Source organism: Pleurodeles waltl, chromosome 5, assembly GCF_031143425.1.
Source record: "Pleurodeles waltl isolate 20211129_DDA chromosome 5, aPleWal1.hap1.20221129, whole genome shotgun sequence".
Lineage (NCBI taxonomy): Eukaryota > Metazoa > Chordata > Amphibia > Caudata > Salamandridae > Pleurodeles > Pleurodeles waltl.
The window spans coordinates 812,114,865-812,186,953 of NC_090444.1; the positions used below are offsets into that span (position 1 = coordinate 812,114,865).

At 44.3% G+C, this 72,089-nt stretch overlaps 1 pseudogene; it reads left to right on the forward strand.

Moving 5' to 3' along the window:
- The first annotated feature begins 6,043 nt into the window (after nucleotides 1-6,043).
- On the forward strand, nucleotides 6,044-45,067 carry LOC138297060 (vesicular inhibitory amino acid transporter-like; annotated as a pseudogene).
- Nucleotides 45,068-72,089: the final 27,022 nt, after the last annotated feature.

A 72,089-nucleotide genomic window follows, 5' to 3' on the forward strand; every position in this document is an offset into this window, starting at 1 on the left:
TCGTAAATCGACCCACAGTCATTTCCGCTGCGTTAACGTCGTTTTGCTTTACGACTTGACGCTGTGGTGTGTGTCAAAAATAATGACTTCCACCTGTGGTTTGCGCCGACGTACGTCAAAGTATAAATATGACGCCCGCACGGCGCACCAAAATGGCGTTAGCCAGCGGTAAAAAAAATTACGCAAAACTGCGCCGGCGCATTTTTGCGTCAAATAGTATAAATATGGGCGAAATGGGCTAGTCCATTCGATGTTATAAGTTCACACAATATGTGTGAAGGTAAAGAATGTGGAAGAGATTTTTTTCTTGGAGGTCCTCCCTAGGTAGGTCTTAACATAACAGACATGGCTTACACAGACAGGTGGGTGGATCCATGGTCATCCACAGATGTTGGTGGTGGCCTACATTAGGTTAGCACAGACCTTTGAATGTGCAATATTATCCAGGGCCATTAACATAATACCATCCACATAGTATGCACTCACACATACCAACTGAGTGACATGTTGTCACAAGTGCCATTGCCAGATCCATGACTGCATGTCACAGTGAGGGAACATTGTGTACATGTGTGACAGCATTGTACCCAATATGGGCACACAACACATCGATCCAGAAGATTAGGAATTGCTCCTCTGCAGTCTAGCTACACAACTTCCTGCACTGAACGTTTCTGGGAATGGAAATTAATACAAAATATTTGGGGCATTCTGCAATTTAAAGTTCCTTCCAAATAGACTTGCACACAAGTTGCCTGGCAGGGACACATTGACACTTGCATCAGGGGCTGTAGGGGTTCTTCATTGCATGCAACATTGTTTTTGTGTGTGTGGGGGCGTTTTCAAGCTAAGACTGCTGCCTCAGAGACGTGGTGAGTGATGAATGTGTGTCACGTAATAAAGCACACATAGGATGTGGGAGTAATTTTGTTGATTACTATTCATTTGGACAGTTACACATCACCAGTCCATGAACTGTGGTTTGTCACCTTGCACGTAGTTCGTCGTGTGGGACACATGATACGCCTGATGGACCATGGGAGTCGCATGGGGATACCCCGGTAATGAACTTGGAACACCTCCTTTGCACACAGTGATGGAAGCCATGATTCCTGCCTGCCATTTACTGCTCTGTGCCTTTACACCATGCAACATCTGCAAAACTGGTGTTAGATGTATTCACATGTATGGCTGGGGGATTTGCATTGCATATGTAACATGATGCATGGTGCATGTATGTTGAACAGCCCTCATACTGAAGTCCCTATCTGTGTTGGCAGACACTGAGATGTGTAATGTGCCACCCATTTCTAGTTGATAGTGGGTCCATTAGGTACTTGAGTTTTGCTTACCTGCAAGTAGGCCATTTTCATTTTGTCCATTCTGGAATCATTCATTTGTGATTGAGTGCTGGAATATGCATGCATCATACACACTGTTGGAATATTTTGCCTGTACATTTGTGAATAACCCACAATGGTCTACAATGGCCTGGATATTGATGGAGCTGGTGTGTTCCCTGTTGTGGTAGAGATGGGCAGTTGCAGCAGGAGAAGTTACACATGCTTGTAGTCTGTGGCACCCAGCACATGTAAGAACTCAGCAATTGCATAAAATCCTTGTTTGATCTACTGCTGCAGTTGCTGAGTGTTGGGAAAGAGGCTGTAGTGGGTTGTTAGATGCATGATGGCATCCAGGATGGAGGGTAGGAATGAGCAGAATGAAGGCTTGGCGATTCTGACCGTTAAGCTGCTGTTATCTGAAAGAACCCTGTCCACTGTTTCCTGAAGTCTTGATGCAATCAGGTGTAGCAGCTGTACAATGGAATCCCCCCTCAGATGGTAATGGATAATTACCTCTTCCTCCTTGAGTCCAATTAGCAACGTACGCTGTTGATATATGCTCTCCCTCCTCCTGCACTGCCTCTGTGGTGTGGGTGGTGGTGATGGTGGAGGTGGTGGTCATGGTGGTGTTGGTGGTCGTCTTGAGGCTCTAAGCTGCAGTAGACATTGGTCCATTGTGTCCTAGAGCTTGCCAGAATGATTTGGGTATGTTCTCCTTATGTAACAGTGCCAATGTGTAATTTATGCGCCTGGTCTAAGGAAGCGTTAATGTTTGATGCATTTGAGACTCTGGGGGACATCTTGAACATGGCGGTAAAAACTGTTCCCTGCCGTGGTGACGCTGAACAGTAATCTGCCATTGGCGGTGAACAGAAACCTGCCACATAAAGATGCATAAATCAGAATCCGACAAAAAATTCCATGCCACCAGTCACCACCAGGACCTTGTCGGCAAAAATTCCTGACATTCCACCCCGCCACCGCCGAGCACACAAACTCCCTGCCCTCCAAATAATGATGCACAAATCACTGCGGCAGTCAGTGGAAGTCGAACGACCATTGGTGGTACAGACCGCTACGGCCAGCAATGGGACCCAACAGTAAGAATTGCACACATTGGCAAGTTTGAAACCCACACACCTGACACACATCCACAACACTATAAAACACTCACAGACACACCCCACAATCCTATGCACCACCAATAGAACAACTGAGATTGAGAACTCCACAAGCAGACACTGAACGCCACAACACACAAATCACACACCCAACCACACAACAGCACCTTCACCTAGATCCACACAACACACCACTCACAACACACACCATGGAACCCCCCCCAAGCACCCACGCTTCACAGAAAGGGAGCTAAGGACCCTGGTGGACGAGTTACTGAAGGTCGAGCCACAATTATTCGGGCACAGGTCCAGCACACACCCATCGCCAGGAAGATGGAGTTATGGCGGACCATTGTCAACAAGGTCAATGCAGTGGGACACCATCCACCCACGAGGGATGACATACGCAAGAAATGCAACAACCTGAGCAGGAAGGTGAGGTCCATGGCATCCCGGCACAACATTGCTATCCAGAAGACTGGGGGAGGACCTCCACCAACACCACTGACTACACTGACTGGGAGGAAAAGGTACTGGCCATTCTGCACTCTGAGGGCCTCACTGGACTCACTGGAGGAATGGACTCGGGTAATTCGTCTACAATTACCCCATATCCATCACACCTGTAATGCATGCACCACCCCACCCCTCTAAGAGCCAACAGGACCACTACCCCACCCAAGCCACAATCACTACCTCCAGTCACCCTGCATACCCGCAATTCCACCAACAGGCCCACATACCTCTCACTGTGCACAGCCACCTACCCCTGCAAGTAATCACAAAGGCACTACACCACCCACAATACACCTCCACATCCTAAGCAAAATGCAATGGCAACCTCACAAAGGTACCCTGAATGGCCCAAAAGTGGAAAACCTGCACATAACAGCCCAGCCCTGTGCACCCCATCCGATAATGCAATTTTAACAGACATGTCCATTCCCCCCAACAGGCACCACCACCCATGCCACCCTGACGGACAGGACAAGGAGTGGCAGTGCCCCACATGGAGACAGAGGCACCACCCAGGACACTGGAGAGGGAACCCTAGACAGTGAGGAATACCCTGGCCCCTCACACAGCCCTGGACTGTCACCATCCAGCAGCCCCACCCAGGACACCACCGACAACCCTACCACCCACCCATCAACATCACTGGGGGCTAGGCCCAGTTGGAGGGCATCAGTTGCTGCACCTTGCCCCAACCCAGCCGGAGACCCCCACAAACCATGAAGCCCCTACTACAGGCCAAGATACAGAGCAGCCAACAACAGCAGCAGCAGCAATTGCACTTGTGCCACCATCTGAGGACACTCAGGAGACCAACACCTCAACCCGTACAAGCCAGCACCAGGCATCCAAACGGTCACTCAGGCCCAGATATTGCACTGGAACACCTGTCAAGACCAGGGCCCCCTCTAAGAAGTGACTCTGACAAGAACTGTCCCCCAAGTGTGCCACTGAACCACCATCCACACCGTGCAATAACAACCCCAAAACTTGTAAATAACAGATGGACATATTGCCACTGCCAACAATCGCTGAGACCATGTAGCCAATATGGACATCCACCAGTAGCTCACTCCCATCACTGTAAAGAGCTCCATGGCATCCCTGACACCAAATAAAACACCTTTTCACCAATGTAAAGGTCCCCTGTCATTATGTTGACTCAAATCAAAGAGTGCATGCAATTGTCATTGAAATGATTTATCCATATCTGTATTGCAGGAATGGCACCCCACACATAACATGGGGTGGTGCCAACAGAAATGCCTAACAAGTTATCCATAATGTCACATGTCCCATGCAATCCTGGTCACAGAGACAATGTCTATAGACCCCAAACCCCCACAGAGGATAAGGCATAACAACTGTATGCAGCACAGACAACCACAGAATCAAATAGTACCAGTTAGTTACTGGAATTACAGTAGTATCAGTTGGTTCCTGGAGTGTACATCTTCTCCCACCCCATCATCACCATCTCTCTCATCCCCTCTGTGAGGAAGTTGGTCTGGATATACAGCCCCCTCCTCCTCAAAGAGGGGAATAGATTTCATCACAGCCACGTTGTGCAGCATGCAGCAGGCCACCACTATTCTACACACCTTCTGAGGCTCATAGGCCAGGGATCCCCCAGAGATATCGAGGCAACGGAACCTAACCTTCAGGAGACCTATTGTGCACTCTATCACCTTCCTAGTACGTCCATGGGCCTCATTGTAATTCCTCTGCATCTGTCCTAGGATTCCTCACTGGTGTCAGGAGCCAACGCCTGTTGGGGTAGCCAGAATCACCTGCAAAAGGGGGCAAAACAGGACTGTCACTGACAACCCTCAGTTGCAGACAGCCTGGCTGTCTGCTATGTGCCAAAAAGTGTCAGACACACTTACCTATGATCCATCCTCTGTCCCCTTGTAGTTGTTCCATCATGTGTGGCACACTGCTGTTCCTCGGCACAAAGGAATGATGGACTGATCCAGGGAACATAGCATTCACATGTGAGATGCACTGGTCTGTAGTAGAACCAATTGAATGTTCATGGAGTGAAAGTTCTTCCTGTTTCTGAACACCCGTTCCCTTACTCCTGGGGGAATGAGAGCTATGTGGGTTCTATCGATGGCACCTATCACCTGGGGAATGTTGGCAAAGGCATAGAAGTCTGACTTGATGGCAGGAAGGTCAGCACTTTGGGGAAACCTCACATAGGACTGTAGGTGCGGTACAAATGCATTCAGGATTCTGGACAGTATAATGCTAATCATTGGCTGTGAAAAATCTGCACCCATGCCCACAATCACCTCAAATGAGCCCGCAGCCAGGAAATGTAGTGCAGAGAGCACTTGCACTTCAGTAGGGATGGCATGCTGATTCTGATTAGCCGATCTCAGTGCTGGATCCAGTAATGCACAAAGTTCATGAATAGTAGCACGGTTCACTCTGTAATTGATTATGATGTGATGCTCCACCATAGTCTCCAAATCAACATGTGGTCTGTACACTGATGGGGCCCTCCCTCGCCACATGGGTCTGTACCTAGGAGGAGTTGAGAACACATGTGAGGAACACACACACATCTGCCCAACATGTTAAATATTCAGCACAGCTGGCATACAAGTCACTGACACATATGCATAGTAGGATGTTACACTGAAGTGACATGTCCTCAATGATACATCAGGACTATTGTGGTGAGTAAATGTATATTTGTTCATGCCTATGGGGGTTGGGGACAATAGGGCCTGCATGGGCCAAATGAGAAGTTAATAACTGCGTAGTAATGGCCAAAATGTCTGCCGCTTGTAATCTAGAAATGTTGTAGTGGAAGTGACCCCATACCGCTAGAGGTTGTCGTAATAGCATAAGGCGGTGTTCACTGCTGTGTGACCATTCTTTGGTTAACATGGTTGTCAATGGGGAATAAGAGCATATCATGATCGCCGCCACCGCTGACGGTGCACACCACCGTGGAGCGTATGCCATTTCGTCACCCCTACTTCACTTGACTCCCGGATTACATGCATGCAGGTACTCCACTGAGTGTGCTGCTGTGTCCTGACTCTGGCCCTGGAAATGCCACGAGCTGAAGGGGAAAGTGCCCTGGCCATCACCACCGAGAAACTGGACAAGCTGGTGGACGGGGTCCTACCCCTGTACGCTAAGCTGTACGGTCGACCAGAGGTACAGGTGAGTAGGTGGATTGGGGGGCATGGATGTGTGTAATGGTGGTAGATGGCAGTAAAGATGTGTGCACGTTTGACACTGTACAGTTGTGGGATTCATGACATGCTGCGTGTGTGAGGTCCTGTTATGCTGTTGTGAGTGTCAGTCCCATAGGGGACGTATAGACAGCTGTATCTAATAGGCATTGTCTGACCTCTGTGTTACTTTTTCTGTGTGTCCCATGTAGGTCAGCGCCCATCAGAAGAGGGGACTCTGGCATGCCATCGCCAGGGAGGTGCGGAACCTGGGAGTCTACAACCGGCGGAGCACCCACTGCAGGAAGTGGTGGGAGGACCTGCGGCGCTGGGCGAGGAAGACCTGCGAGGCCCAGTTGCGGAAGTCCTCCCAGCGAGGAAGGGGTGCGCGTCAGGCACCGCATTCTTGGCGGTGGTGTATCCGGACCTGGATGGGCACTTGAAGGCTGCATAGGAGACACAAGGGGGTGAGTACAGAAACAATCGTATGCCTCCTTGATGGATGTGTGCGTGTGCTTTAGTATGTATGCTGTCTATTGGCAGGGACTCTGACTGATGTAATTTTACATAATGGCCTCAATGGTAAGTTAGGTTGTAAGGGACAGGTCTTCAGTATTTCAGGTCCTTCTGTGATGTAGGAAATGGCTGTAGAGCAGGGTTGTGGCCACTAGTCAGGGGCATAGCGGTAGGTGCTGCATGATGGAATATTTGCAGGGAGGGAGTATGTATGTACCAGTTATGTACCTCCATTCAGCTATTTACAAGTGTCTCTCCTGTTTTGTCTCCCCATCCCTGTTCTCTTGTGTTGTCTGTTTACATCAGCATCATCTGGTGAGGGAGCTGTGGCACCGGCGAGTGGGGATGCAGTGGCCCACTGTTCCACAGAGGCAGAGTCGAGCGACGCCAAGGGGACCAGTGGGTTTGGAGAGCGAGTGGAGTACCACAGGGGACACAATTACCACTGGAGGTATTGAATCTGATACCTCCTCCGATAGGAGCTCCATGGTGGTGGCGGACTCTAGTGGGCCCACCCATTCTGCGTCATCTTCTGCCACCCCTCATACCATCACCGCCCTCCCATATGCTCCCCACTGAGTTGCCCGTGCCCGCTCACCCAGAAGGGTGGGCGTCTCCTTCGCCCCAGGCACCTACTCCCGTGCCCCAGTCAGCCCTGCTGCCCTCACAGAGGAGGCTATTGACCTCCTGAGGACCATTGCTGTAGGGCAGACAACCATCGTCAATGCCATCCAGGGGCTAGCATCAGAGGTGCAGCAGACCAATTCCTACCTGGATGGCATTCACAGTGCCGTGTCTGGCCTACAAAGATTGTTTCAGACTCTGGCCTCCGCTTTGACAGCAGCCAGTGTCCCTCCCTGGTCATTCTGTCCCCCCTCCAACCACCTCTACCTCTTCCAGCACCCCACTCCCTTCACCGGTCCCAAGCACACATTCTGACAGCCATGCACACACCTCAACACACAAAAAGCACAATGAGAAATACACGCACCACACTTCCCACCACAGGCATACACACAACCAACGTACAAAGTCACAGACACCAAAACCCACTTCCTACAGTGTGTCCTCCTCTTCCGCCTCCCTGTCTGTCACCTCTACATGCACACTCACAGGTACTGCATCCTCATTCACTGTTGGTGACCCCATTCTGGCAGTCCCCTCAAAATCAGACATCCATTCATGCACCCCAGACACCACACCTGCACTCACCACAATGACTTTGGTTGACATATGCAGCACACTCACCAAACTTGCAGACACACAGTCAACATACCTTTACACTAGCAGCCGGTCTTGTCCTACTGTGTCCACCCCACCTCCTCCCAAGACACTCAAACATTCCAAGACACCCAGCCAACACACATCCATCATAACCTCAGCATACTTTTTAGTCACCTGCACCCACGTCACGCACACCTACACCTGTCACGACCACTCCCTCTATCTCCACTCCCACATCTTTCTCCAGTTCCACCCCGATTGCCCCTAAAAAAACTTTTCCTATCCCGTGTTGACCTATTTGAACCCACTGGCCCACCCCATCTGGTCCCTAAACATGCCAACCTCCTTGCCCTGTCCACTCTTCCCACGTCACAGCCCTCCCCTGTCCGCCCTTCCCATTCCCATGTTACCTCCCCTGTGAGCAAGAGACCCCATGCTAGCCCAGGTACATCTGCAGCACCCCAGTCCAAGGCTGCTCCACCAGCTTCAAAGGCCAGACCCAAGCCCCCTCCACCGCCCAAACGTAAAGCAAAGACCCCTCTCCCAGTTGTAAGTCACCACCCCCAAAACCCCCCTGCTCCTGTTCCCTGAGGTGCCTGAATGCCCCATTGTTGCTCCTTTAAGGTGGAGTACCATTTACACTTGTGAGAGTCAAGTTGGGGCCATTTGGGCCCATCGGACTTTGAAATATGGACTGCCATTGGCCTTCTGTTGGACTTCTGTTGCTCCTGGAGCTTAATGAAAAGTTTGTGTGGCCAGCGTTGGTTTTGGCACACTCTGGATCTGTGGTTCATCGTTTCTTTGTGAGGGGGTGTTCTGCACATGTATGTTCTTTGGGAAGGTTGTCTTGGTCTTGTGTCAGGTAAGTACCTCTTACTCTGGGGTGTACGGCTTGAGCTGTTGTGAGGGGTTGTGGGTGCGTTGCAGGTTGGGTGGAGTGGATGGATATGTAACTGTGCCCTTTCTTCCCTTTTTTTAGTAGGTTGCGGTACTCACCGTCGCTGTCCTCGCCGGCGGTCTGGGTCGTGGAGGTATATGACAAGGAGCAGGACTGGCATGATTTGCAACTCTCTCTCCATGTCTGCTTCGGCATGTTGTGTGAGCCTCCAGTGAGTGTTTCCTTATATTTGGTTTGTTTCTGGCTGGCTTTGCGTGGCGGTGGTTCCTGCCCCAGAACTGACGGCGGTCTAGTGCTTCATTATTTGATGGGCGGGTTGGGCCTTTCAGTCGGCCTGTGGGCGGCCTCCGCTGTCGTTGTCAGCACTCCTCTGCTGGCGGTGAGTGGATTTCAGGCTGCCTGTTTTTCAGGTGGTTCATAATTTGGCGGCCCAGACCGCTTGACTGTTGGCGGTAGTTACCGCCACCACAGGCGGAGCAATGTTTACCGCCATGTTCATAATGAGGGCCTCTGTGTGTCCGTTGCCAAAGAAGCTTCATTGTTTGATTTCCTTGGAAATAAGGCTGCAATAGTTCTGCATGTTTTTTTAAGAGGGTACACCAACCTTGCATATCATTGTTTTTGCCTGACGCAGCCGGATTGGATGAAAAGAAAAATTGGGAAAAGTGATGCTAGATGTCTCTCGTGTCAGTTTGCAAATAAGGAGCAGTAAAAACGTCACTCCTGCATCAAATAAAATGATGCAGCAGCGGCGCAAGCTCCTTGTAAATGAGGTCCTTATTCTGGAGCAAGTGTTGATAGCTGCAGAAGATGAGGAACATGCTGAGAGACAGGCTGCTGACATAGTGGCTGGAGATATCCAGAGCGAGTCAGCTTTGAGTGTTAAAAGTAATTTGAAATAAAAGGCTGAAAGACACAAAGTGATGTCTACATGCAAAAAGAAGTTTTGCTTCAGGTATGGATTTGCATTTCCACATGAAGGAAAGTGTACTGCTATTGGTCACATATGTAAACGCTGTAGTAAAGAGAACCATTTTGTGACAATATGCATAGCGAAGGAAAAAATAAGACAAAATGGCCACTGGAACCTTCCAAAAACAACGTTCAACCCACAACCACAAGGCCAAGAGCCGACATCAGTTGAAGCAAATAGATACTAAACTAAGTTGATTGTCATCTAAATTATCAAACAGTTTGTGAGCCTCAATAATAAGTGATAGCAAAGAAAGTGAGTGTGCCATGTCAATGCTTACCTCAGAAAAATATGCACATATTGGACAAGTGGCCTGTGAGGAGAAAGGTCAGCCAAAGAAAAGTCAAAGTGAAAGTAACAAAATCATACAAACACTGTCCAAAGATTACAATATCTTTCACTATCGATAGTGGTGATTCAATAAATATAATTCCTGAGGAAAAATATAATGCAATGTTTCTAATACTGTTCCTTATGCCATCAAATACCAAAGTGTACATCTGGGCTGCATTGACACCCATGAAAAATAAAGGTTCATATATAGCTACGATGAAATATAAAAAAACAAATGTACAAGTACCTATCCATCTGATTCCGGGGTCAGCGGCAAATGTCTGCTTCCTCAGTTTCATCACAGCTGCTGACATGGGACTCATTTCAGGGAATTACAACAAGAATGCTTATCACAAAATAGTAAGGCAATGCCCTCATTGCTTTATGTTTTAGGAAAGTTAAAGACTATGAAAATAAAACTGCACATTATTGAGGATGTACGTCCTGTCGCTCAGAGACATAGACAAGTTGTTTTTTGTTTACAAGCAGCTATTGAAAAATAACTTGAATCACTGCTTAATAATGGCATTATTGAATGTACCACTTGTCCAACACCATTCGTTTCTCCCATAGTAGTAGTGCCTAAAAAGGACCATGAAGGAGCTGTGCGCATATGCATTCACATGCCCTAGGTGACTAAAGTGATTGAATGAAAGCGACATCCAGAGCAGCACATTGCTGACATAATCACAAGAAATCATACAATGCATCAAACAACCTGTTGTGAATGTATTTAACAATAGCTATAACATACTAGTTTTTGGAGCTACACAGAAAGAGCATGATAGAGCCATCACACAAGTATGTCAATAACTCTATGGTTCAGGTTTGACTTTAAATGAAGACAAGTGTGAGTTCAATAAAACACAATTGAAAATCTTTAGCCATATCTTTTCTGATGGGGCATCACACCTGATCATGCACAAGTACAAACTTTGACAAATGCTGACCCCCCCTCGACAAGATGTTTCAATGGTACATTCTTTTCTAGGAATGGCCAATGACTGTTCACAATACATAAAGGACTTTGCCGTTGTTAGCTCTCCTTTATGAGAGTTAAAAAAGAAAAATGTTTCTTTTACATGGTCATGAGAATGTGAAAAGAGCTTCAAGAGAATCAAACATGCCCCAGAAATGGTGTTGTTCAGGGCAAAGGCCCAAGCCGAGATTGTGGTTGACACTAGCACCATGGGGTTAGATGCTATACTTGCACAGTATGATGGACGCCGAAATGCAAGATGACATATTGTGACCTTTTGAAGTAGAAGCTTATCTCAAACAGAACATGCTTACTAACAGTCGGAAAAGGAAAGTTTGGCTGTAGCATGGGTTTGTGAACATTTCCATGTGTTCCGGTATGGAAAGCCTTTCATGCTGGTGACTGATCATCAAGCCTTGCTGACCATCATCGGCAATTCAAAAGCCAAGATGCCTCCTTGAACAATGGGGGCTTTGATTGCAAGAGTACAACTATATAATTGTGAAACGGATCAATATCCTGCTGACTACATTTCAAGAGTGCCCATTCAAGGTTAGAGAGCTCCTTCTAAAGAGGCTGAGGCCTAAATCAATTTCATTGTCAAGTCAAGTACACCAGTTGCTGTATCATGAGCCCAGATTGTAACTGCTGCAAGTCATGATAGTGACCTGCCCAAGTTAAAAGACATAATTACACATCAGTCACGAAACAAACACATTTGACCTCTCAATAATGAAGGTGAATATCAAAAGTACAAGAATGTCAAATAGGAATTGTCCATAACTCAGGAAGGAGTTATTCTGAAAGGATTGAGGATCCTGATTCCGGAGAGTCTACGAGAAAGGTGATAGAAGTGGCTTGCAAAGGACATTGTGGTATTGTTGCTACAAAAAGAGCTCTCTGAGATCGATTTTGGTTTCCATACTTAGATGAAAGAGTTGAAAAGGAACTGGAAAGTCTATCACATAAGTTAACTGCCTGTCAATCAAAGTCACTTAGCATATGCTAAACATGTCAGAACTTCCTAAACATTCCTGGGAGAGGATAGCCATTGATTTCTTTGGTCCACTTGACAACAGACTTCATTTAATAGTGATATTAGATGAATATTCATGTTTTCCTTTGGTCGAAGAGCTCTCATCCATGACACAAGTGAGTCATTGAAAACCTGATGGCATCTCTGTAACATGGGGTTTGGCTGCCATCGTATAGTCTGACAGTGGTCCACCCTTCAACATAAACAAATTTAAAGAATTTTTAGAGCATGCAAACATAAAGCATCAGAGGATCAGAGGATCACACTCTTGTGGCCATAGGCCAATGGACTGCTTGAGCGTTTCAGGAGTACACTAAAGAAAGCAGTATACCATGCAATTCTTTAGAAGCCCAGTCTAAAAACTGTACTGCACTTCACTTTACGAGTTTATGGTTCAACACCCCAATCGACCACAGGTGAAAGTCCTGTGACTTTGATGTTTGGCAGAGCAATGGCAACTAAGATACCCCAATGGACCACAGAAAGAGATATCAATGAAAACCTGAATCGTAGAAGGGACTTGTGGCCACATGTACAAATGTCAGGTTTTGTGACTCGCAAATTGCAAAACTTAGCTGCTTGAAATTTACGAGTCGCAAAACCTGATGTACAACAGTGTCTCAGACACTGTGAGAAATTCTCAAACAAGTTGCAAGGGATCTGCCTCTTTAATATTCATGAGGCATGTCGCAATTTGCGACCCGTTTGGGAATGGCTGCAGTCACAGGGATGGTAGCCTGCTGGGGTCAGCAAACTACCATGTCTGTGACTGCTTTGTAAATAAAGCATTTTTTTTTTAATGCAGCCCATTTTCCTTAAAGAAAAAGGGATGTATTTCAAAAATAGAAATGAAAGGTTTCAGTTTCAATTTATTTTTTTCAAAATAGACAATGGTCCATGGGACTACTGCCTGCTCTGAAAAAATGTTTGTGGCCCCATTCACAAAGAGGAAGGGGTCCCTTGGGGATCTCTTCCCATTTGCAAATGGGTTAACACCAATAAGAAATTGGTTTTAACTGCAACTGTTTTGTGACCGCATTAATAGTCACAAAACAATCAAACATCCCCCTGTGAGTCACAATTAGGAAGGGTCGTCCTCTGGATGCCCCTTCCTAACTGCAAGTTGCAAAATCTGTCTTGCGAGTCATTAAGTGCATACTGACTCGCAAAATAGGGATTTGTATAAAGGGAAACACTTTTTTTGGTCACAAGTGGATTGATTCTGCAAATCTGCCCCTTTGCAACCAACAAAAAGCTACATGTGGCCTATAGTTCAAACACAGAAAATGAAAGTGTATGCAAACAAGAGCTGACATGCAAAATACCTCTTATCCAGAAAAGGAGATTTGGTGATCACTCAACAGTTACTGAACCTTTTAACGTAGGCCTCTGTTTCTTTGGTCTTTAGCTCAAGATGATGAAAGAAAGACTGATTTTGAAATCTCAATGACATTTGCTGATTCTTTACCATCATTGGCAATTCCCAACTTTGAAGATGACCACTTCCAGCTTCCAGCAACTAGATCGGGTTGACAGATCAGAGCATCAAGAAGATTAATTGAAGAAATATAGTTGTACATGTTTCTATACATGTAGATATATTTGTGTCTGTTTCATGATTTTCTAAAAAAACAAATTTTCATTTAACATAGGGGGAGATGTAGGCGGTCATTCCGACCCTGGCGGTCATTGACCGCCAGGGCCGGGGACCGCGGGAGCACCGCAAACAGGCTGGCGGTGCTCCCAAGGGCATTCTGACCGCCGCGGTCAGAAACGGAAAACCGGCGGTCTCCCGCCGGTTTTCCGCTGCCCTGAGGAATCTTCCATGGCGGCGCAGCTTGCTGCGCCGCCATGGGGATTCCGACCCCCTCACCGCCATCCTGTCCCTGGCGGTCGTGACCGCCAGGAACAGGATGGCGGTGAGGGGTCCCCTGGGGGCCCCTGCAGTGCCCATGCCAATGGCATGGGTATTGCAGGGGCCCCCGTAAGAGGGCCCCTAAAAGATTTTCAGTGTCTGCATTGCAGACACTGAAAATCGCGACGAGTGCTACTGCACCCGTCGCACCCTTCCCACTCCGCCGGCTCCATTCGGAGCCGGCTTCCTCGTGGGAAGGGGTTTCCCACTGGGCTGGCGGGCAGCCTTCTGGCGGTCGCCCGCCAGCCCAGCGGGAAACACAGAATAACCGCGGCGGTCTTCTGACCGCGTAGCGGTATTCTGTTGGGGGAACTTTGGCGGGCGGCATCCGCCGCCCGCCAAGGTTAGAATCACCCCCGTAGTGTCTTACATCATTTAGAATGGAACCTTTCTGGCTCACCAAGGACTCTGTATCCATAAGAGGTAATCACTAGAATAGAATGTAATGAATGATTGCTTTAGAATGTGAGAGTTCACAGGTAGGCACAGAGGAATAAAGGTGTGTTATTTACAGCTCAGTGTGTGGCCTAGTTAATTAGCGGGTACGAGGCTGGGGAAGACGTTACATAAATTATGTATTGTAGTCTTAAACCTGTATTACAACTTCAGATACAGCCTTGATTTGAGTGGAAACGAAATTAAGAGTTGTTCGTAAAAAATTGTCTTTCCTATTTTTTCCCAGAATACATTTTTCCATTGAAAATAATACAAAATGAGGTCACAACCAATACAATTGGTGTGCAAACACTAATTTCTGCAGTTCTTCCCTATTGCATCATTGCAAGCTCATAACCAGTGCCAGACTGGTCGTAATAGGCACTGGGCATTTCCCCAGGAGGCTGAAAGGGTGGGGCAGGTTTTGTTAATGAGGGCTGGTTTTGCAATGGTTCTGCAATACTGGCCCTCTGTAACAAAAGCAACAACCCAGCATAATCCACTCACTGTTGCTTCCAGCCTCGGTGCAGGGGATGATCTTAAAAACCTGATAGGACTGCTTTAAGCTCCCAGTCCGGCCCTGCTCATAACACTGTTGGAAATGGGGTTTTTGATTGGCACCAGTGGATGGGGCGTGGGGTATATTTGGGATTTGTGGGAGGATGGTGTCTACAGGGTTCGGGTGGTGGGAGGGGGGCAATGGCTATTCCAGGGGATGGGAGAGTCACATACTGGTGACAGGAATGTTTATTCCTGTCGCCAGTATCCTTTCTGCTGTGGACTTCTTGGAGGAGTTGCCGCCAGGCTATCTCTGGTGGAAAGGAGACTCTCAATACCATTGTCAGTATAAGGTGGACCGCCGGGCCGAAAGTGGTACACCTTCGGCCCACTGGTCCCACCGCCCTGGTGGTACAGGCGGTGAACTGCCTGCTTTGCAGCCCATTCACTGCTGTGGCCATAATTTGGCGGTCCTGCTCCGCCACACTGTCAGCAGTGTTACCCCCACCACCGGTGTGGCGAAGCAGGACTGCCAAACTCATAATGACCACATTAATCCTTAGAAAACAGTGAGAATGCTGTTCTTTCACAAACGTGCCTGGGTAGTGTAAAAATAAACCCACACGGGTGAGTGTACGTTGACAAAGGCCAGCGATGCGTTGAATACCTGCAAGTGAGAATGTGCGTTGGTCCTTCTTTGGTACGGTCGGCGTGCGTTGTTTTTTCTCTCCTGCAAGAGACCGCTACGTCGATCCGGACAGGCATCTTGGTCCATGCAGGCTCTGCGTTGATTTTCTGCACCCAGTGGTGTTGCGTTGAAATCCAGTCGTACAGTGTGAAGCACCTGTGCTGCGTGGGGGCTTGTCACGATCTGCACGATGCTTCTCACCTTTGACTGAAGGATTTGAAAGAGCACCCGGTCTTCTGCTGGATCTGGATAGACCAAGATAAGGGCAACCCTTTCTAGTAGCCACGGTGCTGCTTGACAGGGAAATGCCTAAGCAGACCGTACCCTCCAGACCGTACGCTCCAGAAGGAGCCCCACAGGAAAAGACCCAAAAAATATGGGAAAAACCTCAAAACAGGAATTCCTAAAAAAGAGAAAAAAACAAGAGTGAAAAAAGGAACAAATTGGACAAAGTCTCAATCAGAGCAACAGGAACTGGAGAAAAACACGACGAACAGGAGCGAGGATCACCACCAAGAGGAAGTGTTTGCAAGGTAAAGCAGATCAGGACTGAGTGACTTATATACGGGAAGACAGGAAGTGACAACACAGGAAAGAGAAACAACACCATCTTGGATTGGGAAAGGCCCATAGAAAATAATAGGAAAACATTTGCAGTATTAAGAAAAAAAGGCATGCTGGGAAAAGGAACAGAAATAAGACAACATCGAGACCAGCAAGAAGGCAGCATGGAAACCAGAGAAAAGACGAAGTGCACATAAAACAGAGGAAAAAGAAAGAAAAAGAAAAGGAGAGCAGTCCACCATCGACAAGCAAAAAGAAAAGTCATGAAAATAGGTAAGTAAGACGTGACCGGGAGCACGAAATGTGCTTCCCGAAATGCGCCGTTAATGAGGTGCAAAAACGCAGAGGATGGAGCTCCGATAATCAGAGTCGCTCTCCGAACACGGTCGGAAAAAGAGATGCCATGTTAAGCGTGGCATCACAGGGCTTGCATCATTAACAGCAGTGGCTGCGGATGTTGGGAGTCGTTTCTCCAGTTGCATTAGATCGATCTTCCAGACATGATGCTGGTGGAGTGTTGATTTTAGCCACGAGGCCAGCGGTGCATCATTGGAGACTGCATTTGTGTGAGGGTAGGCACAGCCCTTTCCCAGAAGAACAGTCACCCAAGCCCTCGTAAGCAGCAAACTGGACTACGCAATGCCCTGTACGCAGGAGCCACGGGAAAACTCCAAAGAGGCCGCAAAGCATCCAGAACCCCTCTGCACGCCTTATCCTGGACATCCCCCACCACTGCCACATCACAGACCACCTGAAAGATCTGCACTGGCTCCCAGTCAACAGGAGAAACACCTTCAAACTCCTCACCCACGCTCACAAAGCACTGCACAACACTGGACCAGAATACCTCAACAAACGACTCTCCTGCTACACCCCGACCCAGCATCTCCGCTCCGCTGACCTCGTCCCATGCGTCTGCAGAACTACAACTGGCAGTAGATCATTTTCACACCTCGCCGCCAAAACGTGAAACACTCTTCCCACCTATCTGCGCCAGACCAAAGACATCCTTACTTTCAGGAAACTTCTCAAGACCTGGCTGTTGGAGCAGTAGCAGCACCCCCCCCCCTACTTCTCCCCCTCCCCTCCATAGCACCTTGAGACCCTCACGGGTCAGTAGTGCATTTTACAAATCCCCTGATTGATTGATTGATTTCAGGTTTAAGTGATCACTCCTCCACTCCCCTCAGCCCACATGGCCCATCAGGATATGCAGGCTACACCCCTAGAGGAGAGGTGCAAACAGCCCAACTGTCAAACTGACCCAGAGAGGTTACCCACAAACAAGCAGAGTCACAGAGTGGTTTAAGCAAAAAATGCCTACTTTCTAAAAGTGTCATTTTCAAACCCATATTCTAAAAACCAACTTCACCAAAAGATGTATTTTTAAATTGTGAGTTCAGAAACCCCAAACTCCACATGCCTATCTGCTCCCAAAGGGAATCTGTACTTTACTAATATTTAAAGGCAGTCCCCATGTTAACCTATAGGAGAGATAGGCCTTGCAACAGTGAAAAACAAATTTGGCAGTATTTCACCGTCAGGGCATGTAAAACACAGAAGTACATGTCCCACCTTTAACAAACACTGCACCCTGGCCTGGAGCTACCTAGGGCATAACTTAGGGGTGCCTTACATGTATAAAAAGGGAAGGTTTAAACCTTACAAGTGGGTACACTTGCCAAGTCGAATTGTCAGTTTAAAACTGCACACACAGACACTGCAGTGGCAGGTCTGAGCCATGTTCACAGGGCTACTAATGTGCGTGGCACAACCAGTGCTGCAGGCCCACTAGTAGCATTTGTTTTACAGGCCCTGGGCACCTCTAGTGCAATTTACTAGGGACTTACTAGTAAATCAAATATGGCAATCATGGATAAGCCAATCTACACATTAAGGCCCATATTTATACTTTTTAACTCAGGTTTGCGCCAAAAAGTATAGCGCCGGCTAGCGCTATTTCTAGATGTTGGCCGGGCGCCATATTTAAGGAATGGTGCTGGCCGGCGCTAAGGCCCTGTTAGCGTCCTTGGAAAGGACAATAACAGGGCCAAGGGAGGCGTAGGGGGAAACATGGCTTGTGTGCCAAATCATGGCCTTACACTGTTAAGAGGCCAAAAAATTGCCTCTAGACAGTGTAGCACCATTTTCTGGCACAGAAGCCCCATGAACATGGCTCCTACTTAGTAAAGACAGGAGCCATGCACACCTCCCCATTGGCCATGCCCAGGGGACGAATATCCCCTGGGCATATCCATTGGGGCCAGCATCGTGCAGGGGGCCCCAAGTCAGGATACCCAAGCGGCGTTGGACAAAAAAAAGAAAATACTCACCTGGACTTACCGTCGGATGGGTCCTCCATCGTAGGTGACCTCCTGGTGTGGGTAGGGGTGGGTGGGGGTGTCCCTGGGGATAGGGAAGGGCACCTGTGGGAAATTTCCATGGACTTCGACCATGGAAATCTGCCTACAGGTCCCATTACGACTGCCCATACCCAGACGTTAAATAATGGAGCTAAGCAGGCTTAGCGCCATTATTTAAGGCCCTACTCCTCCTGTGCGTGATTTTTGAATGGGAGGATAAATAAGGCACTATGGCCTTTGAGGCATTTTTTACCCAGGAACGCCTACCTTGCATCTCAACGACGCAAGGTAGTATTCTGCAGGCAAAAAGTGATGTTAACTCCAACATTTTGGCGCTACACGTCTAGCGCCAAAATATAAATATGGAGTTAAGTTTGCGACGGATTTGCATACAAAAAATTACACAAATCTGATGCAAACAGTATAAATATGCCCCTTAATTTATACAGGAAACACATTCACTTTAGCACTGGTCAGAAATGGTAAAGTGTCTGGAGCAAACAAAAACAGTAAAAACAGATTCCAACACACAGAAACAACCTGGGAAGTAGAGGCAAAAAGTTTGGGGAGACCATGCCAATGATGCCAAGTCTAACAAATGCCATAGCTAGAGTATCGTTAGTTCTAGGTGGTGTGTTATAGCTTTGTATTTTTCTGTATATTATGTAATGAGGTGAGGTGACCTTACAAAAAAAATGTTATATCCATTTATAAAAACACATAACTGATAACAAATGACTTCCATAATAATCCTCGTGAAAAAGAAAGTTCAGTCTTGCTTTTGTGAATTTTCCCATTTTACATTTATCTCTCGGAAATAAGCACAGACAGTGTGACATTTTCAGGTGCCACTGAAAAGGATGATGTTAGAAGAGGCATGTGTCATTTAACTGATTGCAGGTCTGTGAGTGGCATAACTCATTTCATTACTCTGCAAAGGAATGGTTGGGTCAATCATTGGGAAATCAAGTGTGCTCTGTTCCTATTGATTGTAATTATTCCTGGTGTCAGTCTTCTCTGGACATGTGCATCCTTCTGCAGTATTTCAGACACAGGCAGGAAGACAGCGAAGGGAGGGTTGCCAAAGCTAGGTGGAGCACGTAGAAGTGTACTGGGTCGAATGGGACTAAATTATCAACAAAGATTTATTCTAGGCAGAAGAAGAGAAATGAAAGAGATTTTTTTAACTGTCTGACATATTGGCAATTGTATTTCTTGCCAATGGTTCAGTAGTCCCAGGTAAATTGGAAATTCAGTGATGCAAATAAGTATCGATAGGCCCTATTTTTAACCATTTATTCATAATTTTGCATCTCTGTGTGTATGTGTGTGCATTGTTATCGGTGTACGAAGGTGGCTTTCTTCTACCATGGTTACCCCCATTTTTGACCTGTTTGTCAGTGTTTGTCAGTGTTTGTCAGTGTGTTTTTACTGTCTCACTGGGATCCTGCTAGTCGGGACCCCAGTGGTCATAGTTTGTGGCCTATATGTCAGTGTGTTTTACTGCGTTGTCAGTATGCTTGACTGTGTCACTGGAGTTCTGCTAACCAGAACTCCAGTGATTATGCTCTCTCTGTTTACCAAATTTGCCACTATAGTCTAGTGACTCCATATTCCAATTCAGATTGGCAGACTGGACCCCCCTTATAAGTCCCTAGTATATGGTACCTAGGTACCCAGGGCATTGGGGTTCCAGGAGATCCTAATGGGCTGCAGCATTTCTTTTGCCACTCATAAGGAGCCCATACAAACCCTTCTTCAGGACTGCTACTGCAGCCTGAGTGAAATAGTGCACACACTATTTCACAGCCATTTTCTCTGCACCAAGTAGCTTATAAGTCACTCTATGTCTAACCTTCAGTTACTGAAGGCTAGGTGCAAAGTTACTGTGTGTGAAGGCACCCTTGCACTAGCAAAGGTGCTCCCACATTGGCCAGGACCAATTTCCCAGACTTCGTGAGTGCAGGGACACCATTATAAGCGTGCACTACATATATGTTGATACATATATGTAGCTGTACAATGGTAACTCCGAACATGGCCATGTGAGGTGTCTAAAATTGAGAAATTGAACCCCAATCCAATTCTGGTATTAGGGGCCAATTCCATGCACCCTGGGGGCTCCACCATGGACCCCCAGTACTGCCAGACCCGCTGTCTGAGGTTTCCACTGCAGCCTGATCTGCTGCCACCTCACAGACATGTTTCTGCCCTCCTGGGGTTTGAGCAGCTCAATCCCAGGAAGGCAGAACAATGCATTTCCTGCAGGAGACGGGTGTTACACCCTCTCTCATTGGAAATAGGTGCTACAGGCATGGTAGGGGTATCCTCCCAGAGCCTCTGGAAATTTTTTGAAGGGCACAAACAGTGACCTCCTAGCATAATCCAGTCTACACTAGTTCAGGGACCACCAGTCCCTGCTCTGGCGCAAAACTGGACAAAGGAAAGGGGAATAACCACTCCACTGTCCTTCACCACCCAAGGGTTGGTGCCCAGAGCTCCTCCAGAGCGTCCCTGGTGTTAGCTATCTTGGATTCCAAGGTATGGGGACCCTCTGGGAGCATCTGAGTGGGGAGTGCCAGCAGGTGAAGTCAGAGACCCCTCCTGATAGGTGCATACCTGGGTAGGTAACCAATCCCCCTCTCAGGGCTCTTTAGGGTCTCTCCTGTGGGTGTTTCAGCTTCTGACCGTCAGATCAACCGCAGACTGCTCCAGGAACCGCTCTAACTGCAACAAAATATCCAGAAAGGCTATTGTGATTCTGCAACTTCAACTCCAGCCAGCAGCTGTAGCGGTTTCTAAGTTGTGCATGCTCTGAGGACTGCCTGTCTTCATTCAGCACCAGAAGGACCGAAGAAATCTTCTGTGGAGTGATGGAGTCACTTCCCTGCTTCAACAGGCACCTCTCTGCAACGACAACCAGTTCTCTGGGACTCCTCTCATGTTGACTAGCATGAACCCTGGAACACAGGTGGTGGACCAAAGTGATTCTGACTGTCCAAATGTCCAGCTGTCCAAATTTGGTGGAGGTAAGAGCTTGCCCCCTGTGCCAGATAGTACCCCAGTGCACCACATCTTTCTCAGCTGCTTGAGCTTCTGTGTACTTCTTCCAAAAGTTATTCGTGCACAGCATAGCTCAGGTCTCCAGCACTCTATCCTGTAATGCTCAGCTTCCCAAGTTATTTTCTGGTGGTGTCGGATCCCTTTGTGTGGTACTGCGATGGCATCACTTTGCAACTCCTTTGTCCCTGTGTCCTGGGGCTCCTTTGGGTGCTGCCTGGTTTTCTGAGGGCTGTCTGAAGTGCTGAGAGCTCTCTCTGTCTCCTTCGTCTGATTCAAGAACCCCAGGTCCCTACTGTGCTCGGGCAACGCCTGTTTGACTCAAAATGCATTCTTGCGTGAACCAAGGCTTTTTTGACGGAATCCAATGACAAAAACAGCCTGCATCCGACTCAACACGAGACATCTCTTGCACCAATCAGGAACCCACAGCTACCTTCGTTGGTGCATTTCTGTACTTTTCTTCTAACCTGGAGAATCCACTTTTGCACCTTCATCTAGGTTGGCAAGGGCTCCTGTTCTCCTTGGACTCTTCATCGATTTCTGGACTTGGTCTCCTCCCTCCACAGGTCTTCAGTTCCAAGAATCTATCATTGGTTTCTGGCAGTCTTGCTTGGTTTTTGCACAATCCTTTACCACGACTTCTTGTGTGTTCTGAGGAAACTTGCTGTAATTTGCTCCTATTTTCCTGGGCTCTGGGGTTCGGTATTTTACTTACCTTTAGTGTTTTCTTACACTCCCAGCACCCCTCTGCACACTACACTTGCCTAGGGGGGAATCCAACATTCGCATTCCACTATTTTAGTAAATGGTTTGTGTTGCCCCTGGCCCATTGCAATCTATTGTGTTGTTCACTATTTGCACTATTCTGTGAATGTTTACTTACCTGATTTTGGTTACTAATTTATATATATTGCATAATACTTACCTCCAGTAGGTGTATTGCCTCTAAGATATTTTTGGCATTGTGTCACTAAAATAAAGTACCTTTATTTTTGGTAACACTGAGTATTGTCTTTCTAGTGTGTCAGTACTGTGTGACTATAGTGGTATTGCAAGAGCTTTGAATATCTCCTAGTTCAGCCTTGGCTGCTCTGCTACAGCTACCCCTAGACAGCTTAGGCTGCTAGACACTGTCTACATTTCACTAAGGTAGATCACTGGACCTGGTACAAGGTGTAAGTACCTCTGGTACCCACTACAAACCAGGCCAGCTTCTCACAATTGGTTTATTTTTAAGACACTTTCATAGAAATAGGGGGTAAAGCTGATTTGTGCTGGAGATTGCTAGCCTGTGGGTGTTGACAACTCTTCCCTTCTCCAGTCCTAAGAATCCCCCGTCCTATGACAAATATATTTTTACTTTTAGATCAAGTGAGTATACAATGGATCAGATCAAACATGTAACCTACAATAAACCTCATATCTGAGCAGTTTCAAATGGCTACATAACACTTTGTGGATGCCAGGCAAGTCCTCATTTTCCATCTCATCTCCCGATTAACACTTCTGGATTCTTCCCTCCTCTATCCATCCATTATTAAATCCAAATAACAGACTCACATGTCCACTGCTCAAATTAACTCATATGTCTCTATACTAATACTGCATACTAATACTGTACTCATATTTCCCTATATTAATCCACCACTAATCCTTTTAGGTTCCAGAGCAGCGTGCTTGTTGCCGAAAGGCGCTTCAACGCCTTGTTAGAGGTAGTTAATGCAATATAATTACAATTACAATTTCCATTCTAGCTCCCTAAGAAGGGTCTCATGAACATGAAAGGTCACAAGATACTAGCGGTGGTCAATCCACCCAAGTCTGAAGCTTTGACATGGGGTGAGTATCCCATTCTGGCTTGGCTGTTGTACCACTGAAACTAGAGGGACAAAATAGAGCTGAGCCAAACATCTCAGGCACTTTCATTTTCCTTCCTTAGTATGTGATACGTGTTTTTATTGCACAAAGTATAGTCCAAATTCTGTCTTGCTCACTTGAAGAAATTGTGGGATCCGATGCAAATCACTTTACTTTACTGTGGGATTTAGTCCTGACTGCACGCTAATATAAAACCTCACTTGAGTATGATTTTGTAGGCCATAGTGTCCACAACCAGCAAATCACATTGGCCTTATATACAGTGGACATGACAAACTGATGTCTCTAGGTTATCTGATGGCACTGCTGGTAGGGCATTGGAGTTCAGGAAAGTTTATATTTACTATATCTATTAATATGTCAATGCAGTGATATAAAATAATACACTAAAGTGAAACACATGCATGCAAAAAATTGCTTAATTTAATCTTAAATCTATGCCTCTGCTCTACCTTTTAATTTTTTTGCCTTGCCAAACTCTACACAAAATATCCATCTTGACACAAGCCACACATCAACAGCAGCTCATTTGGTGGACTAAAGAAGAACATGTCACGGTACGAACGGCATAGCATTTGTAGTACATTTTAATACAAAATTGCAGAGTACATCATAGAAATAGCTTAACATGACCATACATGAGGATATAAATTTCAGAAGCAATTGCATCAAAATATACCACATCTTGCAGATACCTTAGAAGGTGTAATACTTAAAAGCTAATTCATATTACACATTAGCCTGCAAAACTGCCTTTCATCCCACCTTTCCCACTCCTGCTGCACACATTGAATGGAAACCCTCTGTCATCACAAGATCATCTGAGAAAATATACCAGCAAGAAATATAACTCATCTAGCACTACGTCACTGAATCTTACCATGTAAAATAAACTCATGCAGGACATCATGAGGCTCCATAAAATGAATGGATAGAAGATAATTGGGCCTAATTACAGTGGGACCACAAATATATGGCACAATTTGCAACAAAGGACCATGGTTTGCAGAACCAGAGAATGAGGAATCACATACATACTGCAGATCATTAAACCCATTACTGGGTATACAAAGCATATTTCCACACATGGTTCTCCTGTAATTTGTGGCAGGGTTACCTGCCATGAATCATGGGAGTACACTCATGTGTTGAGTGCAATTTGTAGGTATACTCCACAGTTTCAAATTGTTGACTTTATTCTCGTCTTTCATAGGCACCACTTTCAATTTACTACAAGTCGCACACCTCAGTACACCGTCTTGTCACCTCACTTGCCACACTACATCAACTGTAACGTGCAACTCTAATGTGCAGTGTGTTCTCAGAAATTATGTCATTTCAGATGTCAAAGTGTTGCTGAGAATCCTATAATTTAACATGTTATAAGTTATGTAATATGCAAGGGTATAACCAGTGCTTGGAGAAGGGACGAGTTATAGTTTATGCAATGTGGAGAGTGAGGTGACAAGACTGTATACAGAGATGATTGACTTGTAGTAAATTGAAGGTGGTACATGAATTAGAAATTTAAGTTATAACTATAACTTTAGAATTTCTAGACTTTGTGTATTTAATTTGGGTTTGCATAGAAAGAATAAACCTTTCCTACCTAAACCTTATCCTTAAGATTTGTTTTTATCATTGAATTTAAATGGCTTTTTTTTTAAAACAATGTGTTTCAAATTCAAGTGTCATTCAGTTGAATGTTCTTAAGTGAAGTGTGTAGAGTATAGTGGAGGGCATTGTTGCTACAATATAGTGAACAAAGTGTAGTGTTGTAGAGTGGAATGAAGTGGAGTGGAGTAGAGTGGGATGGCTTACTGGAGTAGAGTGGTGTGATATATAGTGCAATGGAGTACTGTATAGTGGAGTTGCATGCTATGCAGTGGAGTGGCATGTAGTACAGTACAGTTGAAGGTGATATAATCGAGTGTTATCAACTGCAGTGTTGTGGAGTCGAGTGTCGTAGAGTATAGGATGTTACCAAGTATAGTGCTATATGGTGGCACAGAGTGAAGAAGAGTTGTGCACAATGTAGGGGCATAGAGTATAGTGCAGTAAAGTGTCATACAGTTCAGTGTTGCAGAGAGAAGTGCCATACAGTGGAGTGTCATGGAGTGGTGTGTCATACAGTGGACTGTGGTACAGTGTTGCACAGTAGACAAGAGTGTCATATAGTGGAATGTTGTGTCATAAAGTGGAGTGGCATGTCATATGAGTGTAGTGGCAAGTGGTAGACTGTCATACAGTGCAGCACAGTGGCCTAGAGTAAATAAACATATAGTGGAGCAGAGTGTCATATAGTAGTATAGAGTGTAGCACAGCAGCCTTGTCAAGTGGAACTGTATAGAGTACAGTGGAGTGGTATAGGGTGGAGTGTTGAACAGTGGTGCATAGTGGATAAACTATCATACAGTGGAGTAGAGTAGAGTTCAGTGAAGTTGTGTAGGAGAGAGTGGAGTACACAGTAACAAAGTGGAGTGTTATGTTGTATAGTAGAGTGAAGTGGAGTGGAGTAGACTGGTGTGGGGTGTCAGAGTGGAGTGAAGGGTCTTAGAGGGGAGTGCTGTGTGGTACAGTGAAGTCGATTGGCATGTTGTAGTGTTGGAAAGTGTTGTGTACGAGGAGCACAGTGGCATCTCCTAGGGTGATGTAGAGTGTAGCAGAGTGGAGTGTCGTACAGTATAGTGTCTTTAAGTGTAGAAACGTACAGTGGTATAGAGTGTTGTAGACTCAAGTGGCATAGAGTGGCAAAGAGTGAAGTGGCTACAGTGAAGTGGAATGCACTGGAGTAGAGTGGAGTAGTGTGTCACAGAGTGGAGGAAAGTGAGGTGGAGTGGCATGGAAATAGTTGTGTAGTGAGTCTCAGAGTGCAGTAGAATGTTTTAGAGTGGAAAACAGCTGAGTAGAAGGTAGTACAGTGTCACAGAGTATAGTACAGTGTCACAGTGGCATAGAGTGTTTTAAAATGTTGTCGAGTGGACTTTCATAGAATGGAGTAAAGTGGTATAAAGTGGACCAGCATAGGGTCGAATGTTGTACAGTAACACAGGGTGGGGTAAACTGTTGTACAGTTGAGTCAAGTGCAGCGGCCTTCAGTAGAGTGGGATTAAGTGTCATATATTAGAGTGGTACCTTGTGTAGTACAGCACCTTAGAGTGAAGGGCAGTGTAGTGGCTAGGCATAGAGTGGAGTAAAGTGTCATAGAGTGGAATGGCTTGCTGCGTAATAGAGTGTGGGAAGTTGTAGAGTGGGGTGGAATAGAGTGATAGTGCGGAGTAAAGTGTTGTCAAAGTGGAGTGAGGTAGAGTATAGTGTGGTAGAGTGTTTTTCAGTGGAGTGGCATAGGATGTTGTAGAGTAGAGTGGCATACAGTGCCATTGAGTGGAGTGGCATATACTGGAGTGGTAGAGGATAGTGGAGTCGTATGTTCAAGAGTAGAGTGGAGTAAATTATGGTGCAACTGTGTAGCCTGAGCTGAATAGAATGTCATAGAGTGGATTATACCTTGGACTACAGTATTGTAGAGTCACATAAACTAGAGAACAGTGTTGTACAGTGGACTAGGATAGAGTGCAGTACAGTTTGGTAAAGTAGGAGGGGTGTAGAGTGGTATAATGTGGAGTAGAGGTTCACAGCGTGGAGTATACTTGAGTGGCATAGATTGGAGTGTTGCAGCTTGGAGTTACATAGAGTTGAGGGTCATACACTGGAATAGCATATAGTGGATTAGCATGTAGTGGAGCAGTGAAGGGTGGAGTGACATGGAGTGGAATAGAGTAGAGTGGAGTGGCATAAGGTGGAGGTCAGTGGCGTCCCATGGAATAGTGTACCATGGAGTGGCCTAGACTGGAGAGGTGCACATTGGAGTGAGCAGAGTGGAATACCATGCAGTGGAGCTGCATATAGCAGAATAGCATAGAGAAATGGCATAGAGGAGAATGTCATATAGTGGAATAGTGTAGTGTGGAGTGGCATAGAGTGGTGTAGAGTAGAATGGAATAGCATAGAGTGGAACAGCATACAGTGGAGTGGCATATAGTAGAGTGTGCTAGACTGGAGTGGTACACATTTGAGTGGGGAAGACTGTAATAGCATACAGTGGAATGGGGTAGAGTGGGTCAGCACACATTGGAGTGTCATACTGTGAAATAGCACAATGGGGAATTGTGCACAGGGCAGTGGCGTGTAGTGGAAAAGCCTAGGGTTAAATAGCGTACAGTGGAGTGGCGTACACTGGAGTGACATATATTAGAGTGGGTTAGAGTGCAATAGCAAAGAGCAGACTGGCATAGACTGGAGTTCCAAACAGTGGAATAGCATAGAGTGGACTGGCATAGATTACATTAGTGTACATTGGAGTGGAGTACGTTGGAGTGGAATACAGTGGTGTGAAGTAGAGCAGAATAGAATAGTTAGAGTGTTGTAAAATGGAGTAGTGTACAGTGGAGTGACATTCAGTGCAAATGAGTCGAGTGGAGTGGCACACATTGAAATAACGTAGAGTGGAGTGGCATAAAGTGGATTAGCATAGGGTAGAGTAGAGTAGAGTAGAGAGACATACAGTGTAGTGCATATCCTGGAGTGGAGTACAGCCGAGTGTGATAGAGTGGAGTAGCATGAAGTGGAATAGCCTAAAGTGGAGTTGCATTCAGTAAAATACTAGAGACTGGAGTGGAGTATACTGGCATACAGTGAGTGACGTATAGTGAAGGGGTGTAGAGTGAGTGGCACAGAGTGGCATTGCGTATAGTGGAGTGGGGTAGAGTGGAGTGGCATACAGTGGAGTGGCGTATAGTGGAGTATCATACTATGGAGTAGCATTCAGTGGCATATCATACAATGGAACAGCACAGAGTGGAGTGGCATGTTGTGAAGTATGGTAGAGTGAAGTGATGTGCAGTGGAGTGGCAAAGAGTGAAATAACATAGAATGTAGTAGTGTACAGTTGAGGGACAAATAGTAGAATGTCATAGACTGGCGTAGTGTACAGTGGAGTGTCACAGAGTGGAGTGGCATCGAGTGGAGTGGCCAAGGTATATACATGAAATGTTTGAGGAATGTAAAATATAATGTGCACATTAACACAAGTCAGTGATTTGAGCTGCCTTGCATTTCTCAATAATTACCAAACAGTTCAGAGCCAAGCATGGTGCCTTGTGTTGCTGTGTAAATGTGACTTAAGTATTGCATTGCCCATGCGAGACCATGTGTGATGCAAGGGTCACTTTAATAGAGTGTTAATAAGTAGGGAAATGTATTTATACTTTTCTGAATATTTTTTTTAAAGGTTTACTGAAGTACATAGTAAGAACCATGTTTTTTAAGGAATGTACCTTTTTTTAAAAAGATTTTTACGTTGTGTGGTAATTTCATGATATTTATGCGGTACTGCGTACACCTCTTTATAAAAAATTAAATATATAAAAAATTAAACATACATTGTAGTATGATATATTTGTGAAAAATAGTGTATTAAAATGTAATTTAGAATTTGTTTACATATTTTCTTTGTAATTCTTTGTAATTTTATTTAGTACTGCAGTACTTCATTTGCAGTACCATAGAACTTAGTGAATAGTTTTTTAAAATATCTAGAAACTTTAAGTTTTCCCTACCTATAATCACCTTAATTAAGTGATAATAGGTTGGGGAAATTTATTCCAAAAATTAAATAAAGGGGAGGGTCTTGCCACTTCACTCCACAAACCACTATTGGGCCCCTAGGAGCCCTATCACCAAGGGCTGATTCCTACAGGGACACAGAGCTCCAGTCTCTGACCCTCTGTTTGGGCCCCTGGCTTCCCATCCCATGGGGCCACATTTCCTAAAAAAGGTAAGGGGTGATTTGTGCCCCTTCTGTATGCAGGTATCCACCCAGGGACCCCATCCTCTGAGGCACAATACTACACAGTGTTCCAGGGTGCCAAACCCCGGGACACTGTTCCTCTGTCCGGGACCGTGCGGCCATACCATGCTCTCACTCTCTCTGGTAGGGAATCCAACTTTGCTTACACCTGGTGGGAACAGTATAAAACCTGGAAAGGTGCTGGCCCTGCCTGTACCCAGTATGGAGGCTGGGAGGGAAGTTTGGGGCTCACCTGTGCCGCCTAATGACACCTCATATTGTGGGCATCAGGGCACCCATCAATAAAAAAAGGTAAGCCCCCACAGGGGAACCTGGGAGGGCCTTGGGGGCCCTGGAGCTCTCTGAGCAGCCCACAAATATTAAAAGAGTAGTGGACCCATACTTTTCATGTGACACCTCTGGCCTCAGGGGTATGGAGCTCCCTAGAAACCCCCAAATAACGTAAAAAATATGGGTGCCCTGGAATCAGAGATACTGGATTGATTATAAAAAACACTGACATTGAGTTTTTCTTTTAACATTTTTCATCACATAAAAAAGAAATATTAGAAACAATGCTAAAAAAAGACACCACACACGGCCAAAGGCTGTGAGTGGCATGGAGTTTCTTGTCTGTGAGGGGTTACATGCAGGTTGCTGCAGCCAACTTCATGCTGCGCTTAGCCAAAGGCTGTAGGCGGGGGGTTGGTTTTATGTATAGTAATAAAGAAATATTTATGTACAAATAATCCTAGAAATTCACTGAAAAAAGCAACATTTTATAGTTGGGTAACAATTTCAGTAACAATGTAATATTTTACACTAAAAGAAAAACACAGACATACCTCTAGTAACTAAATCTTGTTCCCTAAAGTAACTATAATTCACACCCATACCACATTCTGCTAATTACCTTACATATCTCATCACTCATGACAGTTTCTGTGACACTACTGATAATATCACTGCACCATCTGTTATGACATAATTGAAGACAAGACTGTGCATGTTGCAATATGTTATGGTTACTTTAGTGCAATAGTTATAGTTACTAGAGATAATTATAACGGGTTAATTTCACTGTTTTTAGTCACTGAAATTTTCATCTAACTATAACAATACTTTTTAGTAAATATATATATATATATATATATATATATATATATATATATATATATATATTACGTACTAGCAGTTGCCAGTAGGTAGTTATAGTTAGGAACATGTTTCCAGAGAAAAATCATCTTTTGACTTGCCTATATCTTTGGCACCGTTTGACAAATCTTCACAAAATTCTTCAAGAAAAGTGGCCTGGTGGTTCTTCATGCACTTGGGAAGTTTCGGGGTGATCCGTCAAGTGGGGGCAGAGAAAACCGGGGGTAAAAAGATTTTGCATTTCCCATTTTAATTCTCATAGGATCTGTCAACAAATATACAGCCCAAACCACTGGACAGAATTACACCACATTTGGCAGAAAGTTAGCTGTTGGTACGCAGTTTGTGCTTTTTGTTAATTGGTGTAAATCCATTCAGTAGTTTTTGAGACATTTAGGGAACTTCAAATGTGTATATCTCTGGCCGTGAAGACGAGTTTGTGCAGTGAAATGCACAGTTCTGATTGGCTGCCAACACTTCAAACTAGGAAGTGTTGGCAGCCAACTTGGGACTCGGCTTGAACCGAATCCCAGAAAAAAAACACCCTGTCCCCTTAACACTGGTGTAGGAGTTCCAAAAGGACTCACCCCGAGGGCAATTTTTTATTATTTTTTATTATATTTTGCCGCAAAATCATGATGTTCGCAATTTCATGGCACAAAAATGTCATGGCACGGCACCCCGGGACATAGCTGTTTGCTGTGGCTTGGCTGCAGCACTGTAGCTGCAGCTGAGCCTCAACAAATGCTTCGGATTTTGACGGAGGGACCTGTAAAGCAGGTCCAACTGTCAAAATCTGAAGTTTTAATCTCTGTCTCCTGCACACGTGTGGGGGACAGAGAGGAGATGTTTCAGCAAGCATGGAGCTGCTTTCAAAGCAGCTCCATGCTTGCTCAAGCAATGGCATCACAGACCCACTAAGACCCTCACACACCCACTCACAGACCGACTCAGCCAGCTATTCACCTACTCACACACCCACTCACAAACCCACTGATACACTCATGCACCCACTCACAGACCCACACACATAGCGGTGCACCTACTAAAACAACGATGTATGTACTCTCACACCCAGACACACACATTGACAGCCACTCCCTCCCTCAGATACACCCTCTCACACATATTCTCACACCCAGAGAGGCAGCGGCCAACTTCTGCCATGCACACCAAAGGGGTGTGCACAGCATGGGTCTGGGTGGCTAGGGTAGTTGGCCCAGGGACTTGCTGCAGGTCAGCCCTTGTGGGCAACCCCTACTGCGCTAGGCCCAGTGTAAGGTTGGGTGCTTATAGGTGGTTGGCCTCGGCCAGGCCTAGTGGCCAACTGCCATTGTGCACGGCCGAAGAAGGTTGGAATAATGTATAGTAATGAAAATTACAATCAGTTGAAATAACCATAGAAATTTACTGAAAAAAAACAAAGGTAACAAGGACGTTATAGGTTCTGTATTTACTTGTACAAACCAATAGAAATTCAGCAGTTATCGTTAGAGCTCTCTTAAGTTACTATAACTTGCGCCCTAAGGTAACTATAACTCGCGCCTTTGGCATACACAGCTAATTACTGTATGTATTGTCATTGATGAGATCTTGTATAGCATCTTTGATATTATCACTGCAACATTTGCAATAAAGTTATTGACAAGAAACCTGTGCATGGCAAGGGCGCAAGATTGATTAACTTTTTGAAACCTGCGGTCTTTGAAAAGATCTACAGGATTTGAATGTAATATACCGGTGTTGGTAGGGTTAATTTCCAGACCCCAATGTTTGCAATATTTGCAAGAAATGGAAAACTTGTTTAGCAAAGTTTTCATATGCACTGGCATCTTGGAAATAAACAATTGATCATCTACAATAGTACCACAGGGATCCTTTGGCCGGAATTTTTGGTGGAACCATTGTCACTGTCACAGAGATATATGTTTACCTTATTGATGTGAAGAGATGTATGCTCAAAGGAAGAGGTCAAATTTTAGGATCTGTCTTCTGAGGGAGCTTGGTGTTTGCTTTTCTTTCTTTGACTGAGACATGAGAGGGTTCATGTGGCAGTCTTTCTGGGCACACGGGGTTGAAAGGAAAGGCTGGAATTATATTTTTCTATAGCACAGAACCAAATTTAAATGCCAGTAAATGAACTGTACAAATATTTCAGAATATATCAGAATTAGGAAAGCACAAATGAAGCATCTTTTTTGAAACCCTATAGTTGGTGGAAACAAACATTTTAATAAGATCAACACAAATCAGTACAGTATGTAATGCTGATTTTCACACATCATCATTGGTGTGTTGTATTGTTGTATCAGTCTCTGCAAATGTAATGGTGATTTCAAATGCAAATGTGTTGCATGTACTGACAGAGCGCTACCACACAATGCATGCTTTACTCTACTCCACTTCCCTCAACGACGCTCTACTTGTCTCTACTTCACTCCATGACACTCTACTCCACTTTAAGGCACTGTGCGCTGCTCCACTCTATGACACTCTGCTCCACTCTATGCCACTCCACTGTACACCACTACACTGTACCCCACTCCACTGTAAGCCTCTCCTGTGCATGCCACTTTACTCTATGTCCTTCAACTCTGTGCGACTCTACCCCACTCATCCCCACTTCACTCTATGCCATTACACTCCACTCTACTCCTTTCACCTTTACACCACTCTATTATACACTGCTTGATTCTATGACTCTCCACTCTATGACACTCCACTCTATTAAATACCCCTTTACTCTCTGCTGCTCAATTTTACTGCTCTACAAAACTTTAGCCCACTCCATGCCACTCTGTCTATATGACTCCACTATATAAAACTCCATTCTACTCCACTCTTCACCACTCCGCTCTATGAGACTCTACTCCACTCTACTATACGACACACTACTCCACTCTATTCCACTCCACTCTATTCCACTCTTCTCCTCTCTACATCACATCACACCACTCCATGCCACTCTACATTACTCCATGCCAATCTGTGCAACCCACTCTTCGACACTCCACTCGACACTCTACTGTACTCCACTCTACAACACTCTATGACACTTCATGTCCATTCATTATATAACACTATACTCCATTTTATTTGCTCCACTCTATGCTACTCCATGCTATTCCACGCTGCTTTACTCCTTTCTACACCATTCCACTCTACTCACTCTTTGATACTCCACTCTATGCCTTTCCACTCTATGTCTCTCTGCTCAATGATACTATGCTCTATATCACTCTACTCTGTGCCACTCCACTCTACAAGACTCTAGCTCACTCAGTGCCACTCTACTCCACTCTGCTCCATGCCACCTTACTTCGCTGTATGCCACTTCGTTTAACAGTACTTTACTCCACTCTATGATTCTCTAATCTGCTGTATGCCTCTCCACACTATTTGACTCAACTCTATGCCACTCCACTCTAAAACACTCCATGCCACTGTACTCCACTCTGTGCCACTCCACTCGACGCCTCTCAACTCTATTCTAACTTCTCTATTGTCTATTCCACTTTACTCCACTCTGTGACACTTCATGACACTCCACCCTACTCTACTCCATGCTACACCACTCCACTCATGGACACTCCACTCTACAATACTCTAGTCCTCTCTACAACACTATGCCACTCCACGCTACTTTGCTCTACTCTGTGCCACTCCACTCAATGCTATTCAACTCCACAACACTCAATTCCACTCTCCTCCACTCTACGACACTCTACTGCACTCTATGACACTCCACAACACTCCACTATACTCTACTCTACTCTACACACCTTCACTCTGCAACACTCCACTCGAAGAGGCTCTACTCCACTCTACCAGACTCAAAGCCTGTGATTCTTCCTTTTCACTTCTGTGGACCCCGACTTAATCATTGTTGGAACTCAGGACCCCCATGAATGTTTATTTGAATACTAGGAACCCACTAGGCCATTACTGGAAGCTGGAGACCCCACGTAAGCATTTACATTGACTTTAGATGCAAAACAATACAGAAAGAAGCATTGTTCAAAAAATACACAGATGATGAAATATTTTATTGAGTTCAGAAGCTAATGTAAATAAATGAAACATTTGATTTTAATGGGAATTTTGGAGCTTTTCAACGTTTATTTGATGCCACTAATCATCCATACTGTATTCTATTTATGCACTTGCTCTGCTCCCACAAATCAATCTGAGGATACTAACCTAATTTTTACTCCAATTTACAACTCCTTCACATTTGAAGAATGTTTAAAATTTTTAGTTTTAAGTTTTATATTTTGCTTTTTAGTTGCATACACTTTGTTAATCTGTTATTATTATTAACATTTGTAAGCAGTCATGACCCACCTGAGTAGGCTACTCAGACCCCAGGTGTCCATGGGCCACAGGTTAAGAACCACTTCTCTACATCTCTCACCTCTATGACACTCTATGCCACTCCACCCTATACCACTCCACTCTATATCACTCCACTCTATAGCACTCTACTCCACTCTACACCACTCCCTACCGCTTTTCTCCACTCTATGCCACTTCACTCTACAACACTCTACTCCATTATATGACACTCTACTCCATTATACAACCCTCCCCTCTACTACACTACACTCCACCTCTCTGACACTCTACTCTAGGACTGTTTATTCCACTCTACGCTACTCCACTTTATGCCACTCCAATCCACTCACTCTACTCCTCTCCATGCAACTCCAATCTACAACACTACTCCACTATACAACACTCTTTGCCATTCTACTCTGCAGCACCCCAGACCACTCTACACCTCTCCACTCTACGTCACTCTGCATCACTATTCTCCTTTACAATACTACTCTACTCTATGTTACTCCACAGCACTCTACAGCCCTGACAAGAACCACGCATTAGGTGTTAGACTACCGCATTTTAATACTGGTGTTCGCATCACTGAACTAAAATGCATTAGTCACACATTTATAATGCCTCAGGTCCACCACTAGAAGGGTTCAACAAAGCTGCTTTTTTATCCATTTAAGGAGGCTGCAGGGTGCTCTGCTCAGCAGTGTGTGATGTGCTAGGGAGAGCCCACTGTGTTAAACACAGGCATCTGTTTTTACATTATTGTACTATATGCACCATGAGGGTTGGGGATTACTTCAATCAAGCTAAGCTTGCCGCCTTCAAATGTTTCTCGTACCACATAGTCTCTCAGTAACACAGATCAGGGGCGGGTGAACACCAAAATCTGGAGAATTCATTTCAGCAATGCCAACACGTAAGTGTATTGTTTGCTTGCTCTGCCTACAGTTTCATACACACAATGGTAGGACCTTTCTTTTCATTACTAGATGTTAAAAATTGGATCTTTTTGTTTGGCAGTCAGGTTACCCCTTGTCCAAGCAAGGACCCTCACTCAGTCAGGGTAAGTCACACATAATCCAAATTATCCTGTGCCCACCATCTGGTAGCTTGGCACTGAGCAGTCAGGCTTATCTTAGAAGGCAATGTGTAAAGTATTTGTGCAATAAATCATGTGATAACACAGTAGAAAACCACAAAAATACACCACACAGTGTTTAGAAAAATATATAATATTTATCTGGTAAGATGCAGGTCAAACAATTAAAATGCAATAAGTATATGTTGAAATATCACTGAAAAATGGTTTAAAGTGCCTTTAGTCTCTTAAAAAGCAACGTGTCTCTTGCAAGCACAAAGTACCTGGTATGTGATCAAATTCTCCGCAAGGGACGCCAGAGAAGGAGACGCGTGGGAAATTGGGAGGTGTGGGTAAATTTTTCTGGCGCACACAGACGATGCGTCGCTTAGTTTTCACGCAGGGCAGGGTTTGCATCGATTTCTGGTGCATAGACTAGGATCCTCTTTGGGTTGCGGGGTTTTTGGACGCCCTGGGGACGATGCATTGAAGACTGGCACTTGCAGGACGAAGTCACAGGGGATGCGTCAATCCGGTGGGCATTGCTTGGAAAATTCTACAGCACGGCAGGGGCTGCGTTGTTTCCTCTCAGGAAGTCGGCTGCGTTGTTCTGGCTCGGCTTTGCGTCGATCCAGTGGGCTGTGCGTCGAATTTCAGATCGCTACGCTGGTGCTGCATCAATCTTCTCCTTGCGAAGTTGGGCTGCATCATTCTGGTTTGGCGTGCAGTGATTTTCTCACCACAGTAAAGGCTGTGCATCGTTTCTTGCAGGTTGTGCATCGATTATCGCCACAAAGGGAGTTCTCTTGCACGAATGAAGTCTTTTTGGTCCTGACACTTTAGGGAACAGGAGGCAAGCTCTATCCAAACCCATGGAGAGCACTTCTCAGCACAGCCAGAGAGCAGCAAGGCTGCAGGGCAACAGAAAGGCAGCAGTCCATCTCAGGAAAGCAGTCAGGTGAGTCCTTTGGGCAGCCATGCAGTTCTTCTTGGCAGGTTGCAGGTTCAGGTTCTACTCTCCAGGAAGTGCCTCGATGAAGTAGAGCATCTACCTTAGAAGTATCTGAGTTGTTAGGGTCAGAGACCCTGCTTAAATACCCAAATGTGCCTTTGAAGTGGGGTAGAGACTTCAAAGTGTGGCTTAGAAGTGCACAAGGTCCCCTGTGAGTTCGATCCTGTCTGCCAGGGTCCAAGTAGGGGGTATGGCAGTCCTTTGTGTGAGGGCAGGCTACTGTCCTTTAACATGTAGGTGTCAGGCCCTCCACCCTCCCAGGAAGACCCAATATGCAGATGTATGCAAGTGTGACTGAGCATCCTGTGTTTGGGCTTGTCTGAGTGAATGCACAAGGGAGCTGTCAACTAAACCTAGCCAGACATGGATTGTAAGGCACAGAAGGATTTAAGTGCAGAGAAATGCTCACTTTCTAAAAGTGGCATTTCTATAATATTACATATTACATCCAACTTCACCAGTAAACAGGATTTTGTATTACCATTCTGGCATACTAAATATGACCGTGTTACTCCTTTCAGATCAGAAGCTAACACTCAAACAGTATATGAGGGTAGCCCTAATGTTAGCCTATGAAAGGAGCAGGTCTCACAGCAGTGCAAAACAAATGTTGGAGTTTTACACTACCAGGACATGTAAACTACACAGGTACATGTCCTGCCTTTTGTCTACACAGCACCCTGCCCTATGGGTTACCTGGGGCCTACCTTAGGGGGGATTTATATGTAGAAAAAAGGGAGCTTAAGGATTGGCAAATACTTTTAAATGCCAAGTCGAAGTGGCAGTGAAACAGCACACACAGGCACTGCAGAGGCAGGCCTGATACATGGTCGGTTGCTACATATGTGGGTGGCACAACCAGTGCTGCAGCCCACTAATAGCATTTAATTTACAGGCCCTGGGCACATGTAGTGCACTTGACTAGGGAATTACAAATAAATTAAATAAGCCAATTGGGTATGAAGCAATGCCACCGTGTTTTAAGAAGAGAGAGCATATGCACTTTAGCACCGATTAGCAGTGGTAAAGTGTGCAGAGTCCTAAAACCAGCAAAAACAGTGTCCAAAAAGTGGAGAGAGGCAGGCAAAACGTTTTGGGTGACCACCCTAAGCCTGTCTGGTCTAAAACTAGACATGTAGCGGATGCTGGGATCTGCATTGCAAGTGCACAATACCAGGGTTTTTCATGGCAGCTCAAGTTGTTATTCCTTTGTTTCACTACTGCCCCCTCCTCATCTCACTTTACGGACCCGTGGCAGAGGAATATCACTCAACCATAACCTCTGATGCCTCTCCTCCCCCACTGCATGGATCCTGAAGGCTTGAGAATCCCCCTCTGTAACTCTGCTTTTTTGTGTCCTCACTTCAGCAGTCCCCCTCATAGAGCAATTTGCCAGCACCCAGCACGGAACCCTTTTCCTGTCCTTCACATGTGTAGTGACAGCAAGGGGTGGGTTGCAGTACCTGGTGTCCATCCCAGGTGAGTGGAGAAGCCTTTCAAGGGCATTGACATGTCCCAGGCTGTTGTGGCTGAAAACCGTTGTATTTTCTAGATAGGTCATTTGGGATGACAACTTACTCACTAGCAGCCGCAGTGAGTAATTAAAGCCTGAGAGCCTTGTCTACCAACTGATTACCTGAGCGCTGCAATGTATGAAGGAGTATTGAAGCCCTTCAAGACACAGCTCAATGCCCTACCAGCACGAAGCTAGCAACGGTCTTGCAGCTGAAGCCTCACAGAAGACAGCCTGCTACCTAACCAGCATTATGGTGGCAGCAAATGGCAGCCTCATTGTGGCAATTTAGCAGAGCAAATGTGACTGAGAAGGACGTCTGGTGGCATAACATGCGAACATCCAGCATCCAGCAGAGCATAGATGTTTAGTGCTGTGCAATCACAGAAGTCTGTTACAATCTGTTTTAAGGGTCAAAGTCATCACATGACTTAAAGGGCAAAATATTCTACGACTATTTTGGACTTTTATTTACAGGTAACCATGATGAACCTTAAATATAGGATGACTATAAATCATGCATGTTTATTGATGGAGAAATGCATTTTTTTGCTTATATTTCTACCTTATGAAAACTCAGTTGAATAATGCAATCACTGGAAAGAGAGAGACAGTAATAGAGAGAGAGGGAGAAAAAACAGAACTGAGCCCTAATTGGCACCATGAGAAATACTGACTTCTGGATTCATAGAGCTACGAGGTTGCAGCCTTCAATTAAGGCACTGTGACTATGCAACTGTTGTATTAGACTTCTTTCATTCCAAGGTTTTTGCAGCAGTTTCAAGATCCTTATAGAGCTTCTCATTGCTCAAAAGGGTATAATTTCTTATTTTTTTTCTCCTTCCGTTCACTTCATATCTTAGTTTTACATGTGCAAAAGCGTCAATTTACATGTCATACATTTGTCAGTTGATTGTCACTCATAAGTACACTGACACCATGAAAATGTCAAACATAAGCAATCTGGAAACTTGGCAGCTATGCCTCAATGCCACTCCACTCTAAAACATTCTGCAGCATTCTAATCTATGACACTCTACTCTACTCTAGGCCACACCACTCCATAACACTGTAGTTCACTCTACTCCACTCTAGGACACTCCACTCAATACTCTATTCCACTCTATAATGTTGCAAACCACTCTACTCTAAACCACTGTATTCTATGACACTCCACTCTACGAAACTCAGTCCCACTGTACAACACTACACTCTACAATACTCTATGCCATTCCACTCGGCAACATTCTAGGCCACACCACTCTAGGACATTACACTCTACAGCACTTTACTCTTCTCTATGATACTCTAACCTATGACAGTCTACTTCACTGTAAGGCACTCTACTCCATTCTATGACACTCCACTCTATGACTCTCCACTCTACAACCCTCCACTTCACTTTATGGCACTCCACTCTATGCCACTTTATTCTATGCCAGTCCACTCCACTCCACTCTACTCCACTCCACAACACTATACTCTTGGATATTCCACTCCACTTTACCCTACTCCACTGTACACCACTCTTCGCTATGACACTCTTCTCTACTCTACACCCCTCTATGCTACTCCACTCGACTCCAATCCATTCTACTCTATGCCACTCCACTCTGCAACACTCTACTCCACTCTATGCTACTCCACTTTATTCAACACCACTATTCCACTTTAAGCCACTCCACAACACTCTATGATACTTTACACCACTTTCTTCTATGACACTCTACTCTACTCCAACCTAAAGTACTCCACTCTATGACACTGTACTCCATTTCAGTCTATGACACAGCACTCCACACCACTCTAAGCCACCCCACTCTACACTGCTCCACTCTATGACACACCACTTTAGAACAATCTGATCCACTTTATGACACTCGACTCCCCTCAATGCCATTCCACTTTACAACACTCTACTCCACTCCACTGTACCACACTCTACTTCATTCTACACCACTCCACTCAACACGTCTCTGTTCAAGTATTCTCTACACCACTCAAATTCACTCTACATCACTCCACTCTACTTGATTCTATGCCACTGCACTCTTCCACACTCTGGTCCACTCCACTCTATGCTCCTATGCTCCTCTATGCTCCTCTACGCTAATAACCTTTAGCCATGTTAAACCGCAGCCACACTGGTGTGCAATATTGCTAAAGCACATTGGCAAACCCAATGGCTTTTGGATAGGCAAGACCTATTGGCTTTGCCACAGCATATTTCTTTCGAAAGCTGCTTTAATTATACTCCATGATCTGACCTGCCTTTCCACTGGGCTGCTGGCTCTGGCAACAGGCATTGTGATGTCAGAACTCGACTGCCATAAGGTATTACAGACAATTTCTGAGTTTGAGCAATTACTTTATAGTCAGCAACCAGGCATGTCACAGTTCTTTAATTATAAAGAAATTAGAAGCCCTAATTTTTTTACAGAGATTGCAGAATCTCATGCATTATATTGTAATAACCAAGTTGACTTCAAAACTTTTAATTAGATACAAAATGTACACCAAATTTGTAACAGTGTGCATGCAGATAAAGTCCAATACAGCGTGCTCCTTAAGCAATTCTGACATTAATTTGCTTCCGATTTTTTTCATGTTGAGTGTCCAGGTCCTGTAAGGCTCTATATGAAATGGTACGAAAATGGTAACTCTACTTCAGCCATTTATAACTCAATCAACCAGAACTGACTGACTGGGAAGAATAGGAGGTGGCGGCCTGCTGCTGACTTTTGAACTGGAAGTCATGTTACAGACTGGCTTTGGTTCAACATCCTGTGACTCTGGGCAAATCACTTAGAGGAATATTTAAGAGCCCCTAGCGCCATTCCAATGCTACACTAACATAATTTTTTAATGCTAATGTGGCATCAGAAGGCCAACAACACTGCACCATATTTACAAAGCTGCGCAATGCATGCATTGTGCCACTTTGTGACCCTTTGTGCCATATTATGCCTCTACCAGGCATAATGTATGCAAAGGGGGCATTCCCCTGTTAGGGGGGCCCAAAAAATGGTGCAAAAAAATCAAAAAGATTTCCTTGCGCCATTTTTTTCCGCACTTTTATGCCTGCTCAGAGCAGGCGTTAAAAGCAGGCTTACAATGCTTACAATGGGCCTCTGGATGCTTTGCAGGATTAGCATCAGAATTTTTTATGCTAATCCTGCAAAGCACCAGACTATCATCAAAAATTCAGATGCTAGTTCCCTAACTACCGCCAAGGTTCGCCGTATTTTAATATGGCGCTCACATGGTGGTATGAGGGGGCACTAAGGGTCGCTAGAAAAGTTGCGCTGCCGTGGGTTCAGCGCCACTTTCCATAAATATGCCCCTTAATCTCTCCGAGTCTAAAAAACAAATAAAAACATGAATAGTTCCTTGTGTAATGTAACTAGTGCTCAGGTAAAGCGCACACATACTTTCCGATCGAGCTCTCGCTATATTAAAAAATTGCAAAAAAAATGAAAGAAAATCACTCGCCCAATGTCACCCTGACTAACATCTTCATGTGAAAGTTAATACAGTAACTGAAGGTAAACATATCAAAAAAATGTATAGCTGAAATCTGCTTTCCTCCATGTTTTTTTTAATTAATTTATTTTTTATCTCACCGTTTGTTTTCTTTCCCTCTCTCTCTCCAGGGAATCTTTGTTCTCGGGCTGCCGTATGCTCTTCTTCACAGTGGATACTGTGGGTTGTTCCTCATTATCTTGGCAGCAGTGTTTTGCTGCCACACAGGGAAAATTCTCATTGCCTGCCTGTACGAAGAAAACGAAGACGGACAGCTAGAAAGAGTAAGAGACACGTATGAAGACATTGCTAAGGCATCATTCGGAAACCATTTCCTCAAGCTAGGGGGCCTTGTCGTTTGTGTGACTCAGGTATTAGAGCTAGTCATGACATGCATTTTGTATCTAATTGTGACTGGGAACTTGCTGTCACGTAGCTTTTCTTCAGTGCCAGTGACAGAGAAAACCTGGTCTGTCATCGCCTTTGCGCTCGTGCTCCCCTCTGTGTTCATCAGGACTCTCAAAGTGGTGTCTAAGCTCAGCCTGCTTTGCTCCTTGGCTCACTTTGTGATCATGCTGATAGTAATGACTTACTGCCTTACACAAGTCCACATGTGGTCATGGGGCATATTCAAGGTCTCAACGGACTTTGAGCACTTCTTAGTTTCCATTGGAGTGATTATTTTCAGCTACACTTCTCAGATCTTCCTGCCCACATTAGAAGGAAACATGGTGCACCCCAAGAAATTTGAAAGCATGATGACCTGGACTCACTTCTTTGCCTCTCTGTTTAAGACTTTATTTGCACTCTGCGCCTTCTTGACTTGGGGTAAACACACAAAAGAGGTGATTACTGACAACCTGCCATCGCCTTTAAAGAAGCTTGCAGACTTGTGCCTGGTAGTCAAGGCTATTTTCTCTTATCCTCTTCCCTTCCATGCAGCTGCGGAAATATTGCAGACTATGCTGTTCACCTGTAGTCACACAAACCGCAGCCAACAATTCATTCTTTGGCTCTTTAGGGCAAACCTGCTTCTGTTCACTCTGATTATGGCTCTGTATATGCCACATTTCGCTGTACTGATGGGCTTAACGGGCAGTGTGACAGGTGCTGCCATGACATTAGTGCTACCTTCCCTTTTCCACCTACAACTGAAATGGAGAAAGTTAGGCATCTTTGAGAAACTTGCAGACATTTTTATTTTAAGCCTAGGCTTGCTTTGCAGCCTAGCAGGTATTGCCTGTTCGATGAAAGGGGTACTTTAAGCATATGATGGAAGGTAAGCGTGCAGTGTGCATAAGCAAAGTCAAATGCAGGTAGAGTACCTTACAAGTCAGTGAGTACCAAAGCTCCATGTATATAAACAAAATATCTGAAAGATCATTCTAACGTTAACAATTCGTAATTAGTATGCAAAATGAACAGAACTGGTAGCTTAGAAGAACACACGTGTATATATAATAATTGTGTGTGCGTGTGTGTGTGTGCGTGCGTACGCAAGATTGTGTGTAAGTGTATACCCAAGCTTGATTTATGGGAAAAATAGAGCATTCCTTCCTACTAGTGTTATTTTAGGGGTTGTATGTCAGAGTATTGACCACAAATCTATCAGGGAGCCATAAAATCAATGACGAAAGTACTAAAATATTGACTACAAAAATAATTTGACTCAAAAGATCATGATTAAATTAGCAATAAATGTATTTGTTAATCATGTCTTTTACACCTGAAAACGGTTATTTTGTTTTAAAAAAGTATCCAACAATATGTAAAACATTAAAAATTAACATATTCATTCAAACAAATTAACTATAGAAAGTATAGTTCATAAAAATACATACAAAGAAAATTAATGTGCCACAGTTTATAAAATATGTATATTTAATCTAAATATTAAATTATACCATATAATAACAGAAATCCACATAATTTTTTAAATAACATCAAATATGACATTCCTAATTTATTTAAAAGCAACAACATATATAATGTTGTTATTTCTATCAAAATGCTAACATATTATATTAATTCATTAAACTAAAATACTTATACAAATTAATAAAAACCCATTAGAAAAATAGTTGCATAAAATGAACTAATATTTAAAAATATACATTCAATTTTAACATGGGCAAAATAGCTAAATAGAGTTAAGAGGAAATTACAATTACTAAACTAATTAGATTTCAAAATCTATAATAAAAACTGTGTAAATTAAAACAAATATCAAATGCTCTAGGTTTTTTTAAATTTGTGTTTATTAAGTTTATTGTTACAACACAACAGACAGCAAAGCACAATTTGGAGTCCTCCTTAGAACTGTGAGCATAAATGACTTGGTAGCCTGTGTCCTACAGCAGATAGTCACATATAATCAACAAAGCAAAAGGACACATGTTCAAAGCAGATTAACGGTTCACAAAATCACTCTACAGACACCTTAGAAATAGAAGTTGCCTTTCAGAAGTATCGCCAAAATTGAGGGGGTGGAGGGAGGGATTCAATCCGGACAAGGGAAGGGAGGGGGGAAAATGCTCTTTCGCCACAATGCTATCCACAGAATGCAGTAGCAGCAAATATGTTTCACTTAAGCACACAGCACAGCCACATCTATGCAGTTCGGCGATGTAGAATGGTAAGGCACCCTACCTCGCTAATACTGCCTCTGATGATTTTAGCATTTCCTGAAAGGGGGCCCCAGTGTCAGGTGGTCGCAATGTCACAGGTCTAAATTACCAGAATAAAGTGTTTTTTTTCTGACAATACGCAGCATCCCTCAACCGGTCTGATCTGAGCAAACCACAACTGCCCCCCCAGCACATAGCAACACTGCGCTTTGCTAACAATAGTAACAATCCCATTTCCTATGTTCAGGTTGCACATCCTTAACATATCCCAAGAATGCAACTGTGTGGGATTGCGGGAAAGCCAGGCCAGAGATAGCATCACCCATGTCGGAAACTGCCTGCCAGAAATGTTGTTTCGGATTATAAACCCAAGCAGAGTGAAGGAAGTCTGCCCCGTCAGCCGTGCATCTCAGGATCTAGAATCTGAGCGCACTCCCATACAGTAAAGGCGCATAGGTGTGTGTAATACATGAGATGTGGAAATTTTAAATAAATTAAGCGCAACCGATAATTCAGAGAGAGAGCGCATATATGCGCACAACAGTATCTCCAAACCTCACTGGGGAGCGGCGTTCCTAAATCTAGTTTCCACTGCTCCCTAGCCCTCAAATGAGCCGCTGGTGCTGTAGTCTGCATGGTGATATATGATCGAGTTACCAGTCACCTGGGAGTCGGGGCGGAGTACAGAAATTCCAAAGCCTGGAACACCGGGGGCGGGGAAGGAAGGTCACTATTCAGCACACGGATTGCGATTCTAACTTGGAAATATGTGAATCTGTGAAGCAAGGTATGGCCGGGCTCACTGAGTGCAAGATCAGGAGAGATGAACTACCCCTCCGTGTACAGGGATCCCATAGTGGTGAGCCGCATGTCACCTAGGTGTATGCATACATCCATTTCACAGGTAACAGGAAGCATGCGTTGGTCTAAAAGCGGCATAGCAGGAGCATACAGCAATTGCATTGACTCCTCTGGTGCAATGTGCGCCATGCCAAAATTGTGCAGGCTACTGTGTCTACTTCAAATCATGGCCGCCACAGAGGCAGGTAAAGTGCACAACACAATTTGCAGGGCCATATCGAGCCCTGCTCTGGTGCAGCACGGGGTAGGTACTGTATGGGATGTACCAAAAGTGCACAAACTGCGCCTGTGCACAGTAATAGTAAAGGTCCATTTCTGGTGCCACTAGTCCCTCCACAGATCAAAAGGCAATGTGAATAGTTCCGATGATATTCTAGGCTGCTTACCTGCCCACATCAGGATATAAACAACGAGCGGAGCCTCCTCTTAAATTGGCAAGTTAGGGGGATTGGGAGATTGATAAAGAGGTACAGAAAATTGGGAAGAACAACCACCTGTGCGATCGCAATTCAGTCAGTGAGTGAAAGAGGCATATTTCAACACAGGTCAACCTTCTCCTCCAACCAGGAGATTGCTTTCCCATAATTTGCAGACCACTCGTTCACATCCCTACTCAGCCAGATTCCCAAATATCAGACGGCTCCAAAGCCCATTGTAGGGGTTAGTCAGAAGCATGCAGCATGGTGTTGGGTGTGAGGGATAAAATAACGGACTTCGGGCCATATGTACAAACACTTTTTCCCATAGACACAGAATGGGGAAAAACCTTTGCTACATCTGGCCCATCATCCAGTTGATTTTAATGTCTGAAAGATTTCCAAAGTGGAAGACTTAGGATATAATGGGATCTAAATTAATGAATGCGTTTTTTGCACATTCATGCATAACCTCACCATTGGCTGTGAGTAAAGCAGACGAACAAGACAAATTAAATTTGTACTGATGCCCTGCCGGGCCACTAGCGCAAAGAGGAAGGGTCATTCCATATGAATCAAATGCTTTTCTAGCATCCAAGAAAACCTCCATGGTGCAGCAAGTGGGATCCACTGCCTTAGTCACCGCAAAGTAGGTACTATGATGTGGACCTCCCAGGGTCAAACCCAGATTGGTGCGGCAGGAAGATGGTAGGTGTTAGAAATGGGGTCTCTAGTTGGCAGAGATATACACCCTTGTCCAAGTAGGGACCACAATCCTAGTCAGGGTATGTAACACAGAATCCAAATTATCCTGTGACCACCCCCTGGCAGTTTGGCACTGAGCAGTCAGGCTTAACTTGGAAGACAATGTGTAAACTATTTGTGCAATAAATCATACAGTAACAAAGTGAAAACACCACAAAAATACACCACATAGAATTGGAAAAATGATTGATATTTATCTGATTAAAATAAGGTCAAAATGATAAAGATTCAATAAGCATAAGATGAAATATCACTTTTGGACATTTAAAAAAGTCATATCTTAGAAATCAACAGTTGTCTCTTGATTACACAAAGTACCTGGTTTGCATTAAAAATAACAAACACGGAGATCACAGAGGAGGAGATGCGTGGAAAAATAAGATGTGCGTCAGATTTTTCTGATGCAGCACAGATGTTGCGTTGTTTCTTTCCACGCTGCAAATGGCCTGCATTATTTTTCAGCGCTCACTCTTGGTTCCTCACTGTGATGCAGGGATCTTTCTGACACCCAGGGATGATGCAGGGAAATCCTGGCCGCATTGGTCGAAGTCACAAGTGTTACATCGATCCAGTAGGGCGATGCGTAAAATTTTCAGTTGCACTGCAGGTGCTGTATCGGTTTTCCACTCTGGGAATCGGGTGCGTCATTCCGGTTCAGCTGTGCATCAATAGCGTAGGGCTGTGCATCAAGTTTACTGTTGCAAGCAGGCGCTGCGTCAAATTTCCACTCAGGAAGCGGGGCTGCATCATTCCGGTACAGCTGTGCGGTGATTTCTCTGTCGCAAGGCAGACTCTGTGTCATTTCCAGCAGGCTATGTGTCAATTTTCCGCTCACAAGGAATTTCCTGAAGAGATGAAGTCTTTTTGGCCCTGAGACTTCAGAAAACCGGAGGCAAGCTCAATTCAAGCCCTTGGAGGCCACTTATCGGCAAACCCAGAGATCAGCACGGCAGCAGGGCAACAGCAGGGCAGCAGTCCCTCTCAGCAAAGAGATCCAGATGAGTCCTTTGGGCAGCCAGGCAATTTCTCTTGACAGGTTTCAGGTTCAGGTCCACAAGTGTCTGAGTTGGTGGGATCAGAGACCCAGTTTATACCCAAAAATGCCTTTGGAGTGGGGGAGACTTCAAAGAGTAGTTTTGAAGTGCACAAGTTTCCCTTTCAGTACTGGTCTGTCCTGTCTGCCAGGGTCCCAGTAGGGGGTTTGGCAGTCCATTGTGTGAGAGCAAGCCACTAGCCTTTGAAATGTAAGTGTCAGGCCCTCCACCCTTCCTGCCCAGGAAGATCCATCCAGTATGCAGATGAGTACAGGTGTGACTGAGTATCCTGTGTTTGTGGTTGTCTGGGTGAAATCCACAAGGAAGCTGTCAAACCAGCCCAGCCCAGGCATTGACTGGAGACACACTGTAAGGCACAGACGGATTTTAAGTGCAGAGAAATGCTCACTTTCTAGAAGTGGCATTTCTAAAATAGTTATATAAAATCCAACCTCACCAATAAGCTGGATTTCCTATTACCATTCTGGCCATACTAAATATGACCCGGTTACCCCTTTCTGACCACAAACTACCACTTAAACAGTATCTGTGGGTAGTCAAAAGGCTATCCTGTGAAAGGAGCAAGCCTCACAGTAGTGGAAAACAAATGTAGGGGATTTCCACTACCAGGACATGTAAAACACACATGTACATGTTCTGCCTTTTACCTACATAGCACCGTGGCCTATAGGTTACCTAGGGCCTACCTTAGGGGTGACTTATATGTAGAAAAAGTGGGGTTTAACACTTGGAAAGTACTTTTGAATGGCAAGTCGAAGTGGCAGTGAAACTGCACTCACAGGCCTTGCAATGGCAGGCCTGAGACATGGTGTGGCACAACCAGTGCTGCAGGCCCACTAGTAGCATTCAATTTACAGGCCCTGGGCACATATAGTGCACTTTACTAGGGACTTACAAGTAAATGAACTATGCCAATTGGGAATGAACCAATGTTGCCATGTTAGAGAGAGACAGCATATACACTTTAGCACTGGTTAGCAGTAATAAAGTGTGCAGAGTCCTAAACCCAGCAAAAACCGTGTTAGATAAGTGGAGGGAGGAAGGCAAAAAGTTGGGCGATGGCCACCCTAAGGCATCAGGTCTAACAGTAGGTAACAGGGGTAAAAGCCAGCAATTTCGCAAAGATTTTATTTTCTGTATTTATCAAGGATATCGGCCTATTGGAGTCACAGATGCTAAGATCTTTGCCAAGCTTAAGTACAATCCCTATAAGCGATTGGTGCAGCGATTGTGGCAGCACCCCTCTCTCAATGGATTCGGCAAACATCTTGAGGAGGGGCGGAGCTAAGAGCTCTGTGAATTCTTTGTAAAACGCCACTGTAAGGTCGTCAAGGCCCAGTGCCTTGTACCTGGGAAAATTGTGTGTAATCTCAATTATATCCCCTTCTAACAAGGGAGAGTCCAGGTATTGCTTGTGACCATCTTCCAGCCACAGGAGGCAAAGCATCTTAAAACAGTCAGTGTACGGTTCAGTGTCAGGAGTGCTTGTGAGGGAATATAATGAGGAACATAACGAGGAGTACAAATTTCTCATTGTATAGAGGACCTCTGCTAATCCAGTCCATGGAGCCCCCTCCTCATCCTGAAGGTCCACAATGTAATCCTTGGCCCAGGGCATGCGCAGCAGAGAAGAAGGTGTTTTTCCTGCTATATCTCCCTCCCCATAGCATCTAGCTTGCACCTCCTTCCCCAAGAAGCATACTTCTCGGAGCACTGCATCATTAAACTACAACACCTTCTGTCGAGCTTCTACCAGAAGCTTCACATCTTTCTAGGTTCGCAAGTTGTTTCTCCAAATTGCTTAGTTCACGGCGCAGCACTTGGAGAATGCCATGCTGCTTAGCTAGGCAGACCCCCAGAATGACCACCTGAAAGGCCTCCCAGAGTGTACCCAGAGACTGCTTGGAACCCTTGTTTAGATTAAAATAATTAACAATAACCTTGCACACCTCCGACCTGGTCACCTGGCCATGCAGGGCCCCAATGAGGAGGTGTCAGGTAAATGCTTGCTCTACCTGACCAGCCGCACATAACTCTAAGAATACTGTGGACTGGTCAGAAAGTGTACATGGGAAAAGTCTAAACTCAGCTGTACAGAGCTCTGCATCCATGGTGCCTATCCACATATCAATGCGGGACCAGCTGTCATGTTGATTCAGGTACCCTCTCTCAGATTGCCATGACTATCGTGCCACAGATCTACCAGTCCCTGCTCAGATGTAATGGCAATCAGTACTTTCACAGTGCCTGTGGGAGTCTGGTGCAACTGCTACAATCCAAGTATGGGTTCAAAGTGACATTAAGGTCACCTCCCCATAACAATGTGCTGAGCCCCAATGAGTCAGCTAATCGTTACACTTCCTTGAAACAATCCGGGCTGTCATTATTGGGGCCATACACCGACAGCAACCGAAAAGGTCGGTCTAATAAAACCCCTTGGAGCAGAATATATCTCCCTGATGGATCACATATAACCCTTAGAGTGTGCCAAGTCAATTCCTTACGAAGAATGATAGGGGCTCAGCAGGCGTAACAGGAATATGGAGCAATGTGACCCTCTCCCATCCACCTCGTACGCAAACGCGTTGTAGAATCAACTATGAGGTGAACCTACAGAAGCATATATATGTCAAAAGCATGGTGGCGTAAATAGGTGGGCATCTGGTGCATCTTACGCTTATCATTTAGCCTCCTGGCATGCTATGACAGGTATCTCAATGCAAAGGTGTTAACGCGTACTATTCTTGAATCTCTACATTTTCCTGTTGCTGCAGTGTCGAAGTACCATGGGTGCAGAGCATGCAGAAGCACAAAAAAGGGAAGGGAAGGGCAAAGGACAGAGCCAGTGTAGCAACAATATTAAAGCTATCTACAAAACCCAACATTTCACTCACCACCCACGTCGGCCCCCCAATTGGGCCAGACAGCCATACCCCACTCAACAAGAAACCCACAATAATCCCCAGTGTCGGGGAGCTTGTCAAAGTGCACAGACTCATCCTCGGATGCACAGGAAAGGCCGACTCATCCCAACCCAAGGGGGATGGGTGATCCGGAGAGCTCGAATGAGGGGAAGACAAGAAGCCATTGAGCAACCGGCCACTGCCTATAATATAATACCAGACCAGCAGGACGTCTTAGGCGGCCAGACCTCTATGCATTGTTCAGTCATTGTCACTGAAAATTGCAGTTTGCATCAGCATCTCAATCTGAAGTCCCTCCAGCCACTTTCTTTGGGAGGGTTCATACAAACTTTGCGGCTAACTTGGGGTCCATGAAAAAATGAAGCTTGCTGTTGAGCTGAATCCTCAGTTTAGCGGGATATATCAGGGAATATTTAGCATCAGTCTGGCTGAGCAAGCATTCAACAGGCAAGAAGTTTCTCCGTGATGCCTGTACTGTCGCAGTGTAGTACAGGAAAATAGTAAACTTGTTGTTCTGGTAGATCAAAGGATGCTTCTCCCTAGCCAGACGAAGCACCACATTGCGATCCTGGTAATTTAAAAGTCAGGCAATAATGGTCCTAGCAGGTGCCTTTGGGAGAGACCTCTGGCCCAATGATCTGTGCGCTCACTCCACCACCGTGAGAGCACCTCTGTAAAAAACGACTTACACATACCTTCCACAAAGTCTTCCATCCAGCCAATGGCAGTGGACTCTGTTACGCCCAGGATGCAGAGGTTATTTCTCTGGGAGCAAGCCTTCATTTTTATTACAGATGAGCTCTAGTATTGTTTCCACCTGTAGACGTAGCTCCCCGGAGGTGTGGCAACCACCCTCCAAATCAGACATGCGGTGCTCCAGTTGATCCAGCCTCAAATCATGGTTGTCCACTCTGTTTTTGAGGCAATCCATAGAATCAGTAAGGTGGTCAAATTTGGTATCTATGCCCCCCAAACTCTACTTCAGATCCAGGAACATGGCCTTGATCGAAGAGGACTGTGATGTCTCCTCCTGCGAGTCAGACACATTTTCATCCGACCCTGCTCTGTCGTGAGGTCTGTTTTTTTTTTGTTGCAGGGATCAAACAATAGTTCAGACTGTTTCTAGTCAGATTTCTCCATTTTGTTCATTACAGAATTGCACTAATTACACCATTAATAATGTCCAGAACCCTATTGCTCTGACCCAGATTGTTGTGAAGCTCAGGCTGGGATGTCAACTTATGCGCTTACCAGGCCCGCTGAAGGAGGTGGGACTGAATCCTCGGAGTCCTTATATGAATAATTGCAGCAACCCATCTGCCACCACCCCACCCCTCACTGATTAGAAGCCTGGAGGCAGATGGGGGGGCAATCTAACAGACTCTCCAGCGCTGTTCATCACAGGGAAGTCCCAGCATCCTGAGATGCATGGACCAGAGCTCAACCCCCAGCAGGGCCACCAAGGGGTGAGGCAGGTGCCATCCAGTTGTTCAAGAAGGTGTCCCTCTAATGCTTGCAACCCCAAATCCACTAAAAATCAACACCTCTGAGGAGGGGAGTAGAGGCAACGGCACTGCTGAACCAGCGAGACCCAAGGCCTCCAGATCAGACACCAGACATAGTGCAGGGCTTTCAGTCAAAATGACCTCCTGCCTCGACAGCAGTCCGTCGTCCTTCAAACAGAGTTACAGGGGCCCTGCATGTTGGCCGGGCCCAGTGAGGGGGACCACCTTACACCACCTCAGAATGCGGGAAGGTACCTATCTGCCTGAGGGCAACTCTTTCTAGGTAGCGATCGGTTGCTCCCTGGATAACCTCACCAATGCCAACTTCAACCAAAGCAACTGTCAACTGTGCAGCATTGGAACTTCCCCAGCTGGGCTGCAGCTAACAACCAGCCCTGCTTGCGGGAGAGAACTGTCCCAGGCTCCGATGGTTTTTCATGGCGGGAGACATACACCAGCACACCCAGCCCTCCCATGCCTCCTTGCCCGGCATGGGGCAGCAAATTGGAACATCACCGGGTCGAAAACTCAGGTCTCCACTCACCCAGTCCGGTTGCAACTTCGGCCTTGGCACAGCTGCTACCAGGTCTGCACCATCATGCGAAGGGAGGCCCAGTTCCGCCACCACTCCGCTTACAGGTGCTCCTCCGGGAACATCAAATCCCTCGCCAGTCACCGAGGATAAACCAAATCGGGCCCGTTCCTCCTGCCAGCCCAGGGGGGGGCACCGCTGCTGCAGGCCCTTCCATCCACATCTTCGGCCAGCAGCACTCCAGCCATGCAGCCCAATACATGTTACCACTGCGTCCGGGCCTGGAGGAACAGAGAGGTCAGCAGTCTACCCAAGCACCGACAAGCTGGCAGAAATAAGCACCAAACATTCCCAGGTACTGATGGCTCCAGATCCAAGGAGAATATTAGGATTACTTTCTCCTAACCTGCAAAGTCTTGCTAAACGGCAGCCATCTTGCAGTCAGGCCAAGCCTCGCCCTCAAACACTCTAGGTTAAATTCAATCCAACAAAGTTGAAGACAAATACATACATTGGAGGGACAGATTTACTATTCTAAATCCATACTCACAATTATTACGGAAAGTAGCTCTTCTAAATCCAGCCCAAGAAACATTGGGCAAAATACATACATCTGTAGGGTCACATTTGCTATTCTGAATTCAGTTACAAAAGCTCTGGGAAGAGTACATATATTTGTTAGGGGGAGAGTCAGATTTACTATGCTATCTACAGTCAAATAAACATTGGGGAAAGTGGTTATTTTTAGGTGGGGCAGATTTACTATTCGAACCACAGTCCATCAAATATTGGGAAAAGTGCATACATTTGGAAGTGGGGCGGGGGGCAGGTTCACTATTCTTACTTCAGTCCTATGAACCTTGGAGAAAGTACATATATTTTTTAAGAGTTGTCAGATTTTCAATTTTAACCCCAGTCCAGTACCTCTGGGAAAAATGCATACATTGAGGATGGAAGGTGGTTAGATTTACTATTCATTTACTTAAGGGAGGGAGGAAACAGATTTACTACTCTAACTCCATACCAAAAACAGTGGAGAAAGTGCATATTTTCAAGGGGTACATAGTTTCTATTCAAGCTCCAATCCAACAAATATTGGAAAACGTGCACATATTCAAGGAGTGTAAGGTGGGAGGAGACAAAAATACTATTCTGACTCAAGACATCTTAGGTAGACCAAATGCACTTTCTATTCCCTGGCTCAAGCATGCCTCGAGGTGGTTGCATATTCTGGAACTTGGGGATTTTTGGAGACACCCACATACCCTATGGAGGGCCCAGAAGCAACATCTGAAATAAGTCTACTGGTCCTATGTTGGGAAAAACTATTTGTTATGCACTTCACATGGTCGACTGGCATCACAATTTCTTGACTTCAAGTGGTATCCTCACTTTGAACCCTTTCTGGATCTAATTCCTGACCTATTATGCAAAAGTTTGTACTCCCGTTTTAGGTACAGGTGTTTACCACTGAAGTCCTTTACTAGTATCTGGCGACCTGCTCTGACAACAGATCTATGCCCCAGCTGCAATTGTACTCTGGAAACTATAGTACATTTTATGTTTATTTGCCCAGCTTATGGGATTGCACGGCGGAAGTGGGTTTGTCCAGTTTGCAGGAACATGGGCCTGAGACACTGCAAAGTTGCTCTAAGGATGCTGATGAGAGACAGGTCTCCTCTTTTAATATGTGCGTTCAGCAAGTTCCTTGCGGCCGCATGATACACACGTACTTGTTTTAAAAAAAATCGAACTGATTTGACCCCAATTGATTATTGTTCTTAACTCATTTATCTATTTACTATACATACAAGTTTTATGACTGTCGTGACCTTTCCCCGGCTGATGGTAAAAAGCAATATGAGATATTGCAAGCTGTATCCAGGATGTTGATGAGAGACAGTTTCTCTCTTTTGCTAAGGTGGTTAGACAGTCACAAGTGGTAGCATGTAAAGGAATACATGTATTTATGTCCTTTTAATCATCTTTCATTTTTTTATGACTGTTGTCTTTTCTCCTTAATTTTTTTATCTGTGTATTTATTATGTACACTAGTATTTTACTTGCTGTGATTTTATTTTGCTTTGATGGTTAAATGTGACCGAATAAAGCTTGTGTTCAACTATCAACTACTAATCTGACTTTATCCTGACAAACAACATGGATATTGCATTAATTTGGGGGCATATTCAATATTCTAAATGCTGTCCCACAAACATATATGATGCTAATATAAAAACACTCTAATAACAGTTTTTTTTTCGATTTAGAACTCCAATAAAAAAATAAAATCTGATTTGGAAACACACATATTTATTAATTACATGTGGTTGCAGAGCATTATTGTATAAATCAGCTAAAGTTAAACATTCTAAATATTAAAAAATACAATTTGATGTTTATTATTAAAAATATAGGGCCTCATTATAAGATTGGCGGCCTGTGCACCACCATTCAGCGGTGGCAGTCTGACCGTCAAACTCATAATGAGTCTCATAGTCTAATAACACACCTAAAAAGAAAACTATGATTCAATTATCAAAAATAAAATAAAATTAACAGCAACTAAAATGCTATAGCTATGTAACTATCTTACAGTTTTAGTTAAACTCTATTACGAATTTAAAGTTTACAAATATATTATTCTTACAAAATAGAATTTCAAATTAATAGTTAAATTAAAATACTGCCTCAAACTCCCCGAAACACTCATACCAAAAATAAATCTAATAGAAATGTTCAAAAAATACTTACACAATACAAAAAAGGTCAATTCAAAATCTAACATTTTAATAACATAATATTTAATAATTAGGATTTTTTAAACAAAACATTACCCACCAAATTACCTGCCCCAACTCAATTTAAAAAGAAAATAACACACATTTATGAGCATATTACCCAATATTTAAACATGAAAAAATTAACAATTATTAAGCTAACAGAAATAACATAAAAATAATTAGTAATATGAATTATTATAAAAGTCCTTAAAAAGTGACCCACCTACATTTCCATCATAATCAGATATTGTTTGCTAATTTAGAAATACAAATAAAATATAATGTTAATTTAATATCTGTTAATTAACAACCTAATTAAAGTAATTCCCCAATAAACACTACAACCCACAATTACACATTCTAAAATAATTAAAAAATATAATAAAACTTGTAAACAAATAATAACAAAAAATATACAGAATCAGTTTAGTAGATAATTAAATTTGAATAATGAATAATTTAAATCAAACTACCCACCCAAGCCCAAATGCAGAAATCCAAAAAGAAATACTTACCATAACATTATTTTTACAATAAGTGAATGTAAAATCAATTGAGTAAAAAATAAAGAAATACAAACATATGTATCAATATACTGAAAAGATATAACAAAAGTATTTGAGTAGACATTATTTTAAGCTTCAATATTATTGTATGAAGCTAAAAAAATGGTCCGCTTGCCTTCGATATTTTGGTCTGCAACATGTTTGCAGTCACAAGTTTTTAACTATATTATGTTATTGTAAGCACATATTTTAGAGATAATATTCTGGTAGAAGTCCCAACTTAGGATAGTATCTAGTCAATTAACTGCAGCTGAACGTGACTAGAAACAACATTAAAATTAACAGTATCAATCCATGCTGACATTGTAAATGAATATGATAGCTGAATCATAAATACTATTAGTAAAATTCATACTTTTAAAATCATGCCACCAGAACTTACTCCAAGTCTATGACGATGGAGACTGTTATTTAAAGTTATACAAAAAAAGTCCAAAATCCACCATAGGAGGTTGACCAGACTACTAATTCTGGTTAGTATAGAGTGTGGTTTAGAGGAGAGATTATCAGAACGAGCTGACTGTCAATGAATCTCACCTTTAAAAGGTGAATATTAACTTATTGATTTGGCAATGTTTTTAAATATTTTTACTTTATCATTTTAAAATGGCTGTCATCCAAATTGGAATGATAAAAAACAGCTAAATGGTCACCAGTGCATCACAACTAAGGGACAAATCTGTCATCTAACAGGCTTGCATGAAGCTTATATTGTAGGTCTTACAACCTAAAGCAGGACACATTTTCAAAACCACCCTATGGGAAATAACTGTCTCTAGAAATAATTATAAGGGGTAGATATGAGAGCACAAAATTAGATGAAGTGCAACAGTGAAAAAATGCACGAACAGCAGAGAATGTGTATTTATAAATATTCATGAGTTTAATGTTTATGAGCCACTACACAACACATGAAATATTTAAAAATTTGAATACCGACTGCCATCTATATGTAGAACAATTCACAATTTTTAACTAAACTCACTGCTAAATGTATTAAAAAAATCCCGTCCTTTGTCATTATTGAACTGTGGTACTAACAAAGAAACTGGATTTGGCCTCTTCTGATCCTGACTTGAAGCATTGAGCAAGCATTCTTGGGTCATTTAAAATCATCCAGCACTAAGCATAGAAACCTCTGGAGTGAAATGTTGGTCAGAGTTGATTTAGTTATTGACAGTACTTTGCCTTGGCCTTCTGTGTTTGTATTGTTTTGCTTTGTGCTTCCTCCTTTATATTGATCTTGTGACAAGCAATATTGGCTGTTTCAAAGTTTCATGGAAGCCAAGCAATAGATTCTGAAACTATGGAGATATACAACTCCTCATCTGTGGGGACTGAATGGAGAACCTACTTGCTGTCTAGGTATGAACTTGTGCTATGCATTCTACAATGGAAGGAAGAAGCTTTGTTTGAGAAAAAATTAACAGTTTCTGTCGCCTGTATGCCTACATATTATTGGATTGACACATGTCTTTTTAACATGGTATAATTCTTACTTTCCTTCCTTCCTTTGAGCGCCTCACCTTTGGTGTTTGCTTAATGTAGCTGGTGATAAAAATGTATGCTATTATGTGATTAAATGACAGAGATTTATCATTAAATGTTATATATAGTTCTTCAATATAACACTTATTTTCAATGCTACTCTGTTATGTTTTTTGATACTGGCTGATGTTGAAAATCAATGAAGATGTGTAGTTAAAAAGGGCACTTATAAGTTCACATGTGAGAAAAATTCAGTAAACTGCTTGTCAAAAACATCCAACTAACAGTCCAAGATCTCCCGTTCTCTTGACATGGGAAAGCATCATGAGGAAGAGCTGCTTATTCCTTGACCTTAACCCTAGTTGCAGCCACAGTTTTTTATCAATGTCACATCCACTACTGGAGATGCTTCTCCTATGCTGAGGATGCAGCATTTCCTAAAGGACATACTATATAGCAGATGCAGCTAGGAAAACACCCCACATTCTGAACAATTTCAGAAGGCAAACCATGTGTGTTGTGATGTGTAATAATGTGCCTACTTATTTTACTCTCGTTCTGCATGTTGGATCCTCTTTTTCCTCCCCTTGAGTTTACCTCTAGCTGACTGCCCCAAGCATGTTCTATTAGCACGACCACCTCCTTCTAATTCATTACGGACACTGTGTGTGATATAATTCAATCAATTCTAGGTGTTTGTAGTTCTGTTTGCTAATTAGAAAAAACACCAGAAGCAATGAATTCCAGGCGAAAGGTTCAGGACTGGTGACAGTGCCCATTATAACCTGAAGTGAGGTGCTCACCATGTGTTCTATGACAGTCGTTCCCAACCTGTGGACCGGGGACCCCTAGGGCTCCAAAAGCGTCCTCAGGGGGTCCCAACTGCTTTGAAAATTAATAGTAACAGATTAATAAAGTGTATGTAAATCAAATGACTAAATGTGCAGTTTAAATTTGTAAACCATACTGAAAATCTGAAGGAATTTAAAATTGGAAGCTAAAAATGTAATTAGTGCCCTAAGATTGATTTGTGGGAGTAGTGCAGCAGGTGCATCAAACAGAATATATAGTATTGATGATGTGGGGCTTCGATTACATTTAAAAAAGCTCCAACCTTCCTATTAAAATGACAGTTTCTTTTATTTATATTTGTTTGCAAATTAAGTAAAATGTGTTATCATTTGTGTATTTGTTTGATCAATGCTTGGTTCTGTATTTTTCTGTGTATTGTTTTGCAGTTCAAATCATTGACAATGTTTAGGCCGGGTTCCCTAGCTTCCAGTAATAGCAAAGTGGGCGGGTTCCGGAATTCCAATATTGATTCAGTGGGGTTCCCCAGGTTCCAGTAATGATAAAGTGGGGGTCCTCTGAAGTCAAAAGGTTGAGAACCACTGTCTAAGATATTTTCAAGGTTCATATTGAAGCTCTTTCCTCAGTAGATTTTTGTCTTTGCTCCCTCATACTCATCTTGTGATTTTTAGGTGGGAGCTGAAGCGCTAAACAAAAGGCATTTAGTAGCATGTTTCTGTTTGCACAATAAATTCCTCTCAGCTGCATAATCTTGCATCGCAGTGCTTTATTTTACAATGATAATACCTTATTACAGTGGCAATGAGGACCTGAACCAGTTGTACATAGGGCAATTATCTCTTGATTCTCTCTTGATTTTCTCTACTCTCACTGGCTAGTTACCTATATTTGTCCATTTCTGGGAAACCCTTTTGGGTAGCTTTACACTATATAAGACATAATAATAATAATAATAATAATAATAATAATAATAATAATAATAATAACAACAATAATTATAATAATATCAATAATTATAATAATAATAATAATAATAATAATAATAATAATAATAATAATAAATATAATAATAATTGTAGGCACATGGCCACTAACATGATTCTTCACCCTGTACAAATGTAAGATACTAGTTCATAAATCGAGGTGCTGCATCCCAGCAAAATAGGATGCCTCCCACTGAGAAAAAAATGTCACAGCAATATCCTGACAGCACATATGCAGCTTCTGAAAATGTGACTGGTAAGGCTTGGTCAACGTATTTCTATGGACCTGAAATCACACATTTTTTCAGGTGATTGAGAAGTTCATAGGCCATTCAAACATTTCCAAAGTTTGGTGGGCAAAGTGCATAAGCCTGTTTAATTATTGTGTGGTGTTTTAAAGAAAATGCCCTGTGGAAGGGCAGACAACTCGGGCTAAACATTGTTTCCCATGTGCCTCCTTAGTAAAACATACTCACTGATGCCAGTTCCAGACCATGCCACTACACCACGCAAAGGGTCGCAAAGACTGGAAATATTAACTTCTGTGTTGCAGAATGTAGTCCTCCTGTGAGTTATATAATGGTGTTATAAACACAAAAAAAATTGCCTTGTCCAGTATAGTCCTTTGTTGGGATGGAAATAGGGCATGCACCCCTGCCCTTAGTGCCACAGTTGCATGGATCCCTGCTACTGATTTCGAACATGGATCATGCATTTACGTCCTCGCCTAGGCCTGTCCCACAGTGATAGCCTATACCTGGAGGGGCTCAATGAGCACTACCCTCATGAAGGTAGAAGGCTAGCGCCCTTACTTGGAGATAAGTGACATGAGAATAGAGATGGCAGCATACATGTGTTGTGTTCAGTAGAATCATTAATGTGAACAGGCCTTTTTACATGATGTTGTGGGGCCTACTGAACCAGTTGCATAAAGTTCCATGACTGCATACTTAGCTAACCCATGGACGCCTTTTGGAAGTCCAAGGCTCGGAAAAACTAAGGAGCTGAGGATTGCATCTCCTAGACAGGAAATGTGTACTACTGACATTTCTGTGGGCCGGAGTGAGGCAAACATACTTAAAGGGCTCTTTGATTTCAGGAAATGTTATTGGGCAGTGGGGCCTCAGGTCATTGTCACAGGGACTGTGAGACTGATAAGGTTGGCAATTCCGTGAGAGGAAGGATTAGTCCCTTGGACCTTTATGTGGCATATTGCAGTGATGTCTGACAGCCTGGTGTGATTTCCCGATTACTCCTGAGATGTGTGCTCTGGGTCATGCAGAATTGGAGCCATTCCTGCTGTGGAAAGATGTCCCTTTGATAAAGGGCAGTGCAAAGGTGAGGGCACTCTAAAGGAGCTGACATCTCAACCTGAATTTCAAACGCCAGACACTTAATCACATATGTGTATGGATTTGGACTATATACGTAGGAAGGTAAACTCTATACTTTGTTGAACAGCACTATCTCATCAGGAGAGGAAAGATCGCCAGAGCTTCTTGCTTGTGGAACCAGGTCTGGAACCAAAGACTGACAGTATCCTATCTGGTTTAAGGGCCCTCACCCATAAACCAAGAATAATTGCCTGTGCCTGGGGCACCACATTTCTTCCTGCCTGCCAAGACCAGTATGCCCTGTAAGGAGGTGTGGTCAGTAGACCCCATACAGCAGAGTATGAGATGTTTGCTCCAGGTGGGACAGGTGTTGTGAGAGAGCTATCAGCTCTCTGCAGATGCCAGCAACCCCTGTCTCTCCCATACCTGACTTTCCCAAACATATACTAACTACAGCTGCCGAAACCATTTTACCCAGTTTTCTCTTGTCCTGTAACTTATTGCCATAGCGAAGCTTGAGAGGGCCACACTACAAAGTACAAGCGGGGGCCCCATCTCTGGACTCATTAGGACAGGGCCTGACTGGCTGTAGCGGGCATCAGGTGTTTCCCCAGGAGGCTAGAAGCATGGGGGGTAGTTTTGCAGCTGTGGGGTCTGGTTTTGTGACGGGGGCCTTCAATAACAAAAGCAGCAATGCCTCACACTTGCAACACTCGTGTCCCGCCCCCCCCCCCAGAGGCCGCAACTTGACTGCTGACTACAAAGTGCTGGCCTATACAGGGAAGGGGCATCAATTGGGCATGTAAGCACCTCAAAGGTGAGGGGGGTTTGGGATTGGAGGGGGTCCTTTGGGCTGGGCTTGGAGGGGGGTCCTTTGGGCTTGGTTTGAAGGGGTGGTACTTAGGCTTGCCCCTGGATGGTGGTGGTTTAGCCGTGGATAATAGTTTGGTATGGGCCTTGAAAGTGGAGGGAGTCGGTTTTGCCTTGGCTGTGGTGGGAGTGGATGTCCTAGGTGGGGGAGGGGCATAGCGACGACCATTGGAGGCCTGGGAGGTGGGAGGTAGGAGTCTGGGAAGGGTAGTAGGGTGCATGGGGGAACAGCGACTGGGCCAGTGGTGGGGAACAGGGAAAACGCTGTCAAGAAACGTGTCTTAGGGGCACAATATAGGTCATGGGAAGGACGATTGGGAGTGGAGGGAGAGGGTATGGTTGAGAGGGGTGTACATGGAGGTTCCTTGGGTGCAGGTACGTGGGTGTGTGCCATGTGTGTGCTGGGTGAGTGTTTGATGGGTGAGTGTGGGCATTTAGGTGTACTGGGAGGGGGTGGAAGAGATGCAGGGAGATGGCAGGGGGATGTGTGAGTTAATGTTGGGGTGGTGTCTGTAGGTAGGGTGGATGTGCTGCATGTGGAGGTGTTGATTGTCATGGTGTGTGTATATGTGCTGTATGGGTTGCATGTATTGGGGTCTGATATTGTGGTGACGGTGGCAGTGAGGGCACATGTGGCAGGATCTGGGACTGATGAGGTGATGACTGCAGGTGTGAGTGGTGTCGCGACTGTGAAGGGGAGGTGATGGGGAGTCGGTGAATGTGGATGTTAGCATGTCTGCACCTGAATGCTGTGTGTGTGATTAGCGCTGGTGTTGTTTGTGGTGGTGTGTTTGTCCTTGCATACCGTGTCTGTTGATGTGTTTGCATGTGGTTCAGTAAGTGTGCCTTCGATGGGTGAGGGGAGAGGGATGTGGGTTTGGGAACAGGTAGCTGGAGTGGGTACAGAGAAAGAAGGGCCATTGGCTGCCGTCAAGGAGGAGGTCAGAGCCTGAAACTATACACGGCACCGTGAATGCCTTCCAGGAACCCAATAGTCTGCTGCATCGATGGAACACCATGGGGGAAACCACAGCAATGCATATGTATACCGCTGATGCAGCTACAGATGCAATTGTGTACATGATGAGAGGCATGCCCGCCACACCTGCCCAGGACCCATAGAGACACACTATTCCTGGACTATAGAACCAACAGAATCCTGCATGGCTAGTTGGCATGCCAACTAGGCCATTGTCAAATTGCACAGTGACATCTTGGCCCACCTTACCTCACTACACATGCAGTACTTGGCAGCAGATTGAGGACTTAACAGTTACCCCTGGCACAGCGGTTGGCATCAACTCATTACAATGGCCTGACACCACAGATGCTATGATCTTGTTGGCATGTGCTGCCTAGCACATATTGGTAGTAGGTGACAACACAAATACCAAATTGGAGCTTACTGCACTTCCATTCACAGACTGCATGGCCACACATCCATGATGCAAATCCTGCCCGGCTGGCTAATACCCATAGTGGACATAAATCAACCGAGTACCCATGCTACAGCTTCCCAATAGTGCACACCCACAGCCAATATGGCAACACACATCGTGTACTCACCCCTTTGTGGCTGCTGTGCTACCCTCAAGCGCCCATGCACATCAGGGTAGGCCACCACCAATATGCGGACCATCAGAGGGATCAGGGTCTTACAAGCACCTTTCCCACATTGGAAGGATGGCCTCAGCTGGGCCACTACGTTTTTCTGGGCCCAGGGTCTCAGGTCCTCCCACTTCTTTCTCCAGTGGGTGCTCTGCCGGGCATGGACCCCCAAGGTCTGCACTTGTTTGGTGATGGCACATCATATCCCCTCTAACATGCAGATTAGAGTACTCAAAGCCTGGAGGTAATGAAATTCATGTGGTATTTAATTTTACTTTTGGCCCACAGAAAAAAACTTTGTTCAGTCATGAACACCCATACAGCATGCTCATGATCTCTGGATATTGTTTAATAGGAGCAGCCAGGGTTCCGAACATCAGAGGAGACAATAGCAATTCCTTATTCATACCTATATGTAGAGGTAATGGATCAGATCTGCTTCCATTAACCTGCACTCTTGTATCTGAAATCCAATATTTGGCCATTATTCATGCCAACATGTGTGGTATTAATCTTATTTTTCAAGAACTCAATAAAAAAGGGCCAATTTACACTAGCAAATACTTTTTCAGCAGTTAGCAATAACACTGTAAAGAGGGCCGTTCTGCAGGATGCTTCCTCCATGAAGTGGGGTTCTAGGCAAATACTGTGCACTGCCTCCCTGTTTGGGGTAAATCCAGTTTGATTTTGGTGGAGTAGATTTGGTACATGGGACAACAGTCTGTTCACCAGGACCTTTGCAAAGATCTTGGCATCTGAATTTAGAAGTGTAATACATTGGTGCACCTCACAAAGATCCAGTGGTTTGCCTTCTTTGTGTTTTAGCTTGAAATGAGACTTGGTTATTGTGGATGTAACCGAATCTGAAGGAGGTAAGTGTGGCCACAAGCTGGAGGAATCAGATTCAATCTGAAATGTTTGTAGAATGCATTATAAAGACTGTCAGGCCCTGGGGATTTATCAGGATGTTAATCTGTAGTAGCTCTCAAGACCTCCTTTGGAACTGTCAACTGTTCCAGAATTTTGCTGTTGGCTTGTGACAACTGCGGTAGTCCACCTCAACTAATAGAGTCGCTCTTCTCCCCTGGGTCCACTGGGTCTCCCAAGTATAGTGACGGGATAATATTTCCTGAATTCCTCTCTCATCCTATCCACTAATAGAATCCAGCTTATCTCACATCTATGCTGGGGTTTGACTAAGGAGCATATTTATACTCTGTTTGCACCGAATTAGTGTCTTTTTTTACTCTAATTCGATGCAAAACTAACTCCATATTTATACTTTGGCGCTAAACCCGTCTAGAGCCAAATTTAAGTCATTTTATTGAGGTGGAAACCTACCTTGCCTTAATGAGATGCAAGGTAGGCGTCCCGTGCCAAAAATGACTCTATGGCCTTCATGCCGTATTTATACTCCTGTGCAAAAATGGTGCAAGGGAGGAAGGAGGGGTCAAATAATGGTGCAAAGCTTGCTTTGCCCCATTTTTTAATGCCTGGGTCAGGGCAGGCGTTAGGGGACCTTTGGGCCTATTTCCATGGTAGAACACGATGGAATAAGCACACAGGTGCCCTCCCGAGGCCCCAGTGACACCACAACCAACACCAGAGGGACAGCAGAGGATGGGGGACCCAATCCCAGGTAAGTACAGGTAAGTACTGGTAAGTATTCTATTTTAATTTGTAATGTGCCATAGGGACCCTGAAATGGTCCCCCATACATGCCACAAGGTGAAATGGCCATGCCCAGGGGACCCTGGTCCCCTGTGCTGGCCATTGGGGTGGTGGGCATGACTCCTGTCTTTTCTAAGACATGAGTAGTGTGGTATGGATGGTTCTGCTTCAGAAAATGACTCCAGGCAGGTTAAAGTCATGTTTTCTTACTCTAACCTGCCTAACGTCATTTTTTGGTGCAAAACCCCCTTCTTCCATACCGGCAGCCCCACCCGACTACATCATTTTTTTTTACACTAGCCCACCCTTTGCACCAGCTTGCACCATTCCATAAATATGGTGCCCTGCTGGTGCACAGAAATGGTGCAAGCTGGTGCTAAACTTTTTAGTGCAAAACTGCATTAGTGCAGTTTTGCACCAAAAAGTATAAATCAGGGCCTAAGGCCCATATTTATACTTTTTGACGCAAACCAGCGCCGGTGCAGGTTTGCGTCAAAAAATTTACCGCTGGCTAACGCCATTCATACACACCGTGTGGGCACCTTATTTAAGGATTGACATTAGCAGGCTGGTCAGAGTAAAACAAAATGACTCAAACCAGGCAGCACCGGCGTAGGGGAAAAGGGGGGTTTTGCATCAAAAAATTGTGCAAGTCAGACTTGAGTCAAAAATCATGGCTCAAACCGGACCTGCGCCATTTTTTGACATTCAACCCCCATTGATATGTCACCTGTCTTAGCAAAGACAGGAGTCATGCCCCCTTGCCCAATGGCCATGCCCAGGGGACTTCTTTCCCCTGGGCATGGCCATTGGGCACAGTGGCATGTAGGGGGCCCAAATTAGGCCCTCCTATGCCACTGTAAAAAATAAAAAAAAATTATACTTACCTGAACTTACCTGTACTTACCTGGGATGGATCCCCCCATCCATGGATGTCCTCCTGGGGTGGCCGAGGGCGGCAGGGGGTGGCCCTGGGGGCAGGGAAGGCCACCTCTGAGACCATGGAAGTGAGCCCACAGGTCCCTTAATGCCTGCCCTCATCCAGGCATCAAAAAACAGCGCACATCAGGCTGTGCACCGTTTTTTAAGGCCCACCTTCTCCTGTGCGTCAAAATGATGCAGGAGTATAAGTAAGGCGCATAGGCCTTAAAGTCATTTTTTGGACGGGAACGGCTACCTTGCATGTCATTAACGCAAGGCGGTTTTCCGCATCCAAAAAATTACGCACACAGAGGTTTTTTTACGGCTGTGGGGTCAGGCATCATAGTTTAAATATGGGACAAGGTTTGACGCACATTTAGCGCAAACAGAGTATAAATATGCCCCTAAGTGTCTTAGCTAGCCCAAGTGTCTGAGCCAGCAAAGAGTCTGTCTTATTAGTATTTTCATGTGATTTTTGCTGTAAGCATAACAAAGTTTTTTCAGACCACATGGTGGCCAAAAGGCCCATCCATCCTCCCTACGTTAGTCAGGGCCTGAAGGGAGCATAGCTATCTGATTCTCTGAAAGTCATCCATTGGGAAGACACCATCCCCCATACCTGATTATGGTAGTAGCAAAGAGGGCTGTTGGTCTACTGAGAGTCCTCTCCAATGTAGGCGGAAAAGATGTCTAGTCTCAGCAGACAGCTACAATGAAGCAAACAGCATGAGGTAGCAACTTCTGGCTGGAATTTCCCTCCAACATATAATGGGCCAGAGAGGAGTTTTTATAATAAAACATCTGATGTTCTAAGAAAACTGCCATAACGTAAAAGCATGCATTCTTCCATGAAATGACTGGAAATATGATGTTCTACTTTGTACTGACAACATTATTGTGTACAGCCTTGAGCAAGCACAGAGTGAAGATGTTGTGCTAAGAAGTGAAAGCAATTCCTAAGCAGAGTAAACAACAGATAAAAGAATAAAAACATCACTGCAAAATGTGACTATTGCTAAAATAATAAACTGAATTATTTTCTAGGCCAAAGGGCACAAGCTGCAGGCCTATGGCTAAAAGAACTTGCCCATAAAATGATGTTAAAATAACCTCACAACACCCTCCCCTTGTTGATTCGATGGGCAGAGGTCAGCATAAATGTACTAAAGTAAAAAATAAACTAAAATATATACATAAATGTCCAAGTTGACAAGCAAAACACACTGAAGCAGGCCAAATAAAAAACTGTCACTTTTGAATATAACAATCTTATGAAAAGGCCAAATGTCAAGATTATATCAAAAGTCAGAGACATTTTGAAAATCGCCAATTATATCCATGACAATTGAAGGAAAGATCCCACTTCGACAGGTGGTAATGTCACCAAATCGGTGCAAAGGAAAACAAAAGATTAATTGTGTTCCAAAGCCTCAGATCCACCAAGGTGGCAGCATACCATGTAGTGGCAGATGTTAAGGTGCCAAAAGCCACTCAATTGACAAAGAGCAGTTCATAGAAGACTTCCTATATACAAATGCACCCTCAACGCATTATGTCTGGTAATGAGCCCTCAACAAGAACCTCAACCGATCAGCACCCAATGAAAGTAAGTACTGCGTGGAAAGACACAATTGCAGTGCACATTCAAAAAGTCACCAAAGGCAACAAAACACAGGCAGCACATATTCCAGGACTGGTTTGAATGATAAAGACCAGTTGCACTCCAGTCTTCAAGGAGTGGTGCTCTGAAATACTGCATCATGCATCCACAACACAGTTACGCTGGTTGAAGCGCCAGTTGCCCTCCTTGATGAGATGGGGCAGCCATTGCGAATAAAAAGTAGCAACTGCAAATTGCTTCCAATTAAGGCCAAAGTAATTGAGAATCCCCCCAATATGCCCAACAATATTGTTGGCATGGCTGAAGGTATAATACCAAATTTAGAAGAAGAGGTGCTGATGAACCCAGAACCACCAGCCCTAAAGAAATATACAATCCTAGCAATATTGGACATGTTGAAAATTCATCCCACAAGTTAACCATGGTGTCTCGGAATGTTTGTTTTTAGAAAGAACTGTATCTCTGCAGATGACCTCGCTACTTGGCACGCATATGTCTTGCGGGCAGATGTCAGAGCTACATGTTTCTGAAACAATAGATCTTTTATTCTGCTTAGCTTATCAAAATTTACATTTGGAAGTTGCAATATGAGGCCAAATGTCTGCTACTTTGTGTGTTGCGTGGGGGTAAAAACAATTTACCACAACAAGTAACAATTTCAGAGACCAAAATTACATTGGCAATTCCAGCTCACATCTCACAACAACTCTTACTGTTTAGAAGCACATAACTTCCATTTGAGAGCACCTAGAACACTGGTCGAATCAAGGGGACAGGAACTCCATCAGATAACAAGCCAAATTCACTGCAGAAACATTACATGCCCCGTGCAAGGACAGCTGTTTACAAACCATTGAATGGCTCACACAAGTCTCACATTGGCTACCACTAAGAAAGACTTCTCTGATGCCAATGAAACACTTGTACAAGAAAGGTAGCTCCCACATCTCATGAATATAGCTATTAATAGTGCTGAAATAGGCAGATTGCTAACCCCATGATTAAACCATGCTGCAGATGGAATTTTCGCTACAGTAGAAGGCAACTTTTTTAACTTTTCGGTTTCAACATAACATAAGTCGCTTCTTTCTTAGCCATTTTTTGTTGCTGTCACATCAAATTAAACGCAGCAAACAGGTCTTTTGCTCTAACATATTACCATGGAACTCAACCACTTTTCAATGTCTGTGGTGTCCAACCCAACTGCAAAATGGACCCAGTTTACTCTTTCCTTGTTGTAAAAATGACATATAATTTTTCATAATGTCAATTGCAGAAGAAATTATGGTGTTAAGAATATATGAGTGGTCAGACAGGTGTTAATCCCATTATTTAGAATGGCTCATACATTCTGTTAGTTTTCCCGATCTATTTGCCTTAACCGGGCAGCAGCTTCTTGTTGTGAGAGTTTCCAAATTTCAGATTGCATATAAAATGTGCTTTTTATATTGTCTTCTGAGGCCTAACAGGAAATCTTGTAAATCTGTGCTATTTGACAGGAGACTTAGGTGTTCTTCTACAGTGTCTAGTGAGGAAATGTTTAACCATTGGCGGCATAACTTTCCTATACTGTATGTTGTCACAATATCCAAATGTTCTGATGACACATAATGAGGGTCTGGTCTGCTCACTCTAAAACCCCCCTGTGGAGTTTGCAAAACATGCATGACCAACACCCGCCAGGACTTGAAAGTGTTGTGTTAAATGTTCCTTTCTGGACCCACCCATAGAGATGTTCTTCAGTCGCATTTATGTATTTTTGCTACATATACAATTTAGCAGGAGTGGGGATACTGGGCACATTCAATTCTTAAATTTTTGCTAAGCCTAGCAACTTGTTTGCTACACTGTGTCATTTATAAATATCATTTGGAAAGGTGTTAGGCCTGCTCTAAATAAAGCTTCCCTTCCCTGTATTTGCCAATTTGTGGTCCCCCATGCACTCTTTAAGTCAATCAAATTAGCCTTCTGTAGCTAACAGGAAAACAAATGAATCAGAATAAATAAATTGTGTGTCAATTAACAGTATATTGTGCATGTCCAGTAGAGTCAATTTAAAATGATAGGGCTCAGCATTTTTAACATTATGCCCCAAAAAATATGTGGGGTAGGACAATATTCCCATTGTGTATAATTAAAACAGACTTTAGAGTACTTGCTCTATAAATGAAATTATGTCTATAATAATTATAGCACAACACATCTCCATAATGTTTTTTTGTTTGGTAAATATCTTCACTTTCAAACACAGTAAAATACTCAAGCTCAGAAAGCATAGAACCAACTGTTTTTACATCCCAATCATCAGAAACAACCCCAGGTGTCATCACAACATTCATTGAAAATTTCAAAACATATGGAATTTAAAGAATCTCCATTGAGCCAAATATATCAAAAGATACTTTATCTCAAACAATCCCATCAGGGATTTATATAGCTGAAATGTTCACTAGAGACAAGTCTCAACAAACCTTATGTAAGGAAAGATGCAGTTTTATGACCTCATCCACCAGTTCAACTACAGAGCATAAAGGAAAGTAGTGCCCATGTATGAGTAAGAAAAAGATTATAACAAACCCAATCTAAAAAGGCAGGCACAGTTAGTATGAGCATAGATAGTTCCAAGGATGAATAAGATTGTTAATTTTGAGCCATTTTATCAGCTGAAGTGCTCTTGACAATGGTGTCACAGAAGAAGTGGATGAGTCGGTGAAAGAGTCACTGATGTCGGCAAAATATCCAGAAGCAGCTTGTGCCACGACTAAAGCTGTGTTTGGAAGTAGAGAACTGGCAGAAGTCTCCCCTGGTGATACCTGGTAAACAATTCCATGAGCTTGAGTTGAATTTGAGTAGAATTGCTCGTTATTTTGGATTCTTCTTGTAACAAATGAAGATAGTGGTACTAATGAAAGATCATTTTCTACTCTCCCAAAGCTCGGGGAAGTGTCAACATCACTGCTTAAAACATGTAGAGGAAATTCCTGGCCCGTAGTGAGAGGTATTCAGAAACTGCCCAGGAGTCCTTTACGTCTGCTGTGTAGGATCAGCCACATGGTGTAACTCAGCATTATTAATGGAGACAAAGTGATGTTCTTTTAAACCAGGCAGTGGTGGCAGAATAACAATTCTGGTACTGTGTATTCCCAAGACTGGAAACAGTGCACAATATGAAGGACCAAACTCCTTTTTCACAGCAGTCTTTTCTTGCACTAGATCCACAACTTTCTGTCAGAGTCACCAGATCCTCGGGGTCTGCGCACGTTCCCTACACATCCACCACTGATCAGCTCCAAGACTCTGATAGATAAATCACAGAGGCTAAGAGAGTTCAAGAGGGGAAGAGGGGATTAGGAAGGGAAACATCTGGGAAGGAGACCTGTAGTAAGAAAAAGGTTAGAACACACAATATGAAAATTATATCTCCTGAAATCAATACTAGACTATGATTCTAAGCATAGTCATTCTGAAAACATGAACAATCTAACAATTAAGTTTAAAATGACTAAGGGGGTCATTACGACCTTGGCGGGCGGCTACCGCCGCCCGCTAGGCGGTAACCGCTGTGCGGCCGCCAACGCGGCCGCACTCAGGCGGCCCCCATTATGACATTCCCGCTGGGCCGGCCGGCGCAAACCAAGATTGCGCCCGCCGGCACAGCGGGAATGAGGCCGCAACATAGGAGCCGGCTCCTAATGAAGCCAGCGGTGTTGCGGCCGTGCGACGGGTGCAGTTGCACCTGTCGCGCTTTTCACTGTCTGCTTTGCAGACAGTGAAAAGCTGGCCAGGGCCCTGTTAGGGGGCCCCTGCACTGCCCATGCCAGTGGCATGGGCAGTGCAGGGGCCCCCAGGGGCCCCAGGACGCCCCTTACCGCCAGCCTCTTCCTGGCGGTGCAATCCGCCAGAAACAGGCTGGCGGTAGGGGGGTCGTAATCCCCAGGGCAGCGCTGCAAGCAGCGCTGCAAGCAGCGGTGCCCTGGCGGATTACATCTGCCGGGGCCATTGTGGCGGTAAACCACCGGCCCCGGCGGTGCGAATACACCGGGAGGCACCGCCAGCCTGTTGGTGGTGCTCCTGTCATTTTGACCCTGCGGTTATAATACCCCCAGGGTCATAATGACCACCTAAGTTTCAAGATGGCCGGATACCTGTAAGGGAATCAAGATGGGTCAAATGAAAACTTTCTTATTCAAGAGAATTACATGAGAATCAGAAAAACGTTCTGACTAAATTTTAAACCAGTCATATAAATCCTTTTTTGAGAATGCATAATAGGACCATACAATATTGCATCTAGACACTCTGATCTTCTGTGTACTCTTAAAATGTTTCAACACAAATTGTAGATTTATATATATATAAACATTTATATATAGTAAACATAGAAAAAGATTGTGCACCATGAATAACACAATATGGATTCAGGAAAAAGAAATCACAAACTTGTCAACTCGAATATTACATGATAAATATCTTAGAATAGTGGCATACAATAAACAACATCAATTAAACTCGAGGAGAGAATCGTGCGTCTTGCCGATTCGAGTGTCACCATGTAAAAAGTCAAGAAATGGTAGTACGCAATGAATATCAAAGTCAAATCATCATTAAACGAATCGCGCGTCTTGCCGATTCGTAAGCCACAATGTAAATGCCAAGAAATTACAGCTCACAATGAATAACAAGATCAAAGTACAATGAAACGAATTGCGTGTCTTTTGCTGATTCTTAAGCCACTATGTAAATGTCAAGAAATGG